Below are 66,543 nucleotides of genomic sequence, written 5' to 3' on the forward strand. Positions count from 1 at the left end.
GGATCTACTTAGTCTGGGACTAATATTTCTGCCTTCTAACACACCCAGTATGCATGGGTCATTTTTGTGTTCAAAGTTATAGATATTGGCTGTGTACTTGCTTGATTTCTAAGTAGCCTCAGTAAAGCATTTGGTCAGCTTCTTGAGAAAGAAATGTGCAAGTTAAGTAACCAATCAAGAAGCACTTAACCGACAATGGATCTTGGAAGGCTCCAATCCACATAAGAAGTCTACTTGAGTATGTTCAAGGCAGCATGTGAACCATGGCTGCTACCTGTAAGTTTTGAGTCATACATGGACATGTGACTTGCCCAGGTGACTTCAAAACTCCATCTTGGGCAGAACTTTGCATAGGAGAGAGGAGGGGGTCTCAAGAGAAAGTCTATTTAAACCCCTGAGACACCCCTCCATTTTGTCTTCAGATGGCTCAAGAGAGAGCCTCTCCACCCCCTAAGGATACCTGAAAGAAACTGGAACAAAGGACAGTAACTACAGGGGGTGTGAGTGATTGCTGGACCCAGACTAGAAGGAGACAGGTCTATAAAAGAAAGCTTACTGGAACACCTCTGAGGGTGAGGTTTTATCTGTATTCAGTTTTCTTACTGTATTTGGCACAGACTTGAGGGTTTTATTTTATTTTACTTGGTAATTCACTTTGTTCTGTCTGCTATTCCTTGGAATGACTTATATCCTATTTTCTGTATTTAATAAAACCACTTTTTACTTATTAATTAACCCAGAGTATGTATTAATACCAGGGGGCAAGGGGGAAACAACTGTGCATCTCTATCAGTGTTATAGAGGGTGAACAATTTATGAGTTTAACCTGTATGAGCTTTATACAGGGTAAAATGGATTTATTTGGGGTTTGGACCCCATTGGGACAGGGCCGGCTCCAGGCACCAGCTGCCCAAGCATGTGCTTGGGGTGGCACCTTGGGACAGGGTGGTGCTCAGGGGAGTGCAGGGAGCTTGGTCAGTGCAGAGCTCAGGGGGGCGGGGGCTTGGGAGGCGCAGCACTGGGGGGCGCGGGGACTTGGGTGGCATGGCGCTCATGGGGTGGTGGGGTTCGGCGGCATGGCACTGGCGGGGGGGGTGTTACCGCGGGGCAGTGCTAGTTTTTTTGCTTGGGGCGGCAAAAAAGTTAGAGCCATCCCTGCATTGGGAGTTGGGCATCTGTGTTAAAGGCAGGGGCACTTCTTAAGCTGCTTTCAGTTAAGCCTACAGCTGCTAGGGGACATGGTGCAGACCTGAGTCTGGGTTTGCAGCAGGCTAGCGGGTCTGGCTCAAACCAGGCAGGGCACTGAACCCCCAAGCTGGCAGGGAGAGTGGGCTCAGGGGTAGTCTCAACACATCAGTTGGCAACCCCAAGGGGGTTTCTGTGATCCAACCCATCACAGGCGGATCCATCTTTCACTGTCTTCCATGAGGTCAAGGTCTCCCTACTTCTCCATCCCAAATTTCTCCCCAAAATGGCCTCGCTGTTCCACCTTAACCAGTGTGTGCACCTCCCAACCTTCAACCCTAAACCACACACCTCTCCTCGAGAATGTGTGCTCCACACTCTCAATGTTCGGGCCTCTTATTTTCCGTGTACTCACGCCTTCTGTGTCTCTCTGCGACTCTTCATCACCATTGCTGAATGGTGCCAGGGTCACACACACTCTTCACTGTGACTCACTAAATGGATTAATTGGTGTATTGCTGATTATTGTGTGCTCTCCCATGTCTCCGCATCTCTGGGGGTCACGGCCCACTCTACGCGGGCATATGCTGCTACGTTGGCCTTCCTCGTGGACGTCTTGTGGCCTGACGTTTGTAGGGCAGCCACCTGGACCTCCATCCACACCATTTTCTGCTCATTTACGCCATCACCCCTGCCACTGCAACGGATGCAGCAATCGGTTGCACACTATCCTATAGGCTGTCTCTTCTAGTGAGCCCTCCCACCCACTTCCTCACTGACCACTGTTCGCTACTCTCCCACCTAGGGACCAGCACTTGAAGAAGAGAAAGTTACTTATTGTAACTGGAGGTTCTTCGAGATGTTTGGTCCCTATCTGGATTCCAATCCTGCCCTCCATCCCTCTGCTCTGGGCTCCCTTGCTTCCAGGTAAGAGTGAACTGGAGCAGCGTTGACACATGTAGCTCCCAAGTGAGTCTTATTTTCAAACATCGGCTCCTACTTGCAAACTGTGGATTTCTTTGTGCAGCTACCAGTCATTTAAATATTTAAACTTGACAATGAGGTCATGACTGAGTGGCTGACAAATAATGTTCGAACTGGCTGTGTCACAGGCAGGAAGAATTAGATCATTTAATGTCTTAAAGACACAGCCCCTCCATGTCCAAAACCAACCTTTGCAAAGAACTCACTGTCTGAGTTGTAGCCGTGTCAGTCTGTATCAGCAAAAACAATGAGGGGTCCTTGTGGCACCTTAGAGACTAACAAATGTATGTGGGCATAAGCTTAGTGGGTTTTAGTCATCAAAACTTATGCCCAAATAAATTTATTTGTCTCTAAGGTGCCACAAGGGCTCCTTGCTGTTTTTACTCTCCTCATGGTGGGAGACCTGTTCCTAAGAGCCCTGCTGAGATGAGGCCTCATGGCAGGCTCCCAGCTCCAAACCAATGCCTAGCTTGGCCATCCTTAACAAACCTGAGATGCCTTCTGGACACTGAGATTCCAGGGACTGTTTTGCTTGTTTTTCTCTTTTAAAATGGAAGAGAAACTAGATCTTGCAAATTTCAATGCCAGTTCTGCAACTGCACAAAACTGCTGCGTTCAAGTCCTTGTGTAAGGCAGGGATCTCTGTTAGAATATATTGTGCTAATAATTCTCTCCCTAATAACACTCAGCACTTCAATAGCACCTTTCTGCTGTAGACCTTAGAGCGCATTTCAAAGCTTCATATCATTGTGCCCATTGTACAGATAGGGAAACTGAGGCATAAAGCCACCTAGCGAGTCTATACAGATCTGAAAACAGAACCCGCAGCTCTTGACTCCCAGTCTGCTGCATCTATTGCTTTTCCTCTGTAGGTCTCAAAGTGCCTTAGCAAAGTCCCCCCGTGGTGGCTGGCACGGTGCTAATCCCACAGCCTAGCTGTAGGTACAGAACTTCCATTGGCCCGGAGCCGTTTACAGGATCAGGGCCGCCACTAGCCCTGTTCGCCAATGAGCCTTCTCTGGTAGCCACAGGAGAGAGTTAACCTGGCTTCTGGCTTTGCCCAGCACAGGTCACTGCCTCCCTGATGGAGATCAGCCATCTCCCCTGATCGCTGCCAAGGCCCAAACCCCACCCCCGGGCGGGGCGCAGCCAGAGCCCCGCCGCAGGAATAAGGCAGCGCGGTCGCTTTAACGGCGGGTGCCCTCGCTCCCCAGCCCCCCTGGGCCGGCTCCCGAGCCGAGGGGGCGGCCCGCCGGGTTGCTTCCTGCGGCCCCTGGCGGCGGCGAGCAGGGCGCAGCGGGGAGTTTCCATAGCGAGCGGGCACCACCGAGCCGCCCGCCCGGGACCAGAAGCGGCCCGGCCCCGGGGAACTCCGGGCGCGGGCCGGGGGCGGGGCTGCTCCCGGGCGAGGCTCGGCCCTGGCGGATTTCACCTCGCTCCGGGCTCCGCCGGGCGGATTAGTCTAGTCCAGGCGCTGGCGGCCGGAGGCTCCGGGTCCCCGCGAATCAGCTGGAGGACGAAGGACGAGGGTGAGTCTCCTCCCTCCCCCCCCCCCGTCTGCTGCTGTGACCCGCCCCGGCCCCCGGAGCCAGCGCTGAGCCCCCGGCCCGGGACCGCTCGGGCGAGCGCCAGCTGGGGAGAGGGGCGGGGAGGATGGTGACTCAGGTGAGCAGCGCCGATCTCTCGCCTCTTCCCTGGGCCCTGCACGTGGCCTGGCCCTTGGCCTGCGCGGGGCTGGGTCAGCTGCAGCGCCCGGCAGGGAGAGGCTGAACCCTCCCGGGGTGACCTGGGCAGCTCCAGCGGCTGCGTCTCTGTCTGTCTGTCCGGGGAAAGAACTTGGCAGCCAGGTCCTGAGCTCCTGGCTTTACAAAGGGCCCGTGCTGCAGCTTGGGGGTGTATCCTGCATGTCCCCTCCTAGTGCCAGGCCAGTAGGTAGCGCCCCTTCTTCCCCCTCCCCAAAAAGCGCCTTAAGGCCCAAGCTTTCCAAGCTCCACGGCCGGCTGGTAAATGCCAGTTGTGAGTCATCCTTGCACAAGGATTGCAGCCAAAAGTGGCTTGTTAGGCACCTGAAAGGAGCTGGTAAATATGGTCCTGAAAGCGAACAGGCTGCTGCCATTTCACTCAGGGCAGGCCATGCCTGGCTACGGGGGTGTCTCCCAGGGCCGCCCAGAGGATTGAGGGGACCTGGGGTCTTCGGTGGCGGGGGACCTCTGCCTCGGCGGTAATTCGGCGGTGGGGGGTCCTTCCACTCTGGGACCCACCACCGAAGTGCCCTAAAGACCCACGGCGGGGGCTCCACACCACCAAATTGCCGCCGAAGACCCGGAGCGGAAGAAGCTCTGGGGGCCCAGGCCCCGCGAGAGTTTTCCGGGGCCCCCAAAGTGAATGAAGGACCCTGCTCCAGGGGCCCCGAAAAACTCTCATGGGGGCCCCTGTGGGGCCTGGGGCAAATTGCCCCACTTGCTCCCCCCACCCCCCCCGGGCGGCCCTGGTGTCTCCCCTCTGTTCAATAACTGGTGACCAGCTCCTTGTTCCGTTAGTTAAAACATAACTGATGATCAAGGGCTGGAAATATTCCCAGAGTTTGTTGGCATGCATGGCCTCCCCACCCCCACAGGAGGAATGAGGACAGAGCAGAAGGAAGGGGCCATGAGATGAAAGCTTCAGGGTGTCACTGACTTGAGCTAAGGGCACTGAGTGATGGGGCCCTGTTTGCAGAGGTGCTGAGCACTTGCAATTTCCGATGGAGTAAGTGGGATTCAGGGTTGCTGAATACTCCTGAAAATCAGGTCCCAACACCTCAAAGCATGTGGGGTGTGGCTCACAGTCCCCAATTTACAGATTCAGGAAACTGAGACACAAAGGGGGAAGGGAAGCAGCTCGCCCAAAGTGACGACAGCCCTGCCCATGGGACCATGCTGCTTCCACTCGATAGCTGGCATCTGGATCCCAATGATGCAATCTGTTCCCATTGCTGGACTTGTCTGCTACACAGGAGGAGCTGGGCCTAGCTTCTGGCTCACTGGAGAGGTGGGGGAAGAGTGGTGGTCTCTCTGCCTTTCTCTGTCTCTAACGTGTGTCATTTTCTCACTGAAGTGACGCCCAGGGACGGGATGTAAGATGGCTGACCTGAGCAACATCCAGTCCGCAGCTTCCAAGAGCATCCGGCCTTTCCGGTCCAGTGAGGAGTATCTCTATGCCATGAAGGAGGACTTGGCTGAGTGGCTCAACATTCTCTATGGCTGGGATGTCCGGGTGGAGAATTTCATGGAGACCCTGGAGACCGGATGTGATCTCTGCCAACATGCCAACAATGTCAACCACATTGCTTTGGAGTTCCAACAGCAGCACCCAGAAGTTGCTGCCCACATGAGGGTGCCCCAGAATGAGGTGGTCTACCAGGCCAAGAATGTGGTGCCCGGCTCCTTCATTGCCAGGGACAACGTCTCGAATTTCATCCAGTGGTGCCGGCAGGACCTGGGCATCCAGGACGTGCTGATGTTCGAAACCAATGACCTGGTTCTGAAGAAGAATGAGAAGAATTTTGTCCTGTGCCTTCTAGAGGTCGCTAGGAGGGGCTCCAAGTTTGGGATGCTGGCCCCCATGCTGATCCAGATGGAGCAGGAGATTGAGGAGGAAATGAGGGATCAGAGAGCCTATGGGGGACTGGAAACCCAGGAGGCTAGCCATCACCTGGGCCCTGAGTCACCTGTCTACCCTAGCAGGGCGCAGAGAATATCCTTGTGTGACCTCAAGAACCTGGATGAGCTGGTGAGAGACGGTTCCATTTTGTTGGTATCTTGTGCCCTCAAGTAACATACAAGCAACATGAAACCCTCTCCTCCCACCTTTACCCAGTGTGGCTCTCCTAGTGATCTAAGCCACTTTAATGTTGTACTGGGGGGAGGTAACTGGAAGGCACTGGTTCTCTCCAGTGGTTACATTTCCTCCCACTCCAACTTGTTTCTGCTCATCTTGCTCAGAGCATCTGTAGGCCTGGTGCATTCTCCTGCCTGGTTCCCAGACCCACCCACAAAGACGTGCTGGCCCCAGGGTGGGAAGAGGACCATCACATGGTGTATTATAGCTGAGGGGGATCAAGGCAGGTCTAACTTGGATAGCCTGGGGGAAGAGTTCGAACCGAGATCTCGCCAAATGTGGAGGCTGGAGTGCTGCGTAGCTTGGAGGCTTTGGTGATGGGGGAGCATGGGGCCTTCCACCTCCAGTGGGCAGATGGAATTGGCCTCAAGTTATTGGTGAGCAGTTGCCCCTCTGATGGCAGTGTTGTGGCCTGTGTGAAATGGGGATGGGAGGGCAGGAGTTGTGTCCGCATCCCAACAAACCTCTGTTGTGACTGGCCCGCTGGGATAGTCCTGGGCACTGACTGAGCCTTCCTGTCACTGGGATGGGTTTGCCAGGCCAAGCGTGAGCCGTGGTTTCAGCCGAATGGGGCATCGGGGAAGTGTGCGGTGCCACCACCCGGTCTGCGGGGATGGGCGTTGGGCTGAGCTGGTACTTGAGGATGTACCAAACCAGCGATTCCCTGGCCACCCCAATGGTTCAGACAGGGTTTAAACTTTCACCATCTTTAAAAATGGGAAACATTCATTCTGCATGAGCCCCAAAGCAGTGCTGTCTGATGCTGTCACTAGAAACAGCACTGCAGTGAATTTCTCCCATCCATCTCCCTGTGGCATTAACTCTGAAACCTAATGACAGAGAGAGTGACATGCATCCAACAAAGTGGGTATTCACCCACGAAAGCTCATGCTCCAATATGTCTGTTAGTCTATAAGGTGCCACAGGACTCTTCACTGCTTTTACAGATCCAGACTAACACAGCTACCCCTCTGATACTTAGCATCCTTAAAGGGGCAGTGCCACCTTAAAAATGCAGCGTAAGCAAACATTTGTGACCAGTGATGTCTTAGACGAGTGAAAGTGAAATGTGCTATTTGTGGTTTGCTTTTTTTCCCCTCTCTCAGGTGCTGGAAATCAGTGCCAGTGGCTCTTTGTCTTTCCAGTCCTTCATGCTGCTGGGTTTGGGTGCCTGGGGCAGCAGAGACTGGAGCACTTTTCACTGGAGTGTGTACTGATTGTGGGAGCATCTCTGGTCTCTGGGCTTTTATGGAAGCTTTTTCAGGATTGCCACATGTTAAGTTGACTGCGGTCTTTCTAACTATTTCACTGCTGAGTCGTGTAGCAAAGAGGGCCAACCATGGGCTCATATAGGGAGCCAGTACGATTTCCACTCCTTGCCACCTCTCGGACCCTGGTGCGGGTAAGTATCATTATAGCCAGTGACAAGGGCTGCAGGCTCTAAAGCTGTCAACGTGCCACTCCTGGGGTGTGCTCGGTTGAAAGAGCAGAGTGGGCCAACAGCAAAGCCAGATGCCGTCCGGAAAGTTGTCTGTGTGGGTGAGGGATGTGATCCCCTTAGAGGAATGTGTAATCGCCCATCTGTTTTCCTTGGTACCTTTTCTATCTGTGAGGATTTTGGTCTTGCTGCTTATGTATCATTTGTCAAAAGGGACTCCTGGCGCCCACTGATGGAAAAACACCCTGACATCCCAGCAAGCTCTGGCAAAGCCAGGCTGTGGATCAGAGCTGTGCGGCAGGCGCCCATCTCTAATGGAGAGCTAGGGCTCCCCTGGGAGATGAGACCATTGTAATCAGATTCTCTCTGCTCAGCTGAAACTCCATCACACATTTTTCCATCTTGAGAAAACAGCTCTTCTCCCAGCCCGGGCTTTGTTTGAAGCCTAGTGCTGGACTTGGAAGGAACGCAGGGGTGGCTGGTGGGGTTATGCTGAAGCTGGGACCTAGGGAATATGACAAAGGGAGATTTCTAAATACTTCCCAGCCCAGGGAGATGCAGGTCCTGAATGCTGCTTTCGGAGCTGGCCCTGTGGTTGCTGAAGCAGTCTCTCTCTCCCAAAGTCCACAGGCTGAAATTAAGCCCTTGGATAAATCACTGGCTTTATTTTTAGACATGGAGTTTGCTTTATAGCTTCTCAAGTGGAAACATGCAGAAATGCTGGTTCTTCCCAAGGTGCAACACACCCACTTTGCAAAGCAAACCAGGGAGCGGCTGTGCGCTTGCTGAAGGCAGGGAGGGCAGTCTGCTACCTTCTGGGGCCTGCTCATGGGAGAGGCCCTGCTAAGTGAGGAGGAGGCTGGTGCAGGGGAGTCAGTCTGGGGAAACCCTGGTTTCTCTCCGCCTTGCAGTGGGTCTGGGTGTCACACCTGGGGGGCTGAGCCTGATTCTCAGTGAATCGATCCTCAGAGCTGACCACCACCTGAGGGCTGGAAGTTGGGCAGGTGCTGAGCCTGGATCACCCTGGGGAATCCCCTGTGTAGGAGGAATCCTAGGGGGATTGGTTCCACCCCCTTTAAGGCCTCTTGTGCTGCTCTGGTGGTGTGAGGGCCCTCTGTCCTGACAGCCCCGTTCTGATGTGGGCGTTCCAGGCTGGCCCACGTTAGCCAGTGTGCACTTGGTGCACTCGTACGGGCCCCCAGCCCCAGGGTAGAGAGCCCAGAACTGAGCAGCACTGCGACCCGTGCGCCAGCTCACAACGCCACTCGGTTAGTGTGGACTGGCCGCTTGTCTTGTGGCCCAAACTCATGCGAGCGCGGGGGGCGATGGGAGCATGCAGAGTTGCTGGGCAGCTGCATGGGGATCAGCTGCTCTAGTCTGGGACGGCAGCTGAGCACTGAGGTGGGGGTGAACGTCCAGGCAGATCCTGGAGGCTGGGGCTGAGTTGTTGGTGGGCTGTGGGGTGAGTGGGCAGTTTGGGGGCATGAGTTAGAGAGGATTAGGGGGCTGGGGAATGTTGAGGAATGGTGGGGGCAGTGGGATGAGTAATGGGAGAAGTTGGGGACTGCAGAGAGTGGGATGTATGTCAGAGATGCGTGGGAGCTGTCAAGGCAAGGGGGAGATAGGGGAGGGTTGGGGGGGTACATGTGGAGGGGGAGGGGCATTTGGGGGACTGTGTGTGGGGTGGGGAAAGGGGCATTCTGGAGTCTGTGGGAAGGGATATATGTGAGTGCTTTGCTCTCTAGTTTATGGAAGGTGAGCCCCCCTCAATTTCCATACTACTCGGGGCCCCAAAATTCCTTAATCTGGGTCTGATTCTGGGGCTCCCAAGGCCTCTGTCCCATAATACCTAGCGCTGCTGTTGGGAATAGGGGGCTTTGGGGCCATTTTTATCCAGAGCACACTGCATTGTGGATAGGGGCAGGAGGACCAGCTGATCAGGATAGCTATGTCAGTTGTAGCTTCCCGGGACTGTTGGCCGTTCTGGGACAGTTGAACCCCTGCCCAAGGCTTCATCCCTACAGTGCCTTCATCCCAAGGCACTGCAGCCACCTGGCCTGACCGGTGCTTGGAAGGAGCTGGGGCATGGATGGGAAAAGTGGTGAGGTCGGGACAGCCAGTGGGGTTTTGTGATGCTCTCACTGGCATGGCCAGGGATGGAGAGTCTCACCCACTGGGGAGTGAATGTGCTTGTGACAGAGCCAGAGCTTGTTAATGCTGCTCTCCAAGTCCAACCCCTCTGCCCCCCGCTAGTCCACTCCTGGGCCCAGTGTGTGGCTTGGCCTCCGCGCTTGACATCTGCAGAGACAGCAATCAACCCTCCTGGCCCTGTTGTCTGGATGGGGAAACTGAGGCACGGGGAAAGGCCTCAGCATGGTGAAAGGTTGAGTTGGTATTAGAGCCAGGAGTGAAACGCTGATGTCCAGGGGCTAAGAGGAGCTGTCCTTGAATCCAAGCAGGTCTCCACTTGGGAATCTCTCTGCCGCAAATCCTGTGATCTAATAGATGCCAAATGCCACTGCTCCCACGTGAGGCTGTGCACTTCCTGATTCTGGTCAGAAGCAGATATGCTACAGGGAAGCTGTTTTCCAGGGCTTTCCCAGCCAGGCTGTAAGCAAGAGGGCATGGTGGGTACAAACCTGCTCTCTCATGAGCTTTCCACCCTGACTTCTCAGGTCGAGAGATTTGCAGAAGCAAGTGAGGGCAGGGTGGGACCTTAAGAGCCCCATCCCTGGGGTTGCGCCATGCACTCTCCTAGAGATGAAGCGGGATGGGACAGTTCATCTGACCCTAGAGGGCTGGGCCCTCACTGCTGGGCCTGTACCCAGAGTGCTGGGCATGGAGCCCTGTCCTTACAGCAGCAACTCCGCTGGGCCCCCATGAGCTAGGTGCTGAACAGACCTATCCTAAGTGACAGCCCCTGCTCAGCAGAGCTTGCAGTCAGAGACCAGACACAGTGGTGGATGAGACACCCATCCTCGCAGCAGAGCCAGCGGCAGCTGTGATAGGATGTGCACATCTCTTAGCCCATTGGTTGTAGTGATCATTGCACTCCACCGACCCAGCCGTAACCCAGGAACCTCCAGCGCCTCTCTTTGTTGGCAATGACTTTGTTTAGTGTATTCTTGGGCGCTGATCAGGTTTAGGTGGGATATGGTGCATTCTGGGTGCTGGGAGGGGCTTAGAATCATGGAATATCAGGAGGTATCTAGTCCAACCTCCTGCTCAAAGCAGGACCAACCCCAACTAAATCATCCCAGCCAGGGCTTTGTCAAGCCTGACCTTAAAAACCTCTAAGGAAGGAGATTCCACCACCTCCCTAGGGAACCCATTCCAGTGCTTAAATGGGAGCCATTTGCTGCAGGGCATTTTTGCAAGGTGTGGGGTCTATCTATGGTTCTTCTCTGGCCCCCATCGCTGCACTTCACAATCTTGATGGGATTTATCCCTACACAGCCCTGTGGGGCTGGGCTGTTCTCCTAGGGGTCAGATGGGACATATAAGCCCAGAGAGAGATGCCTTTGAAGTCACACAGGGAATCTGTGCCAGGTGAGGGATTTGAACTCTGGTCTCCCAAGTCTCAGGGTAGTATCCTAATCACTGGACCATCCTTCCTCTGAGGCCTGGGCTTGGCCATGGAATACTGGGTTTAAGGGAACCATGTCCCAGCTGCTGTTTCCTCCCTCAGCTCTGCTCTCTACTGGTGTAATGAAGCTGCCCGGAGCTGAGAAAGAGACACTGATCCTGTCCAGCCTGTTCCCAGCCGAGAGAGCTGGGAATCCTGTTTCTATTCACTGCAGAGTTGGAGAGCAGCCAGCCAAGCAACTCGAATTGCTCCTTGTCAAGAGCTTTTATAATTGTAATAATTGTGATGGTGGGTCGTGGGTTTGTGCTGATGTCCCTCTAGCAACTTCCGGCCTTGCGGGGGTGGTGGCTGGCAGGGCTAATCGCACCTGGGCAGCGGCTGGTGGCTAGCAGTGTTGGGGGTTTAATGACATTGTGCATGCTGAAGCCTCGCTCCGGCCACCCGTGGACGCTGTTGCCACTGATGTGCAGCGAAGGCAGGAGGGCTGCGCCTCTCTGCTGTGGGCAGCAGAAGTGCCCTGTTAGGGAATGGGACACTGGCTTCCCATTGCAGATCTACTGCCTCTTGGAATCCACCTGGGGGCTGGGTAATGCGGCCCCACCCCGATGACCAGACAGCCTTCAGCCTCCTTGCTCCATGGTGATGTGACGGTGCCCACAAGTGATGGCAGGCTTTCCTTGGGGCCCTGCAAGCAACCTTGTGGACCTCAGTGCTGCCTGGCAGCCAGCCTCTCCTAACTCCCACAAAGGGCCATCCTGCAGCAGGCAGTGGGCCTAGGAGCTTGCTGTTGGCGGGAGCACCTGGCATTGCTAAGTGGGGGTGCCCTGAGGCCTGGTGAGGAAGAAGCTTTCTCTAGCAGGAGAGGGTGCTGTGTCTAGTCTTGGCACTATATTTGCTGCTTCCCTGACAATAGGCATGGAGAGGAACCTCGTGAGGAAGATGAGGCGATCTTGGCCCTCGGTAGCAGGGAGGGACAGCACAGTCCGGTAGTCTAGTGAGAGCCTCAATCTCTTTGCCCCGCGCCTGGCTCTATGGCGACAGAGCTGGCTTTAGCCACTCCTTGCCCATCTATTTCGGTGTTCCCTTAGAAACCTGACCACTTATTGTCTCGGCCCCAATTTAAGATGTTTTTCTTCTCTAAAGGGCAGGGTAAAATTATAGCCTTTCTGGCAGCCAGTGGCCGCCCGCTCTCAGTGCCTGGCAGCTGTGCTGCGGTGGTAGCTCGCAGCTGCTCCAACAGCAGGTTAGTGCCGGAGGCTCGGCGCGGAGGCGACTGGAACTTTCCACCTGGAGATCCAGGAGCGAGGGAGCACAGCAGTGCTCGGTCTGCATGGGGGGTTCTGACTGTCCCAGCTGTGCTCACCAGCCAGCCACAGTGGGCCACTGGAGATGCAAGGTCCCTGGGCTGGAGTGTGCTGTTTGGATCGTGGCCATAGGGCCTTGTGTTCCACTGCTCCAAGGGGGCTTCCACTGAGCTAAGGAGGCATCTGTGCTGCTTTTGGCCTGGCTTCTGGAGGGCTGACGCACAACTTCCCTTCCTGACGTAGTGGGGTCGGATCAGCTCCAGGGAGGGCACAGCTAGCTGGGGTACAGGAAACAGTGAGGGGCAGCAGCGACGCAGGGTATTGCCCCATCGGCACCCAGCAGCCTTGGCTTTCCCAGCTCTGTGATCGTGTAGGTGCACCACAGCTGGGGAAGCTCTGTGCTGCTGCCTCGCAACAGAGATGGGGCAGTTTCCCAAGTGTCTGTGCGAGGGAGCAGACTGGCAGAGCACAGAGAGGGGAGAGGGCCCTGCAGTGGCCAGGATGAAAGATCGCTGAGGCCTCTGCTCGCTCTCTCTATTAGCCAGGATGGGTAAGGAATGGTGTCCCTAGCCTCTGTTTGTCAGAGGGTGGAGATGGATGGCAGCAGAGAGATCGCTTGATCATTACCTGTTAGGTTCACTCCCTCTGGGGCAGCTGGCATTGGCTACTGTCGGCAGACAAGATACTGGGCTGGATGGACCTTTGGTCTGACCCCGTACGGCCGTTCTTATCTTCCCTTGAGCCCTTTGTGGTGGGGGCTAGGCTGTGAGCACTCCGGAGGCTGGACTGACCCCAACAGCTGGACCAGGCATCTCCGCCCTGCTTGTGAAGGGGTTGGCTGGGCTGGGGAGCTCCCCTCGGCCTGGAAGCCCAGAGCCTGGCAGCTACATCCCAGCACTGGCTTTGGGTTGGTCTGATCCAGCCTGTGGCGGGGGTGGGGAGAAGTAGAGGAGAGGCTTGGAATGGGGGAAGGGGACGCTGGAGGAGCCGGGGGACCCAGGGCTGGCAGCATGATTGGAGCAGTGGTGCCCCCCCAGCAGACAGTACTAGCTGAAAGCCCACCTTGCCACCCATGTGCCCGCTCCCAGTTCCTATTGGTGAGCCCTGAAGCCTCAAGGAGGAGAGAGAGAGAGAGAGAGTCTGTGTCTGTCTCTCTGTCTGTCCCTGGATTACTCAGGGATCATTTAATCAGAGCCTGGGTGAGCAGGAGGAGGAACCTGACCTCCCCTGACTCCTTAATCTCAAAGGCCTTTTTAATGTGAACCCTTTCCCTGCCCCCATTCCTTATTAAGTCTCCAGCTTGCTGGGAGGGGTGACCTAAGAGGGCACTGGGGACTTCTGCTGCAGTGGCTGCTCATTGGCTGACTGTTTTGCAGTGTGGGGGGGAGCGCGTGTGTCTAAAAGGGTGTTTGCTGTGGGATGATGTGACTGCACCCTGAGGCCAGGGGAGGGGTCTGGGATGGGGTGATCCACCCCCAGGCTAGCAGGAGCAATCAGAGTACAGCTGACTACAGGGCTGTGCCTACAGTGACCGAACTGGGTTTTGATGCATCTCTGCCCATCTGTGCCCCCCAAAGAGATGTGACCGCATTGTCGTGCTGGGGTTTAAACAAGCCTCCTCCAAGCAGAGCCGGCTGAAATGCATTTTTCTCTGCTTTGTAATGACCAGCCGTGTGACATGCCCTGGGCTTTTATGGGCATCATGAGAAGTGGGGCGGAGCGTGGAGTAGAGAGCAAGCTTCCTGCAGGGGGCTGCTCCCAGACCCAGAGCTGGGTGTACGGACCCTCGCGGTAGCCAGTGACCCTGTTTGTCTGCTCATGCCCGCTCCTGTTGCAGTCCTATATGTCTCAGCAAGCTGCAGCTGGAGAAGGCAGCGTTCTTTAGAGGTTACCACAGGCAGTGGGAGTCAGCACTCCATACTCACTGCATAGACAGGTCACAGCACTGAAGTGCCTCAGTTTCCCCTGTCAGTAAAATGGGGGTAGTGCCTACATTGCAGTGGGGTTTGCAGAGCCAACTGCAATGAAAGAGGAGATTACTATGATAGGGCAGAATGCTGCACCTGACAGGCTGACACCTTGTTACCGTGGGCAGCAAAGCCCCGGGCGCCAGCGTCACCTGGCATCACTGTTCTGCTGCAGGAAACCCTGATGTCACCAGGCCTCCGAGACAGACAAGAAACGCTCTCTTGCTGCCCAGCCTACGCTTGCCTCAGGCTCGCAGGAAAGGGTTTGCTTAGACTCCTGTCCCAGACCTGCTTGGTAATCCCACGCAGTGCTGCTGGGCTGAGGAGCTGTAGGCTTGTGAGGGATGGGTTGGGGGCTCCAGGCTGGAGAGGCAAGTTGGAGGGCATGTGCTGGGCCCTGGGAAATGACACATGATGGAGTGGTAGCCAGGGTCTGCTTGGTGAAACTGTAAATGCAGCACGGGCCCTAGGGAGCTCTGCCCTACGCGGTGTGTGGCTGCTGCAGGGCCACTGGGCATGCACTGCACCAGGCTCTCTTCAGTGGCCTTCAGGGATGCCAGCTCAGGCAAAGCGCCAAGGGGACCCAGCTCCGCCGCCTGGCCTCAGCTGACTTGCTGGTGATGGGGGTCGAGGGCTCAGGAAGAGGGGGAGGGGATTAGAGGACTGAATGGAGAGGTTTGGGGTAGGAGGGACAGGGACAGGTAGAGGAAAAGGGAGAGAGAAAAGGTTGGGGGACTCCAGTGAGGTGGCTGCCCGAGTATGGAGAAGCCTGGATCCGAAATTCGGTGGGTCGGACCCATCTGGCGAATCTTGCCCTGAGAGGCGCACGCCTGTGTGTGTCAGTGGTCCCGGAGTACTGTCCATGCTGGGGTCAGAGCACCCAGTGCTGGGCTAGGAATTGAGCGGTACATGCTTGATTTAGGCCCTGACTGTCAAACCCTGCGGGCTCAAAGGTGAGCGCCTCACTCTCTCTTTGGGCACCTCACCGAAGTGGCTGGGTTGTCAAAGGTGCTGAGCACCCAGCAGCTCCCACTGGCTTCAGTGTGACGTAGGGGGGCTCAGGTTTTGTGAAAATCCAGCTGCCCGAAGCTGGGAGAGAGACCAGCCTGTTGCCTGGGAGGGGGGAATTGCTGCATAGGCTGGCGGGGTTCCTTCCAGCAAGGACGGGTGCTGGCCATAAGGTCAGTATGGAAGGATGGAGGGTTTAATGCAGAGCAACTTGGTTTCAACCTGAGGACTGGGAGAAAATCTGTCTGGCTCCAGATCAAACTGCCTGTGAGCTGTGTAGTAGCACTGAGTGTCGTGAGTCTGAAATCTTCACCAGGGGCAGGGGTGGAGTTGGTCCAGACTTTTTATGGGGGCACATTCTTCAGACGAGCTATAGCTGCTGCTGTTTGCACAGCCCCTGTGCACGCCTACTTTTCATACTTACATCAGATGTTACATTCTTCACCACTTCCAGGTGAGGAATTTGATTCTGATTCTTGCCTCAAGCTCTGGTAATCTGTTACCAAACTCTGCCTACTAAATGCACCGCTCCCTGGTCTTCACTTCCATTTTCAACTGGCGATCATGTTCCTCTGCGCTTCCTATTTTCATCTTTCAGCTAGTGTTGCTGTGTGCTGTTAAAAGACTGCCTTTAACTACCCCAGAGGTGGCTGCATTATGGAGATGGGTAAATTCCTCGCTGCATGGTGAAGTGTTTTGAGTGGAAAGGCTTTGATTTATAGAGGTGTCTAGAACGCCCACCGGGTTGAGGGCAGAGAGAGGCAGGCTGCTGCGTAATCTGTGCCGTAAACGTCACTCTCTCTCTCCATTGAGCTTCAGGCATGTTTCAAACTGCCTTCCCAAATATAGCCATCAGCTGGCAGCTGCGTGGCTGGGGAAAGCAGAATGGAGAGTCCGTGGGTGGTAGGTGAGGGCAGAGGAGCTCGAGGAAGTGGTTGTTAGCGGGATAGCTGGTTATGTGGCACTGGAAGAAGAATGGTGAGAGGACAACAGAGCCATTAACACCCTGCATATAAACACAGCCTGCCTTAGCAGGCAGCTGTTGAGTGAGGGATCAGGACTGGGACCCATGGCCAAAGATGTTGATCTGCCTGTGTGCTGGCAGGTTGCTGTGGAGCTGGACGTGCTGTTGGGGCTGGGGGAAGCAGTGCCCAGCCGTCACAAGAGACTTGTGCCCAAATTACTGATGAGGTTAACAGGCTGTGCACTGACCGTCCCCCCTGGATTCAGTCGTTCTCGCCACTCCTACAGCGTTGCTGTGGCTCCAGTGTTTTAAGACACTGTTTGAGAAGTTAATGCATCAGACGAAATGATGGCATTGCCTGCGTGAGCAGGGGCCTGGACGCGGCCCTCTAGGAGGTCCTTTCCAGGCCTGTGTTCACCCAGCTGGGGTTCTAGTCCCACCCCAGTCTCTGGCTCCAGTACTGGGTGCTGCTGCTGGAGATGTTGAACCCACCTCTTGGGGTGACTGTCGAGCAGCGCTCACATGTAAGAACAGCCAGACTGGGTCAGACCAAGGGTCCGTCTAGCCCAGTATCCTGTCTTCCAACAGTGGCCAATGCCAGGTGCCCCAGAGCAAATGAACAGAACAGGTAACCATCAAGTGATCCATCCCCTGTTGGCCATTCCCATTCTTGGACGTCTCTGAGCCTGATCACGTGAGCCGTTCTGCTGGCCCCTTGCCCCGAAGGATGGTGTCGCGTCATTTTCTCCACCTTAACCAGGGGCTTCCTGGGGTAGGGAAGGCGGCAGAACTTTCCTGTCCCCAGCTGAGCCACAGTCTCTCTTTCTGGGGAGCCTTTTCCCCGGCTGAGTCCTGCAGGTGACTTGGGCTCCTGCTGCTCCTCGCCCTCTGCTTGGCGTCACGGTGCCCTGATGTTGGGCTGATTGGTGCCCTCTAAATACATTAGATGCTTTAAGAAACTGGAGCCTCCATAGCTGGAATCTTTGTACTGGTGGTGGGGGAAGGACAGTTCAGAGCCCCCCGCCCCCCATGACTCCCTTGTGTGACACGTGCCCTGTCACAACTGCTGATCCCCCTCCCCCCTTGCACAATCTTGCTTCCCCGCTCTGTGCTTCTGGGCTAACATGTCCAGGACCAGCTCCCCTGCTTCCACTGCACTCGCAGGTCCCTTCACTTTGGCATGGAATTCACAGGCCCCTTTGCAGTGTGGGGTATGATCACCCTGCCTTGGTATATGCAGATTGCTAGAGCAATCAAGCTGGTGACCTGCATGACCCCTTCCCTTCCTCCTTCTCAAGCAAACTGGCATATGGAGGCTGGGAAAGCTATGCTTGTGAAATCGACCCATCCTGACCCTTTACAATCCTTTGCACCTGCCTGGCTGACTGCCATTGAATAACACTGAGTTCCTGTAGAGTGAGGCTCCTTCTCCCTGCAGGACACATGGTGTTTTAAAGAGCCAAGATTTGTAGTGCCAGATCCTGCTCTCTGGTGCTGGAAACCATCCTTATTGGGTGCATTTTGCTGCTTCCCTGCGCTAGCAGATCCTCTCTCCCCTTCCGCTCTGCTGGCCCTGGGGGTCCATTCAGTCTGGGCCTGGCATTGCTTCTGTGCCTCCCCGAGAGTGATTGGAAGGGAGCTGGGTAAACAGGGCAAAGTGCCAGTTCCTGGGCTTCTCTCTTTCTGTGCTCTCCTTTCTCAGTGAGTCTCGGGCCCACGCCCTTGTAGGGGAGGAGGGAGGGTTAGTGTCTCTGCCACGTGGAAGTAGCTAACTGCTTCCTGGCAGCCAGTTGGACTCTGAGTTTGTCACCATGAACCCTCCGTTAAGTTGGAAAAGGTACTCTGGGTTCACAGCATGGAAAGTATGACAGACCTGGCACCTTCCCCGTCTGGCGAGACACATGCTGTACTACTGAGAAAGCAGCCAGCTCTGGGGTGGAGTGCAGCACACTCGTGTGCATGAGGGTGACTACTGGAAACACTGGAATGGGTTACCTAGGGAAGTGGTGGAATCGTCTCCCTTAGAGGTTTTAAGGTCAGGCTTGACAAAGTCCTGGTTGGGATGATTTGATTGGGGTTGGTCCTGCTTTGAGCAGGGGGTTGGACTAGATACCTCCTGAGGTCCCTTCCAACCCTGATATTCTGTGATTCTCACCAAGGACACTGGGGCCTGTGTGGGAAGAGCCACGCGTTATTTAACATCCTCCAGAGCAACTGGTTCCTCTGGCATCAAAGGCTGAGGGTCTCGGCTGAAAGCTCCCCAGACAGGAAACTACCTGACTTCAGGTGGAAACCTTGGCTGAAGGGAAGGAGTCCATGGTGCCAGGGGTCTCCAGCCTGGGGATGGCAATACTAAGCCAATCCCTCAGGGGACAAGTATCTCTTATGCATTCAGGCTCTTGTGCCTGTTTGTCTAGGCACCCAAGTGGTCCTCAACCTTGGCTCCTGGCTTGCTCTTCTGACTGTCAGCAACCCCATATAGAAGGCAATGTGGGCTCTGAAAGGAGACCCGTCTAGCTATTAGACCTGAGCAAACACAGTGACTGGCTCAGGGAGGAGGGTGGCCCTTGGAATTGGGGTTGAGCTAGAAGCTGCAGGTAGAACTGTGCCAACACTGCTGAGTCTTGGTGGGGTGGGGACGGTAGGGTCAGACCCCAGTGATGTTCCCATGTACTTTGCACCCCAGATGCTGCTGGGGGGTGGGGAGCTATGAATCTCCTGCCTAAGCAAATGTGCATTCTGGGGTTGACTCACTCACTCCCGCTGTTAAATCCAAGTCCAGTTGTCACTGTGGCAGGTCAGAGGGCAAGTGGTTGGGAATGGGAAGCGGGTAGTAGTGGGGAGAACCCTCTTCTTGGGGCTGAGGTGAATGACCCCAAAGAGCTGCAATCTAGAGGGAGGAGGGCCCTGGTCTGAGGAGCTCCCCAGGGAGAGGGGGGCAGATCCCACTGTGTCACATCTGCTCTGCTGCTGACGTGGGACAGAGGCCCCCCTGCCATGGGCCCTTCCTTTCTGCTGATCTTCCTGGCTTTGTGGGACACAAGCTGCCCCCTGCGTTAATTCAAACACGGTGCTGGGGCTAAGTTGTAGCTGCCTGCAGCCAGGAAGATTTTGATCCCTTTTGATCTGAGTGGTTAGAAATCTGTTTTGTGTTAATGTCCCAGGGCTCCATCCCCCTGTGTGGAAGTGACAGCAGACTTCACCCTGGGGTCTGTCTCGAAGGGTCTGTAAATACCAGCCTCTCCCTGATGCTCTGGCTGTGGCCTGGAGCCAGCAGCTGTTGAGGGCCAGTCTCCGTGGCAGTGCTGGGACGCTTGCCTTCCTGGAGGATGCCCAGCCAGCCAGCTGGGCCAACTGTGCAGGCTGAGCAGGCTGCAGAATAATTACAGTGTGGAGAAGGGAGCGCTGGGGCTGGAGCTCTACAGCTCACTGCATCCAGCTCTCTGCAGCATGGGGGATTAGATGAAGCTTGACGGGATTTTGTCTCTTAGTTTCCTGTGATCAGCAGTGAAGCTTTGTCTGTCTAAGTACTCACCCAGCCTCCCAGTGGCCTCCTTGCACCTGCCAAGCCTTTAAAAGTAGGATAACAACATTCTCTCCCCTCCCTTCCCACCTTGATTAGTGTACAGTACCGGGCAGAAGTTGACGGGAAAGCTGTGGTCTTACCTCTGCTGGGCTTGCCCTGAGTTCAGTGTGCTGCTGCCAACCCATAGTGCAAACCAGCATGGGTGCTATGAGCGCCGCCTCCCTTGGTTTCAAGCCGTGGGAAACTTCCCTAGCACAAATGGTAGCTTAGCAGGACTCTGCCTTGGTGCAACTAGATCAGCTATGGGTCACCGGCGGCTGGAAGCTCCGGTGTAGACAAGGCTGTGGCCAGAGAGCTGAATTTGTTTCTGAATCAGCAAGGCTCTCTCTTGTGGCAGGGAGTTCCATAGTCTAGGTTCAGCTTTTAGTGGGGGAACTACCAGACAAAACTCCCCCTCTTCTTCTAGTGGGCGGTGATCAATCAGCCGTGTGGCGCGCACTTCCATCTGGAGGACGGTTGCTCCACCCTCCCCATACAGGCCAATCTGGGAATGGTTCCACCAGCACTCGGTTTGTTTTGTGATACATCGGGTGCAGTAATTCTACAGTGGGCTGCAGGAGCAGGGTGGCAGTGCTGGCTGGCTGGCCCTCCCCTGAGGGAACTGGCCCTCCCGGGTGCTATGAGCGGGACTTCCAGATGGAGGAGAGGTTTGCAAATCCTGAGGCGAGTGGGACTCCATGGATCCTGTCATGTTTCACTGGAATGCCACATGCTCAGTGCTTTGCATTGCTAATTAGCAGCAAAATCCCTCTCCTCCCGTGCCGCTATCTGCTCCCAAAGGCTGGTCAGTTTCGTTGCTGCCCCGTACATTTTCCCAGGGGAAGTCGCACCAGGAAGTAGTAGTAGCCAGGATAAATCAGAGAACCTGTTGCAGACACTTGGCAGGCTGTGCTGATGGAGACAGAGGCCCTTCTTGCGGTGGGATCCCTCTCTTGTCTGTGTTTTTGTTTGAACTCGGCCCATTTCCTAGCTGAGTGATTTAGGTAAACTGCATTGTCCAGCTCAAAAGCACCAGCTGCTTGTGGCTGGGGCATTTTAAAGGTGACTGGGCTTGCCTGCCTGAGAACATGACACTTAAACCAGCGTAGTTAAAGCAGTGCCAACCCTTGTGTGGACGCACTTTGGTGTGGGTGCCTGGAGTCAATTATGGATATGTTTAAAGTTCACTGAAAGCAGAGTGGCACCAGTTTGCATTAGTCTAGCTAAATTGATTTTTACAGGATTGCTGTCCCCATGTGTTCCAAAATCCTGAGTCGAGGTCCCCAAAGCCCCTGAGAAAAAATCATAGTTATTTAAATATTGTGGCCTGTGCCTTCTAGTTTGTGAAGCCTTTGGGTCACGTCCAGATCACATTTTCAAGCTTTTTCTCCAACACACTGACTGCTAGAAACTTACATTTTCGTGTTTGTTAACTGGAACCTGAGAGTCTCATGTAATTAGAGGATTCCAGGAGCTTGAGTGTTAAGTAAACATCAGATATAGTGAGACCTTTGATAACATGGCAAGAGTGGCCAACACTGGATTGAAATCTGCATGCAGGCAAGGCCTTTGTTAGCAATACAGGACCTGTTGCCCGCTCAGACTGTGCATCTTCTGAAATCTCAAAAAGCAAAAGCAGGGGAAACGAGCCATCCTGTCCCGAAATCTCTAAGTGCAAATAGGAGCTGAACGCCCCTGTCGTTATCCAGCAGGAAGAAGCTGGAAAGATCTGACCAAATTAAAAGAATGGTTTGCAAGCCACCATTGGGTGAGTGGCCTCCCGATGGAGCAGTGACCAGTGTGGCTGCTGTGAGTAGCAGCACGGAGAGAAGATGGGTTGGAAATCGATCGATTTGCCACTGGGGATGATTGGTCAAGATGGTTCGAGCCGGGGGGGAGGGCGAAAGGGAACGGAATGGAGAGCTGGATCTCTGGGAACCTTGTCCCTGCACAAGCCTTCCTGGAACTCACTCCTTTCAGCTTGGCATAAATAAGGTGTCCAAGGGTCACCAGAGCGAATGCAGCGTGGGCAGTTTTCATAATGGAGGCGCTGGACTTTGCACAATGTGTCCTTTTTCCGTTCCTGGCTGGCCCTGGCTTGCTGGCCTGCCATCCACCTAGTGGCAGGTTAATAGTTTTTGTAATTGTTTATTCAGGAGCAAAAGAGCTGGAGCTGCAGGAGCTCTGCCATTTTCTCTGTTCTGAACTTGTGTTTGTGTGCTGGGTTTGGCTGCTGAGCACTTAGCCTTGGCTCCCTCCCTCCTGGGGTTCTGAATGGTGTGTGTGGGGGGGGGGTGGAACTGGGGGCACAATGTCTGTGCTGCTCTCCAAAGCAATTTGTACGAGAAAGCATGGGAAGTGCTGGGCAGGCTTGCCAGGCTCCCAAACAATGGATGCAGTGTTGTCAACTCTGGCAATTTTTTGTTTGTTTGTTTGCCAGTCTCCCAATATTTGATGCTTTACTTAAAGCCCCAGGTCCCAGAGTCCTGTGATTACTTGAGAATCTCAACTTCCATTTAAAAAAAATATTAACTAGCCCCTCCCCTGGTCCAGTTCTGTAGATATTCCCTGAGTCTTTGCCGGCGTCCCATCTGTGCAAGGGGGTGATAGCCCTGCCTATGCCCCATGGCTGCTGGGATGGTAAATCCATTCAAGGCGCTGAGGTAATGGGGGCTCCGATACACTCCTTCGGTCGCTAGAAGGCAGTAGTAGATTTGTAACCCACTCGCACACCCTGGCTAACATGGGCTGCCTGGTACAGTGACAGCACTGGAGTGGGTCAGCATGTGATAGCACGGGATAACAGTGACAGCGCTGGGGTGGGTCAGCACATGATAGCACGGGATAACCGTGGCAGTGCTGGGGTGGGTCAGCATACGATAGCATGGGATAACCGTGACAGCGCTGGGGTGGGTCAGCACGGGATAACCGTGGCAGTGCTGGGGTGGGTCAGCACGCGATAGCACGGGATAACTGTGGCAGCGCTGGAGTGGGTCAGCACGCGATAGCACGGGATAACTGTGACAGCGCTGGGGTGGGTCAGCATGGGATAACCGTGGCAGCGCTGGGGTGGGTCAGCACGGGTTAGTACAGGATAACTGTGGCAGCGCTGGGGTGGGTCAGCACGCGATAGCATGGGATAACTGTGGCAGCGCTGGGGTGGGTCAGCACGCGATAGCATGGGATAACCGTGACAGCGCTGGAGTGGGTCAGCACGGGATAGTACGGGATAACTGTGACAGCGCTGGGGTGGGTCAGCACGGGATAGTACGGGATAACTGTGACAGCGCTGGGGTGGGTCAGCACGGGATAACCGTGGCAGCGCTGGGGTGGGTCAGCACACGATAGCACAGGATAACCGTGGCAGCGCTGGGGTGGGTCAGCACGTGATAGCACGGGATAATCGTGGCAGCGCTGGGGTGGGTCAGCACGGGATAGTACGGGATAACTGTGACAGCGCTGGGGTGGGTCAGCATGGGATAACCGTGGCGGCGCTGGGGTGGGTCAGCACACAATAGCACGGGATAACCGTGACAGCGCTGGAGTGGGTCAGCACGGGATAGTACGGGATAACTGTGACAGCGCTGGGGTGGGTCAGCACGGGATAGTACGGGATAACTGTGACAGCGCTGGGGTGGGTCAGCATGGGATAACCGTGGCGGCGCTGGGGTGGGTCAGCACACGATAGCATGGGATAACCGTGGCAGCGCTGGGGTGGGTCAGCACGCGATAGCATGGGATAATCGTGGCAGCGCTGGGGTGGGTCAGCACGGGATAACCGTGGCAGCGCTGGGGTGGGTCAGCACACGATAGCACGGGATAACCGTGGCAGCGCTGGGGTGGATCGGTCAGCACTGCTTTATTTGCTTAGAAGAACTCTCTGGGCAAAGAAGTTGGCCTGCTAGCCTGGGTCCTCCTCTCCCATGGACTGAACCCAGAATTCTATGCAGGCAAGCTGAGAAACCCGACCTGGCTCCCTTTCCTCCCAGGCACCACATCCAGAATCTGCTCCAGGTCTCCAAAATCAGCCTGGGATACTCCCGTCCAGGGCCTGTAGCCAGTCACTTTCAGGTGGGCGTGGGGATGTGGCCCTCCTGGGGGTGCTCGTGGCTTGCTCTTGGTGGTGGCTGCGGGTGTCCTGTGCCCTGCCTCCGCTCAAGAAGGACAGGCTCTCGCTGTGTATGGCTGGGAGTCCAGTCACCTCCTGGTTCTGCTGTGGGCTGGGGGTTCATCTCCTGTATGTGGCACTGACCCTTAATATTTTAATTTCCTCCTTCTCTTAGGTGCGAGAGATTCTGGGCTGCTGTACCTGCCCTTCTCAGTTTCCCATGATCAAAGTCTCAGAGGGTAAATATAAAGTGGGAGACTCCAACACGCTGATCTTTGTTCGAGTAAGATCCTCCACAGCCACATTACCTTTCTAACCTGCCCATCTTCTCCCCACACCCTTGTCTCTTCTGTGTCAAGCACTAGCTGGTCCCCAGCAATACCAGAATGCAGGTCTCCCTCCTGTCTTCCCTAGACATTGCTACCAGGGTTTGTGGGCCTGGAGGGTTCTGTTTCATTGAGAGGAAGTGTTGTCTAGTGGCCGGAGTACAGGACGGGAGCCAGGAATTCCTGAGTTCTAATCACAGCTTTTCTTGGGCTCACGGGGTGACCTTACAGCAAATTGCCACACCTATGAGCCCAACAGTGGGGACCCTAATATCCAACCCACTTCCTGGGGACAGGCTGTGAGTATCTGCACAGCACGTAGCAGCTATCAAGTGGTCCATATTCCTGTTCTGCTCTGGTAGCTGCTGGACTAAGGGGGATGCCAGATGACACTTGAAGTTTTGTCTGTGTCATGGGATCTCTTAGCCTGTCGTAATTCATGTGGTGGTTCTTTGCTGGTCACGATCCCGGGTCCTGCTAAACACCTGATCTGCAGTATCTGGAAAGATGCCGTTCGTTCTACATGGCCAATAGCGTCCAGGTTTAATTCCTCCCAGTGCTGCCCCAGTCTTGCGTTTTTGACTGGCCTTGGAGCTTCAGCATGCTGAGGGTGCTGTGGCCTGGGGGCAGCAGGAGAAATGGTCAAATGCTGGGGGTGGGTGGCCTGTTTCAGCAGCTTGGAATGGAGGAGATCACAGAGTGCAGGCCTCCAAGGGGCTGGTGCCATGCTGGCTACTCATGAAGAGCTCAGCTGATGCCCATCAGAGCTGGCTGGGTTAGGGCTGTACAGACCCAAGCCTCACGATGCCAACCAGAAGGGGCCGGCACCCTGGGTGTCTATGCCTAACATGCCAGAAGAAAGCTGGCCACTTCTCCCATGAGGCTAGTCCCCTTCCTGCCTCCATCTCCTGATTTCATGGGCTGGAGCGGGCCTTGCCCAATGGGAACGTTATCACAGCTCGAGGTCACACACAGAGTCTGTAGCAGAGCTGGGAATGGGTCCTAGATGTCCTGAGTCCTTGCTCAGTGCCAGAACCACAAGAACCCAAAAGCTATGCCCAGTCCCCACGCATGGATACAGAGTATCAGGCAGGGAGGGCCACCTAGAGGGAGTTTCAGGGGGAGAGCTGGGCTTTGAGTGACCCCTGGGTTTGGAGAGCAGCTGGCCCTCCCATACTTGTAACACATCCTGTGTGCTGCAGAAACAAGTCCGCTTACGTAGTGCTTGTTCACTGGAGACCCTGTTCTAAAGGGAACAGGGTCTTTGGCCCTTAAAGCTGAAATGCAAAAGTAAAATGGATGGTTAAAAACTTCAGATCTAGCAATTCTGCAGATTTGAAAGCTGCAGCTGCCCTTGCACTCGTACTAAGTATTTGCATCTGAAGTCCAGCAGGTCCCTATACCAGGATTCATATGGGCCTCCTCCAGCACGGTGGGGTTTGAAGACTGGAAGGAAGCTAGTGATGTATCAATCTGTGAAACAGAAAATGGGACAACTCTGGTAATCATAGGCCTGTAAGCCTGATATTGAGCCCAGCCAGGTACTGGAGTGGCTGATACAGGACCTGATTAATATAGAATTGAGTTTATAGATGACACAAAAATTGGGGTAGTGGTAAATAATGAGGAGGAAAGGTCACTGGTTCAGAGCGAGCTGGAGTGCTTGGTAAACTTGAGTGAAAGCAAAGTATTGTAATATGGCTACCTGTAAATATATACCCCTAGGAACCATGCAGGCCATACTTAGAGGATGGGGGACTCTAGGCTGGGCGGCAGTGACTGTGAAAAAGGTTGTGGTGGATAATTAGCTGAATGTGAGCTCCCATTGTGAAGCTGTGGCCAAAAAAGCAAATGTGATCCTGGGATGCATCAACAGGAGAATTGTGAGTAGGAGCAGAGAGGTTATTTGATCTCTGTGGCTGGCACTGGTGTGACCGCTGCTGGAATCCCGTGTCCCTTCCTGTGCCCACAGTTCAAGAAGGATGTTAACAAATTGAATGGGGCCAAAGAGGAGCCACGAGAATGATCAAAAGATCAGAAAACCTGCCTTTGAGTCTGTCTATTTAATTTAACAAGGAGAAGGTTCAGGGGTGACTCATGACAGACTATAAGTCCCTACATGGGGAACAAATATTGAATAATGGGTTCTTCAGCCTTGCAGAGAAAGGTCTGACACAATCTAATGGCTGGAAGTTGAAGCTAGAAAAATTCAGTTTGAAAATAAGGTGTAAATTTTTCAGTGAGAGTAACTAGCCATTGGAACAGTTGACCAAGAGTTGTGATGGATTCTCCATCACTGACCAGTTTTTAAATCAAGACAGGATGTTTTCCTAAAAGCTCTGCTCCAGGAATTATTTTGGGGCAGGTCTCTGGCCTGTGTGATGCAGGAGGTCAGACTCAATGGCCCCAATGCAACCTTCCTGGGACATAGGGAAGTATTATTCCCCCTTTGCAGATTGAACCTGAGGCACAGAGAGAGAAGTGACTTGCCCAAGGTCATAAAAGAACTTGGTGGTGGAGACCTGGGAATTGAAGACAGATCTGCTGAGTCCCAGTTTGGTGCCTTAACCCCAGGACCTCCTTGCTGTAGATGGCCCTGGTCTTGTTGCTACAAAGTAAACTTAAATGCCGGTCTCCATCAGCTACGCATGGGGAGGACTAAGAAGCACAGTCTAGTGGTGAGAGCTCAGGACTGGGAGCGAGAACCTAGAGTTCTGTGCCAGAGCTGGGGTCTGAAAACCTCTCTGGCTTTGAGCAAGTCACTTGCTCAGCTTCTCACCTCATACCTCAGTTTCCCCATCTGTAGAACAAGCCTAATGCTTAGTACACCTCTACCCCGATAGAATGCTGTCCTCAGGAGCCAAAAAATCTTACCGCGTTATAGGTGAAACCGCATTATATCGAACTTGCTTTGATCCACTGGAGTGCGCAGCCCTGCCCCTCCGGAGCGCTGCTTTACCACGTTATATCCGAATTCATGTTATATCAGGTGGCATTATAGCGAGGTAGCAGTATATAGTGACTGGATGGTGGGGAGTGCCAAGCAGGGTGACTGGACTCTCCTACCCTGTATAACAGCCAGTTGCAAAGCTGCTGCTGACAGCTCAGCTGGAGCTACAGCCAGTCCTCACCACAGTAACCGACCATAATATCCCAAACAGGGTGGGGGTTTCAAGTGGGGAATGCACAGCAGGAAGTGAAATCTCGAGCCAAGCAGTTTCCTTCTCATCCTGAAAAAGGCCAGGGGAGGACAGGTGCAGAGACACCACCATGAGCAGGGACCTTTTCCTTGAGACATCCGGTGTTATTTAAACGACTATCCAGCCAGGGTAGGTTTTGGTGGCTCTAACAACCTGGGGCTGTGATCTCATCAGATTTCACAAGCTAAACAGGGTTGGGCCTGGTCAGCGTGTGGATGGGTGACCCTGAAGGGAGACACATATGCTGCTAGAAATGGTGCTGAGGCATCAGCATTGAACCAATGCCCTGTTATGGTGTTAGGGGGTGCCGTGCTCTTTGAGGTGCCAAGAAGCAGTGCAGTCTGCAGGACTCAGGAGGTTCTAGTCCCAACTCTGCTTTCACTGTGTGGCTTTTGGCAAGTGAGGGAAACTGAGGCCCCTCTTTAAAAAGGGGACGGTAATAGTGCTGTGAGGTAGGCAGGTATAATTTAGGATTAATTAGTTAAATGATTATCAAGTGCTTTGAACATAAAGCACTATAGAAATAATCACTGTAGTGCCCCAGCTAAATTCTAGCTTTAGTCATTGCATTCTACCTCCCTAAATTCCTGCTGCAGCTTTAATTGGATACAGCATTCTTTTGCACTTCCTGTCCTGAAGTGTTATGTTTGGTTGCTATGTGCTGCCTGGTTACACCCCAGAAGTGGCTGCATATGCAGTGGATGTAATGGTTCCTCTAAAGTCTGATTGCTAAAATCCTGGGTGTCACATAGTAATACTGTAAGCAGTGAGTTAGCGCCACTGCAGGCCTGCTCGGCGAGAGAGGGAGTAGTGTTGCTCAGAGACAGGCGTGGGTGTGCCAGCTGACTGAGCCACAATGACCCTGACGGGTGTTGTTTCTTTGATGCCCTGCCAGGTACTGAGAAGCCATGTGATGGTGCGAGTAGGTGGCGGATGGGATACCCTGGAGCACTACCTGGACAAGCACGATCCCTGCCGATGTGCCTCCCTCTGTGAGTGTGTGGGGAGAGGACTCGTCCCTTCCAGCAAGTTACCAGAGGGCCTGGGGCCAGAGAGACTCCTCCGCCCCATACTCACTGTGCATGCCAGTCACTTTCACTCTGTTCCAAGGGAGCCTCATTTGTGGATGAGTTTTCTTGGGACGCTGCAGCAGACCCTTCTACTGCCCCGGTCCCTTTGGCTGGTTACTGCTCCTTGCACCTTGCCCCTCCGAGCATACAGAGGCAAGCCTGGCTGGCCCATGCTGGCCTGAGGGGAGAGGACCTTGCAGCGCTGCAACAGCGACCCCTTGTGGCTGAACGTTGGCCCCCATGGCAGAGGCTCTGGCCTCACCACTAGCACGAGCTCCTTCCCAAGGCTAATTCCCTTTCATGCTCCCATTGTTCTCTGGGATCAGGGCTTTGTCTCTGGCCAAATCCTGCTACATACACAGCTTTCCTCATTCTCTGGTGGTATCCATTGGGCACTTGCAGAGCTGGCGGGTTGAGCAGGACGAGGAGATGGGGAGGCAGCAGGAAGGCCCAGCGGGGAAGGGAACGGCTGCCTGTTAGCAGACATCCCAAGGGAGAGTCATGGGAAATGTGAAGGGCCCATTGATCCCAGCCAGGCCCCTGTGAAGCTCTGCTGCAGTGTCTTCCCTAAGCCAACATGCTGATGACTGTGTTCCCTCTGTAGCGCATCGTCTAATGCAGACACGTGCCTTGGGCTTCTCCCCGCAGAAGACGGCATCTCCTGGCAGCTTCTCTTCGAGCCCCCGAGCTGCCAGCCCCAGCTCCCAGCGCCCCTCGGAAGGCATGAACCCCTACCGGCCAACGGAGACCCTCCGCATGGGCGATAAGCGGCTCTCAGCTGGTGGGAACTTGACCCAGGCCAAGATGGACCGGTCCGGCCATCTGGCCAGGGGGGCGGCAGGAGATCTGTCTGTCCAATCGGACTCCTCAAGGCAGATCCCCAATGTGACATCACACGTCAGGCAGGAGAAGCTGGAAGGGCTCCCCTCAAGGGTTGGCACAGTCCCCTCATCTGGCCAGAGCTCCTGCAGTCCCTTGAGGAGCTCCACGCCACTGGCCCACCGCGATGTATCTGAGCCGCGAGCTTCAACCACTCTCAGGTAGCATGTGCCAGCGATGCCAAGTAGTCACCGCGCCCTCCACCTGTCTCAGCATCCTCAGGCCACCTTACTTGGCAAAACTTAGGGGATCTGGGAGAGAGGGCTCTTGGTGTGTTCATACCCAGGGAATGGAACAGGGAAATGCCCCCGAGTTGGCAGGGGCTGTGGGTGTGAGCAAGGTGCAGGTTATGTCCGCAGAGCACAGACAGGGCTAGGGATCTTCTCTCCCCCCTGTGCAATAGGGCCAGGATTCACCCCCTGCCTTGGGGGGCAGTGAGACCCACACATGGTGTGTCCTGGGACAGGGTGCTCCCCAGCTCCTTAAGGTAATAGAGTGTCATCCCCGTGTGCTGCAAGCAGACTCATACTCCCTGTCTCTGTGCACTGAGAATTCCCTGCACTCTCCTGGGGCAACTGACTCTGCCCCTCCCCAACCCTGGGGCATCAGGGGGCCTCACTCCCAGGCTGTCCCTGGGGTGTATCTGGGCTCCAGCCTGGCACTCTCAGGGGAGGAGCGGTGCAGCAGCTCCAGTCCTTTGGGCACATTTTGCTGCCAGCCCTGGAGGAGGGGCTGATGGGGGGGTGATATGGTGGCTGCCCATCCACTGCGATATCTTTGGGAAGATAGAGTAGGCAGGGCTGGGGTGGTTACTGGGGGAAGGGGGGCTCCAGGCTCCTTGTGGGTGGGCTGGCAGGAGGGCCTCTGTGTCAGGGAAAATCCAGCCCCCCCCCACCCCAGTTCTGGTGGCGGCTGTCACGTCCTGCCCCTCCCAGAGGAAGAGGCGCTCCCTCCCTGCCCAGTCGGCAGCTGCTCAGCCAGCCAGCCACTGACTCACTCCCTGGGAGCTGCTGCAGGATGGGGGAGGTGAGCAGCTGCCGGCCGCCATGGCAACCACTTCCCAAACGATAACAACTTCTCTAGGCCAAGGCCAAGCGCTCCCCGTGGGCACCTTCCAGCCCCAGATCCCCAGCCCAGGGCTGGCTGCTGGGGAAGGGAGGGGCCGTTGGCCTCTGGAAAGCAACAGCCTCCGACCCCATGAGTCTGGGCTCTGTGAGATCCCCAGGCAAGGCAGAGACGTCTAGACCCAGATTCAGACCTTCCCCTGGATGTTCAGAGCTGGGTGTTGAAGCTCCCCTGGGTGCGTTCTCTCCTCTAGCCCCCTCCGTGGCCAGCAGCAGCTGCCTGCCCCCCTTTGCTGCCCCGAGCATCATTCTCTGCTCCCCTTTTGAGCAATGAGATGCCCCCTAAACTCAGCTCTGTGCTGAACCAGGGTCATCCTCCTGCCCCTCCACTGTCAGGAGCTGGCAACTGCAGGCCAGTTTGCACCAAAGAGGATCCCAGGGGACTCTCCCACCAGGCCCTGCACTCTAGAGCAGTGGTTTTCAATGCAGTACTGCATCATGGAATGGGTCGTGGTGGCTCTGGTCATCGCTGCCGACTGGGCCGTTAAAAGTCCCGGCGGCGGTGCCGCCCGGCTAAGGCAGGCTAGTCCCTATGTGTGTGGTCCCTGTGGAGGAGAGCCACGCAGAGCCACTTACACATCTCTGTTTAGGAACCAGACCTGCTGCTGGCCTCTTCTGGGGTGCAGAGCGGTCTGTGGTGCCAGGACAGGCTGGTGGCCTGCCTTAGCACCCCTTCTGCGCCGCTGACTGGGATCCGCCGCAGGTAAGCCCATGCCCCACCCCCAGACCCGAATTCCCTACCCCAGCCCTGAGCTCCTCTAAACCCAAAGCCCTCATCCCTGGCCCCAGCCCAGAGCCCTGAACCCCTCCTGCACCCCAACCCCTTGCCACAGCCCGGAGCCGCCTCTTATACCCCCAGCCCCACCCCAGAGCCCTGACCACCTCTCGCACCTCAGCCCAGAGCCCCCTCCCACACCCTGAACCCCTCATTCCCGGCCCCACCCTGTAGCCCTCACCCCTGCACCCCAACCCTCTGTCCCAGCCCTGAGTCCCTCCCAAACCCCTCATCCCCAGCTCCATTGGGTCACGGGCATCAATAATTTTCTTCAACTGGGTCACCAGAAAAACAGTTTGAAAATCACTGCTCTAGAGGACCTGCTATCCTGTCAGAGTGGGCACAAAGCCATGGCAGTGTATCTTGGATTCCCAGGGCATGGGGATAATTGGACCAAGGGCCAAGTCCCTCACCTCTGCATGGCCCCCTCTCTTGTGAGATTTGGGGTTTCTTTCCAAGGCCTAGTTCCGGGAGTCAGCATGTGAGGGGAGAATCTCGGCTTTTGCTTGACGGTAAAACCAAGTTTCTAGTCCCCATGGTGGCAGAGAAGCTGGAAAACGTGACCCCTAATGGCTTAACAGCAGAAGACAAAGGAAGAGCCCAGACACGTTCTCTCTGGCTCTGAAGTCACGCAATGCTAAATTTCCCAGTGGTCTGGGGCCTGGCTCATCATTCTGGAGTGCTGGGGGTTGGCAGTGCTGTGCTCTGGCTGCCCACTGGTGAATCCAGCCCCTGGGGCCAAGGGACACCCATGGCAGGGCTTCCACAGTACTGAGCCCACAGTAAGTTTATAGTGTCATGAAACCAAGTGCTGCTCCTCTCCACCAGCCAGGAGCTCACTTGCATTGTAGATCTATTGTTAGTTCTCGTTATCAGCTTTGCTCAGGATCAGCCTGCTGGCTTCCTGTGTGGGTATGAGATATTTATCCAGCCATATAGTTACGCACAAATGACTCACCCATACCATGCAATCCAGGATGTTAGAGATCATTACCGCCAAGGTATTTGTATTAAATAGCTGTCACGGAGTCACCGGGTGATGCTCTGGAACTGCTCCCCACCAAGCCAGTCAGGACTTTCTCCAACACCTTCAGCTGGCACCTTTGCAGAGGAGGGGCCCAGGCCATCCGTTGCTAGGAGTCAGAGTGTCAGGCATTTAGGTGCACTGGCCCTTTGCTCTGCCAGATATTTAAGAACTGCCTAGGGGACACTGAGGCACCAACACAGTATTCAGAGAAAACATTAAGAACATTCCTAGTTCATCACAATAGCACCTAGCTGAGAGGGGAGTCCATCGAAGTAGGCGTTCTTGAAATGTGTCTTCCATTTTCCTGGTGCTAGAAACTTTCTCCAACTCAGAATTCCTCTTGGGCAGAAATTTTTTTTCCAGCCCAAAGGTGAACATTTCTGGAAAGCTTGAGCACAGCTATTTTTGAAGGAGTTATTTGAGCATGGGAAAAAGTATTTCACGTGCTGTTCAGAACCGTTGCAGTGATGTGCCTCAAAACTAGCTGGAGCGAACGACTTAAAACTTGGCTTGTTTGGTAGGCTCCTTCGGGTTTACAAAGCAAGCCAGGTTTGGAGGAGGTGGATTAAGTCATAGCTCAAGCACCCACAGGAAAAAAATAGTGGATGCTCAACCTCAGGAGCAAGGCTTGAGTGTGGAATTTGATGAGTTCTGTGCTGCTATCAAGGTCTACCCTTAGGGCAGGGAGTTTGTTTATAAACAGAGGCAGGGTGATTAAGATAGCAAAAGGCTTGTCATTAAATTAAGCATGGGTAGATGAACCTGAAAGCACCGCCAGGCATTCCAGTTAAAAGACAGGAAACAAAGAGTAGGAATAAATTATCCATTTGCAGAATGGAGAGTGGTGTTCCCAGTGGCTTTTACTGGGCCCAGTCCTATTCAAATGATCCGCAAAAAGGGGTGAACAGTGAGGTGGCAAAGTTTGCAGATGATACAAAATTACTCCAGATAGTTATGTGCAAAAGAGACTGTGAAAAGTTACAAATGGATCTCACAAAACTGGGTGACTTGGCAACAAAATGGCAGACAAAATTCAATGGTAAATGCAAAGTGATGCACAATGGAAAACATAATCCCAACTATACATACAAAATGATGGTGCCTAAATTAGCTGTTACCTATCAAGAAAGAGATCTTGGAGTCGTTTGCAGTACTCTGGAAGCACTATGTTTCCAGAGTACTGCAAATTCATAAGAATCCTTCTCTCTCTGCCTGTATGATCCTAAACTGCAGAATGCTCATTCACCAGCTTCAGAAGACTTAAAAATTATCATCAAGTCATCAATAGGACGGACGCAACTGAATATGTAGCTGTCCTTAAAGTGCATCAAGACAATACCAGGGAGGGCTGGCGGTATTTTAAAGAATCCTTATTGAGGTGGCAGAAACAAACTCTCCCGATATGTAGAAAGAATTGTAAATATGGCAGGCGACCAGCTTGGCTTAACAGTGAAATCCTTGCTAATCTTAAACACAAAAAAGAAGCTTACAAGAAGTGGAAGCTTGGACAAATGACCAGAGAGGAGTATAAAAATATTGCTCAGCCATGCAGGAGTGAAATCAGGAAGGCCAAATCACACTTGGAGTTGCAACTAGCAAGAGATGTTAAGAGTAACAAGAAGGGTTTCTTCAGGTATGTTAGCAACAAGAAGAAAGTCAAGGAAAGTGTGGGCCCCTTACTGAATGAGGGAGGCAACCTAGTGACAAAGGATGTGGAAAAAGCTAATGTATTCAGTGATTTTTTTTCGCCTCTGTCTTCACGAACAAGGTCAGCTCCCAGACTGCTGCAATGGGCAGCACAGTATGGGGAGGAGGTGACCGGCCCTCTGTGGAAAAAGAAGTGGTTTGGGACTATTTAGAAAAGCTGGATGAGCACAAGTCCATGGGGCCAGAGTTGGCAAATGTGATTGCAGAGCCATTGGCCATTATCTTTGAAAACTCATGGCAAATGGGGGAGGTCCCGGATGACTGGAAGCAGGCTACTGTAGTGCCCATCTTTAAAAAAGGGAAGGAGGAGGATCCGGAGAACTACAGGCCAGTCAGCCTCACCTCAGTCCCTGGAAAAGTCATGGAGCAGGTCCTCAAGGAATCAATTCTGAAGCACTTAGAGGAGAGGAAAGTGATCAGGAACAGTCAGCATGGATTCACCAAGGGCAAGTCATACCTGACTAACCCAATTGCCTTCTATGAGGAGATAACTGGGTCTGTGGATGAGGGGAAAGCAGTGGATGTGTTATTCCTTGACTTTAGCAAAGCTTTTGATGTGGTCTCCCACAGTATTCTTGCCAGCAAGTTAAAGAAGTATGGGCTGGATGAATGGACTATAAGGTGGATAGAAAGCTGGCTAGATCATCAGGCTCAATGCGTAGTGATCAACGGTTCCATGTCTAGTTGGCAGCCAGTTTCAAGCGGAGTGCCCCAAGGGTTGGTCCTGGGACCGGTTTTGTTCAATATCGTCATTAATGATCTGGAGAATGGCGTGGACTGCACCCTCAGCAAGTTTGCAGATGACACTAAACTGGGAGGAATGGTAAATACGCTGGAGGATAGGGATAGGATACAGAGGGACCTACACAAATTAGAGGATTGGGCCAAAAGAAACCTGATGAGGTTCAACAAGGACAAGTGCAGAGTCCTGCACTTAGAATGGAAGAATCCCATGCACTGCTACAGACTAGGGACCTAGTGGCTAGGCAGCAGTCCTGCAGAAAAGGACCTAGGGGTTACAGTGGACGAGAAGCTGGACATGAGTCAACGGTGTGCCCTTGTTGCCAAGAAGGCTAACAGCATTTTGGGCTGTATAAGTAGGGGCATTGCCAGCAGATTGAGGGATGTGATCATTCCCCTCTATTCAACATTGGTGAGGCCTCATCTGGAGTACTGTGTCCAGTTTTGGGCCCCATACTACAAGAAGGATGTGGAAAAATTGGAAAGAGTCCAGTGGAGGGCAACAAAAATGATTAGGGAGCTGGAGCACATGACTTATGAGGAGAGGCTGAGGGAACTGGGATTGTTTAGTCTGCAGAAGAGAAGAATGAGGGGGGATTTGATAGCTGCTTTCAACTACCTGAAAGGGGGTTCCAAAGAGGATGGGTCTAGACTGTTCTCAGTGGTAGCAGATGACAGAACAAGGAGTAATGGTCCCAAGTTGCAGTGGGGGAGGTCTAGGCTGGATATTAGGAAAAACTTTTTCACTAGGAGGGTGGTGAAGCACTGGAATGGGTTACCTAGGGAGGTGATGGAATCTCCTTCCTTAGAAGTTTTAAAGGTCAGGCTTGACAAAGCCCTGGCTGGGATGATTTAGTTGGGATTGGTCCTGCTTTGAGCAGGGGGTTGGACTGGATGACCTCCTGAGGTCCCTTCCAACCCTGAGATTCTATGATTTTGTGAACTGGACATGAATAAGATTGCTGACAGTTTCATCCAGACAGCTACAGTGAGACATAAAGTCTTTAAACTAGGACGTTAGTGAAGACAGCTTGCGATTGCAATGATTTTAATATACTGTAATTCCTGATAATGTAATTATGTAGTTCATAACAATTGAATCATTACTAAATAGTAAAGATACCAATGACAGACCCATTCAATAATTAGAATATGAAAGAACTGTATAAATATGCTGAAAATAGCTCCCCACAAAAGTGGCAGAGTGCCCCCACCCCCCAACACACACACCTCTTCAAAAGCACCCACTGGCAAAACCAAAAGTCAGCGCCTGGAGATCGTGTCTGCAGTTGTCCATGTGCAGGTTTTTTGCCTTCCTCTGCAGTTTTAAACTCGTGTCAGTGATAAATTCTCTGCAACTTGAAGTCTTTAAATCAGGATTTGAGGTTTCTGTTACAGCAGTGGGTGGGTGAGGTTCTGTGGCCTGTGATGTGCAAGGGGGTCAGACTACATGATCACGGTGGGCTTGAAGTCTGTCTGTCCGTCTGGGGAGCAGCATGTTCCCATGGACAGGATGCTGGACTGGGACTGGGATCTACTCCTGGCTCTGTCGCTGACCTGTGGGATGACCTTGGCTGAGTCATAGCCCCTCTCTGTGCCTCAGTTTCCCTTCTCACCATTGTCTATTTAGATTGTAAGCTCTTTGAGGCAGGACCTGCCTCACGTAAGTGTTGGTACAGCACCTAGCACAATGAACCCAATCTTGGTTGGGTGCTGATGGAACAGTAAAGTTTTAAAGCTGCTTAGTGACAAAAGCCCGAAACGCCCCAGGCCTGCAGATGGACGTTGTATGTGCTGCGAGGTGAATAGATCAGAAACGGGCAGTGGGGGATTCAGTGTTGAGACTGAGGAACTAGAAGTCAGGAAAGCAGTGTGGCTAAGGCTTTGCCCCAGGATGTTTAGCTGTGTTATGTTACCTTGTTTGTATTCCTGTGTTAAATCTGGGTAGGAAAGGAAACTTGCCCCGTTTAACGTAGCAGGGGAAGGCCTCCCCAGGCTGGAATGTGGAGCACTGGATTTCTGCAATCAGGCGAACTTGGCTGCTTGGAAAGGACAGAGGGGTCTGTAAGATGCGGCTGGTCCCCATTGGGAGGGATCAGCAGAGAATGGGCTGTTGTTATTCCAGGGCCTGGCGCTCTCTCTCCTGAGAACAGAGTGCTCCGCAGGTGCAGTTTGGTAGCCCAGGACGGAGAGGCTGGGCGCTGTGCTGCCAGCTTGGGAACTGGGGAGGGGAAAAACTCAGGCAGATGTATCTGAAAAGCAGATTTGCTGTGGAGGCGGAGGCTGCCCTCCGGTGGGCTGGATAGGGAATGGTGCCGCTATTCCTGCTGGGAACATAAGCTATTAATGGGCTAAAGTGCTTACGCCTCTTGTTCAGCTCGTGTGAGCTGGGGCATGACGCAGCAGCAGCCTCCAAGCCAGCTCTGCGGGCAGGCCTGATTCTGGTCTCAGGCCAACTCTAGCCCGGCTTGCTGCATGGCCTTCGGCAGAGCGAGGCGTGGGAGCCGAGACTCCAACACAGAGGGTTTAGAGCAGGGGTGGCCAGTCTGAGCCTGAGAAGGAGCCAGAATTTACCGATGGACATTGCCAAAGAGCCACAGTCATGCGTCAGCCGCCCCTCATCAGCTCCCCCTCCACCCCCAGAGCCTCCCCCTGCCCCCAATCAGCTCTTCCATGGCATGCAGGGGGCTGGGGGCGGGGGGGGGGAGTGAGGCCATGGAAGGCTTGGGGGGGGTGGGGGCAGGAAGGGGAGTAGTGGAGGCCGGGTCTGGGGCAGAGCCAGGGGTTGAGCAGTGAGCACCTCCCCCCTGGCACATTGGAAAGTTGGCACCTGTAGCTCCAGCCCTGGAGTCGGTGCCTAGACAAGCAGCCACATGTGGCGCCGGAGCCCCAGGTTGGCCACTCCTGGTCTAGAGGGATGTTACAAGGGTTTAGTTTGGAGCTGAGGCCTGGGTCAGAATGACACATCCCAGCTGCGGGGAGGGGGACACTGGTGCCGGGTGCTGGGGCCTGAACAGCTGTCCTGCCCTGGCAGCTCATGCAGTGCAGCAGAGGCCCCTGATGGGGCCAGCTTTATGCCTATTCCACCAGTTCCCCCGAATCGGGCCCCACTTCTAAGAGGGCCCTGCGCCCAGTGAGAATCCCTTCCCTAGCTAGAGGCGCCTTTTTAATTTTTACTCACCTTGCAGCACTTTGAGTCTTCAGCGGCGGGTCCTTCACTTTCTCCGTGTCTTCGACGGCACTTCGGCAGTGGGTCCTTCAGTGCCGCTGAAGACCTGGAGTGAGTGAAGGACCCACCACCAAAGTGCTACCAAAGACTCAGAGCACCGCCCGGTGAATACAAGGCCCACGTGTTTTTTTACATTTTTTTTTTAAGTCATTCCTGCCAGGGCCCCATCGAAATTGTTAGAATTGGGTCTTGCACTTCCTAAAGCCGGCCCTGGACAGTGAAATGTATTGTCTCCAGCAGTCTCTTCTCTTCCCCACGCGCCTCCCCGCCACATATGGCGCTGACATCCTTTCCTTCTTGTCATTCCAGGCTTCAAGACCAGCTGCCCCCTAGAGTCAGACGCCTCTCCGGAGACAGCGACTCCTCTGCGTCATCCACACAGAGTGGGACCCTGGGCAGGAGGCGTGGTGAGGATGGTGCCTTGCGGACAGCGCACAGGAAGGAGGTGGGGAGGCGCATGCCCGAGGGGGCCCCCAGGAGTCAGCCTTCGAGCCGCAGCCAGTCACAGGAGCGCGGAGCCTTCTTGGGGCCAAGACCGTCGGTGGGGGCCAGGAGGGCAGAGCCCGAGGAGCGGAGCCGGTCTCGCATGGTGAACGGGCCTGGCAGGCCCAGTCCCAGAGCGCGGAGCCAGGGGAGAGGTAGTGGAGAGCCAGTGCTGCTCATCAGCCGAGGGAAGGATGGGCAGCACTCCTGGGCACGGGCCAACGAGGTGAAAGAGAACGGCCAAGATTCTGGCCGAGCTACCTCCAGGACCAAGAGCCCAGCTCGCGGGCACCTCGCTCGGGTGAGCTCCAGGAGCCCTGCCCCCACCAGTCGCAGAGCATCCCTTCCTGCCAACAAACTGGCAGAGCCCTCAGTCCGGGCACCTCAGCAGATGCTGGGGTCTGTGAGGCAGCGGCAGGTGGACGAGACTGAGCCAAGGGTCCCTGTGAGGGAGCAGCTCTCTGGGGAGACCCTCCAGGCCAGGGAGTTGTCTGAGAGCTTCAGCCAGGAGCTGGAGGAGCTGGCACAGAGCTTCCGGACCCCTCTGCGCCTGGACCCCAGCCAGGAGCAGCAGCTGTACCGGTGCCTGGAGGAAGAGTTCCTGGCCAACTCCCAGATGATTGAGCTGGCCGAAGATAATGGGGAGTCCCTGGGCTGTGCTCACAATCCAGGGCGGCTCCAGCAGACCACGCCAGACCCAGGAGCCGTTGACTCTGCCTACTGCTCCTCCAGCTCCTCCTCCTCCTCGCTAAACTTCTTCAGCAAGCACAGCTTCCAGGCAGACTTTGGTGAGCGGCCCAAAGACGACCCCAAGAGGAACCCTGCATCCCAGCGCCCATGGGCCTCCAATTGTAGCACCGGCCCCACTGAGCTCCAGGATGGCTCTGGCTGGGACTCCCACGTGGCCCTGGAGCCGGCCACATGCTGGAGGAAGCCAGCTCTCTCAAGTTCCTCGGATGAAAGTAACTACTACCCAGCCTTGAATGACCTCCAGGAGGTGGCCGAGGGAGTAGAGGTCTCGGGTCCGGGCATGGATGCGGCCTGGTCCATCTTGGAGCTTGCGGGCTCTGACACAGACTTGGGAGCCTCGGCCCCAGATGAGCCCAGGAAGACCGAGGAGGACTCTGCGGAGGGGCCTTTGGGTGAGACGTCCCTAGATGCAATGCTGGATGTACTCCAGACACAGGAAGTGGTGCTGAGGCAAAAGAAGTCCCTGAAGAAACCAGGCCGAGTGCCTTCCATCTACAAGCTGAAGCTGCGGCCTAAGGCCAAGCCACGTGTAGACACTCAGCCAGATAAGAAGCCCTCCAAGATACCCACGCCGCTCAGCTACAAGACGTCTGGCGCCTCACCCAAGGGGAGCCCTCCCAAGCGCCCAGCTGAGCACAAGCCCTGGAGAGCCTTTCACAGCGTCTTCTCCTCCTTCATGGAGCCGCCGCAGGGCCAGATGGAGCCAAGAGGGCCAGACGAGGACGCCTGGGTGTGATGGGCTGGTAGCACTGGTACAAGATGGAGGGACCGGCCTGTAGCATTCCCCGCTGCTGCTCCCAGATCCCCATGTCCCGCACCTGCTGCCTTGGATGTGCTGCTGTGGTGGTCCTGGCCTTGCTGCTGCTTCTGCGGCGAAGAGGTGGGCGGCCAGATGCCCCAGAGTTTTTTTTTTATTTTTGAAGCTATCTCTGGATGGAGCTTCCATTTGCAGAGCCAGAGCCGGGGCTGGGAAGCTGGGTGGCTTTGATTTAACTTGAGATCTCTTAAGTGAATTGGTTTTTAGGGGGACGTTCCTGGGCCTTGGATTCCTGGGTGTCTTAGACCTTCCTTGGTTTCAGACCAGAATTGTTCTGGGGGTCTGGGATTGAACACCCTCAATGTCCTCTGGGCCTTCTGCTCCCCAAAGCACTTTGATCTCCAGCTCAGGGCACTCCATCATTCTGCACTGAAACTCAAGAGGCTCTGTGACCATTCTTTGGGGGTGTGATCGCTGGGGAGAAGGGCATAGTGGATGGGGCACACCTTCTCTGAGCAGAAGCAGAGAGGGACCGAGCTGCACAGCAGAGTCTCCGAGGGGAAGGCAGTGGAGTTGGACTTTATTTTTAGTTCGTTTTTTTTTTTAATTGACTCTGGTTTTGGGGAGGGAGGGTTAGCGAACCATATTGCACATCATTTCGGCAGCACCTGCCGGCCTCCAGTAGGCTGGGGCTCCCAGCATTAATTGATCCTGACGTACTGTATGTTTGTTAATAACATCTGTATCTAGAGATAATATATTGAGTGTCTGTACATATAAATACTCTGCATAGACTGCTGCTTCCCTCATGTCTGGTCTCAACCCTAGGGACATAGAGCTGGACAATAAAAATAATGAACCAACCCCCCATTGTCCTGTCTGGCCTGGTTTGTACATTGCCAGGGTCGGGGCTGGGCGCCAGAAGACCTGTCCCCAGGTCAACCCCAAAGGTGAAATCTAGGCAAGCTTCGGCCATGTCCCAAATCTACCGCCCCTCCCACCCAGCTCTGCACCCTCCCCATCAAACTGTCCTGGTGTCAGGGTGTGGGGGGAGGGGGCATGCTCCATCCAGAGGGAGCTGGAAGCTTTGGGGAAAATCCCTCATGTGATTCCTCCATCCCCTCCAGGTGCTGTTCCACCTTCTCCTCCTCCCAGGGGCTGTGTCCCTGCCAAGGGGAAGCAGCAGGACAGCTGGCTGCTCCCAGTGCTCAGAGCAATGGTCTCTACTGGCCAGAGATGAGAACTATGGCAAAAAATAAAGCCGTGGAGTGGGGAGGGGGATTTACTTGCTGGGACAGAGGCCAGCATCTCAGGAGCGTCCTGCCTGAGGCGGGCCAATTGCCCAGCATGTCACATGCTGCTGCTCCTGACCCAGCCCAGCTTTCGGCCTCCCTGAGTCCTGCCTTGGCAGGCCTAGGTCGAGAGGGGATTTCTAAACCTGCGAGGGGCTGGGGGCAGTGGGTGCTGGGCACTGTTCAGTGGGTGGAGGTCCTTCCATCACGCTCCTGTGCTATGAAAGGTGAGTCGTGGATGCTACTATTAAGCCCGTGATCCAACTTCTGCTCCAAGCACTGGAGTGTGGAACAGTCCCCTGGGGGTCGGGGGGAGATGGGGGCCAGCTACGATGACCCTTCTTACATGGCCATGGGAACACAAGTTCCACAGGTCAGGTCCCCTGCTGTGCCGTGCCAGAGAGGGAAGAACACCTGGGCCTGACTGTCCGAATAGCTGCCCTCATCTTCAGCAAGGTGAGGGGGAGACCCCAAGAGCCAAGCCCCAACCCCACCTGCACTCTGGTGCTGCTATCTGGCCCCTTCTGTATCTGATGCACCCAGGCAGGAGGGCAGGGCTTGGACACCTCCCCCCAACACACACACACACTCCAAACACAAGCGCTGTTGTGTCCCAGCAGGTAGCTCACAGGGAGGGATGGGAGGGGGCAGTCTGAACTATTAAGCTTCCTTAGTGCTGTCCCTTGGGGGCGTGCACACCTAGAGCAGGGGCTGCTGTTATTGGGGGGGTGCAGTATCCAAGGGGGAGCCGTGCTCGCTGCCCCAGCTGCTGTGACCATGAGAAGCTAGTTCTGCCTGTGCTGATGTTTAAAGGGGCAAGAAATACAATTACAGAGCAGGGCAAGAGGAACGAGGGAATCCTTGTGACTAACATCCTGTCTTCTGGAATGACTCCCAAACACCAGGCCTACCCCAGCCCCTGCCTTTTCTCCCAAGGATGGGGCTTCGGCCTGTGCCCTCCCCTCCCCCATCCACGCCATCCCATCTTAGGGGCATTTTCCTGACAAGCCAACTCAATTTCCCACCAGCTGGTGATGCTATCTCCTCACCCCCACTACCCTGTTTTGAACCAGAGTCATCCTTGAACAGGAGCTATTAACAAGCAAACACTACAGCCCTCCCCCACCCCCACTCTAATAGGCTGCCACCGCACTCTGTTCCCAGTTTTGTCTCCTTCGTTAACCAGGGTGCACACGGCCTATATCCAGCACACACAGACAGCTAGTGGCTGCAGAGTATATTGCAAACCAACATCTTATTACATCCCCCAAGCAAGGGCAATGCCCTGGACCTCATTTCTGGTTTTGGAAGCCAGGGCCTGGAAATTGGGGGGTGTCGATGCCCAAACTCCATTTGGCTCAGTGCCAGGTGTAGGTATTGGGCAGTGCTATGAGGTGAGGTAACCAGTGGGCCCCAGAACAACAGCCCTTCCCCCAGCGTGTACCACAAGTCAAGGACAAACACACCCAGCTCCTAGAGCCATTTTCCTGTGTGTGATGCTCCCCCACTCCCTCCAAGTGCAGCAGTTTGGCTTCTGGGAGAGGAGCAGAGCCTGAGAATAGCCCTTAGGAGGGGTGAGGGCCTGACCTCAGGGGCTGGGTGTCCAGCCTGGTGGAGGGAGGGGCTACGGGGGCATGCACACCCTGCAATCAGGGCCGGCTCCAGGCACCAGCACAGCAAGCAGGTGCTTGGGGCGGCATGACTGGCTCTTCGGTGGCGGGTCCCTCGGTCCCTCTCGGAGGGAAGGACCCGCCACTGAAGTGCTGCCGATCGTGGCTTTTTTCTTCTTTCTTTTGCTGCTTGGGCCAGCAAAAACGCTGGAGCCAGCCCTGCCTGCACTGGGAATATTGGGGAGTGGGGCTGAACCTGCGAGAGTGGAGGATCTGGACCAGTTGCTGCATTGCCCAGAATCGGGCTGAGGAGCATGATCAGGCCAAGGCTGGGAGCAGCTACTCCTGGGGTGAATGAGAGCTGTTTTCCCCACTCCCTGCCCCACCCCAGTCTCAGTATTCCCCTGCCTATGACCTGCCACTTGCAGGGCAGGTGCTAGGATGTTTTGCGCCCTAGGCGAAACTTCCACCTTTCACCCTGCCCTGTCCCCGAGCCCCCATCCTGAGGTGCCCCCCCCGGCAGCTCCCCATTCTCCACCCTCTGCCTTGAGCGCCTCCCCCCCAGCCCCAGCTCACGCCTGCCCCGCGCACAAGCACTCCGAGCACGCCATGGCTGCTTCACTTCTCCCGCCCCCGAGGCTTGCAGCGCCAATCAGTTTAGGCACCGCAAGCCTGGGAGTTGGGAGAAGTGACGCAGCCACAGGGTGCTCGGGGAGGCGGCGGGGCAGGGGTGAGCTGGGGCGGGGAGTTCCCCTAAGTGCCACCCCCACACTCCCCTGCCCCAGCTCCCTCTGCCTAAATGCCGGCGGCAACCAGAACGGCCAAAGATCTGGCTGCCGAAGAAAATGCCGCCTCCCAAAATCTAGCTCCCTAGGCGACTGCCTAGGTGGCCTACATGGTTGCACCAGCCCTGGCCCCAAGGCCCCGAGACCCTGCACCCCCTCCCCTGCTAGGCTCCCCTGTGGCCTAGTGCAGTGCCCAGGACATTTGGTTTCACGCATCTTCCCCCACACACACACACCGTCAGTCACCTCTGCCCTCAGCACCACCCCAAACTGAGCCGCAGACAGGTGAAAGGGGAGCCCACCCCCTCCCAGCCACGCACGGCAGAAGGGCGGCCACAGTCTGCCCCGCTGTTGAAACCAAGCTAGAAGCCTGTCCCCCTAACCACATCTACCATCGGGATTTGTTGTTAGCCCCTTAAAAACAACCAAGGTATTTATTAAACCATCAACCTTCTAAACCCAGTGACCCAGATGTGACCCAAATGTCTAGGAACACAGGTAAAGCAAGCCCCCCCCCCCACGGGGGCTGTAAGGTAAGTAAAAGCCCGGCCATGTGCTGACTGTGACTGAGGGCAAGTTCCCTCCCCTAGGACAGGCCCAGGTAAGAGGCTGGAGGCTCAATGGACCACGACCCTGTCTGGAGCTCTGAGGCCCCTCGTGACTCCAGGACAGCGCCGGACTCGGCCAGGTGGGTGGAACCCACAGGCCGGCGGGACCTCAGGGTCGGGTGATGCCTGCCCGGCCCCAGCACTGACCCAGCTTGTGCGCCCCCTGCAGCGTTGTGGGGGGTGTTTGTCCTCAGTGACCGAGTGGCAGCTGGTGCCACTCACTGCGCTCCCGCAGCCAGGTGAACCCGCGCCAGGCTCCGCGTATGCTTCTGAGGCAACCTAGGGCGCGGCGATGGCTGCTGTGCTCGCCAATGGCTGCAGCAGCAGCACCTCCAGACTCTGCCACTCCCAAGGGCAGCCCCTTCCCTCGGCTGTTACTGGGCAGCTCACAGGTCACATGGTCCCACCATGCGGTAGAAAGGGCAGGAAACTACATCTGAGGCGGGGGAAGAAGGGCAGCCAAGATGGAGTTCAGTTGTCCTTTGGGCATTTCAAGATGGCACATCTCTGATGTTAAGCACCAAAGTTTTCTCCCACACCGCCACCCTCCCATGCCCCCTGGGTCTGAACCGCTTTCTGTCAGGACAGAACCTGCTCTGACGGCTTTGGAGTCTAGCCCGCCTGGGGTGAAAGCTGGGGCTGCCAGGCGGAGGCCTCAGTGGCCTGCCTCAGCCCAGCCTGTCTGCACCAGAGCTGATGGCTGGGCAGTGCGTTGGGCTCATTCAGGATAATGGGGGCTCTCACAGTGGACGTGTTTGTTACTGGGTCTATTGCATGGGTGGGCAGAGCGGGCCACAGTCCTGTCCCCTGCCCTGTGTGCCAGCCTGCCCTGCTTTAGCGGGCTCGGGGCTGAAAAATGCACCATTAGGAACCACATGACACCAGTGGCTGGGCTCCAGCTGGTTTGCCCTCACACACTGGGCTCCCCCTGCTGGCTGTGCCAAGCATGACTGCAGCCCAGGGATTAGGGGTGTGGTGCCAGAGAGCAGGTGCTGCCGGGGGGTGGGGGGGGACACAGCAGAGTGCATTCGATGAGCTAGGCCATGACATCCACCATTGCCTTGGCCCATTGCATTTACAGCAACGCAGGCACCTGCTGCCCAGCCCCATACCTGGCAGCTGTTTGGCCAAGCAATCATGGCAATGTCCCGTGGCCCTGTGTGAGCCAGCCCCTGCACCCAGGGACGGCTCCAGCTGCCAGCCGAGCAAGCTGGTGCTTGGGGCGGCAGATTCCAAGGGGCGGATTCCACCGAAGTCTTTTTTTGCTTTGCCGCTTCGGCCACCCCCCACGGGTTTTTTTTTCTTTTTTCTTTTTGGTTCGCTGCTCCGGCTGCCCTGTAGGGGTCAGCAGTGCAGAGGAGGGGAGCGGTGCCAGGTCTGTAGCAAGCGCAGCAGGGCAGCCCGTGTTCTTCCCTGCCCGCCGACCCGAGTGGCACGGAGACCTCCTGGCAGGCGGCGTGATGAGCGCCCCGCTGAAGGAAGCCCTGGCCACCCCCTCTTCTCTCCCCTCCCTCCCACCCCCGCTAGCCAGTGTTGGCGGGGGAGGCTAGACCCCAAATAACTGGCAATATAGCGTGGAATTAAAAGTTTACATTCTCAGGCCTGCCATCGCCCTCGAATTGCCCCTTAGATTAATCAATATGTTCCTTTGAAGCTAGCATGAGTACATGTAATCACTTATCATTTTCTTTTGTTTATGGTATAATATGTAATCCAGCAAAGGGGGGCTCTGTAGTGTGGGTAACGGATATAGTTTAATTGAAGGATCCGGTACTTAATGAATTGTAAATGATCAATTGTGGCACCTGTGAACATCTTTGTAAACAAGTGGGGTATATAAGGTGGGGAAGAGGATAGTGATTCGTGCATGATTTGAGATTTGTATCTCCGCACCTTATTTGAGTCAAATAAAGAGAATTGCTTCTCCACTCCGGTGTGGTCATTGGGGATACGCACGCCGGGCAAACGAACCCCAACTGTTGCCCCCCTGCAACACCGGGGTGCGCACTCCACTGCCCGGGGCCCGTCTGCAGGGCTGGGAGTCCCCCTGCACCCACGCTCCGGCCGCCTCACAGGTTGGTTGGTTTGGTTTTTTTTTTTCCCCTTCGCTGCTCCGGCCACCCCGTAGGTTTGTTTGTTGGTTTTTTTTCCCCTTCGTGGCTCCGGCTGCCCCGCCGCAGGTTTTTGGTTTTTATTTATTTATTTATTTTTGCTTGGAGTGGCAAAAAAGCCAGAGCTGACCCTGCCTCCACCTCCCCCCGCCTATCTCCCAGCTGCATCGTCAGGGATTCCTGCCTTCCTCCCTTTGGCAGGCCCTACTGCTTGGCCATGCGCTCTGGCTGTGGGCCACACCAAACCATTACAAAAAAACCCCAAAGCACTTACCAGGCTGGGCTCCTGTGATGGGGCACATGGCAGGCGGCGTGTGCCTCCCTGTGCCACAGCTTCAGCAGCACCTGCTTAGCCGTCCCTTCGATGAGTGGGGGCACCGCATGGCAGGGTAGGCCTAGCCCCCAGGGTGCTTTTACCTGAGTGGGGCATGCGAGGGCTGCAGCAGAGAGGTGCTGCTCCCAGCTTGTGCCCTGAGGACAGGGAATCACTGTGTTGTTTACAAACAGCTAAGAAAGGGCTGGCAATTAAATGAAGGAGCTGAAAGTCCTTAGATGAGCCTGCAAAACAGGAATGGGGGTAGGGGAGGGCTTTGAAGTCAGGCTGCAGGGGCCTCAGAAGGTCAGCAAAGAGGGAGATTGCGGGGGGCAGGGGCGAGGGGGGAGGTAGGTGAACAGAAGGGACCAAACCAAAGGGAAGGGTAGAGCAGTGCTGGGCTCCCCATTGTACAGATGGGCCACTGAGAAATTTAGGACCAGATTTTCAAAGGTATTTAGGGACTCAGTAGGATTTTCAAAAGTACCAGGAAGGTTCAGTGTGTTGTAACCTCCACTTAGGGTGACCAGCCAGCAAGTGTGAAAAGTCAGGATGGGAGTGGGGGGTAATAGGCACCTATAGAAGAAAAAGACCCACAAATTGGGACTGTCTCTATAAAATTGGGACATCTGGTCACCCTACCTCCACTAGATGCCTGGTTGGGTGCTAAAACGTTTTGAAACACTGTTCTTAAGGCACTGCCCTGAGGTCATACAGGAGGTTTGGGGGAGGGGGAGTAGAACCCCCCCAAACACCAGATGTGCCCCCACCATGCTCCACCTCCAGCCTCTCATTCTGCTTCCTGCTCAGCATGGCTGGGAAGCACTAGCCTGGAGCAGAGGCTGGCAGCTGCAGGGGGCGGGGGCTGTTGGACTCCGAGGGAGAGGGGCAGAGGGGGCCTTGGGCAGAAGGGGTGGGGCCAGTCTCCCCCAGCCATCAATCAGTTCATGCGCTGCCCATGCTCCTTATCCACTAGACCAGGGGTCTCGAACATACGCCCCCCCACCCCCCGGCATGGGTGGGCAAACTACAGCTGCTGGACCGTACCCCTTGAGCCCCGTGCTGCTCCCTGAAGCGGCTGGCACCGCCCCTGCATCTCCCATTGGCCGGGAACGGGGAGCCCCCTGCTGCATCCCACATCCCTTGTGCACCCCAACCCCCTGTCCTGAGCCCCTTGCCCGAACCCCAACCCCCTGCCCTGAGCCCCCTGCTGCATCCCACACCCCTTCTGTACCCCAACCCTCTGCTGCACCTTGCACCCCAACTCCCTCCCCTGAGCCCTCTGCCTGAACCCCAACCCCCTGCTGCACCCCCACACCCTAAGTCCCTGTCCTGAGCCTCCTGCTGCATCCCACACCCTTTGTGCACCCCAACCCCCTGCCTTGAGCCCCCTGCCTGAACCCCAACCCCCTGCTGCACCCCACACCCTAACTCCCTGCCTTGAGCCCCCTGCTGTGGTCTGTACCCCAACTTCCTGCCCTGAGCCCCCTGCCTGAACCCCAACCCCCTGCTGCACCCCAACCCTCTGCCCTGAGCCCCCTGCCTGAACCCCAACCCCCTGCTGCATTCCAACCCCCTGCCCTGAGCCCCTGCTGCACCCCACACCCCAATTCCCTGCCCTGAGTCCCCTGCTGCACCCTGCCTGAATCCCAACTCCCTGCTGCACCCAACCCCTGCCCTGAGCCCCCTGTCCCATACCACACCCCAACCTCCTGCCCTGAGCCCCTTGCTGCACCCTGCACCCCAACTCCCTGCCCTGAGCCCCCTGCCTGAACCCCAACCCCCTGCTGCATTCCAACCCCCTGCCCTGAGCCCCCTGCTGCACTCTGTGCCCTGACCCCCTGCTGCACCCCACACCCCAACTCCCTGCCCTGACCCCCTGCTGCACCCCACACCCCAACTCCCTGCCCTGGGGCCCCTGCTGCACCCTGCCTGAACCCCAACTCCCTGCTGCACGCAACCCCCTGCCCTGAGCCCCCTGTCCCATACCACACTCCAGCCTCCTGCCCTGAGCCCCTTGCTGCACCCTGCACCCCAACTCCCTGCCCTGAGCCCCCTGCCACATCCCACACTCCAACCCCCTGCTGCACCCTGACGCCCTGTTGCACCCCACAACCCAACTCCCTGCCCTGAGCCCCCTGCCTGAAACCCAACCCTCTGCTACACCCTGCACTCCCTCCTGCACCCCACACCCCAACTCCCTGCCCTGACCCCCTGCTGCACCCCACACCCCAACTCCCTGCCCTGGGGCCCCTGCTGCACCCTGCCTGAACCCCAACTCCCTGCTGCACGCAACCCCCTGCCCTGAGCCCCCTGTCCCATACCACACCCCAGCCTCCTGCCCTGAGCCCCTTGCTGCACCCTGCACCCCAACTCCCTGCCCTGAGCCCCCTGCCACATCCCAACCCCCTGCTGCACCCTGACGCCCTGTTGCACCCCACAACCCAACTCCCTGCCCTGAGCCCCCTGCCTGAACCCCAACCCTCTGCTACACCCTGCACTCCCTCCTGCACCCCACACCCCAACTCCCTGCCCTGAGCCCCCTGCCACATCCCACACTCCAACCCCCTGCTGCACCCTGACGCCCTGTTGCACCCCACAACCCAACTCCCTGCCCTGAGCCCCCTGCCTGAAACCCAACCCTCTGCTACACCCTGCACTCCCTCCTGCACCCCACACCCCAACTCCCTGCCCAGAGCCCCCTGCTGCACCCTGCACACCTCCTGCACTCCCTGCCCTGAGCCCCCACCCCACCTTTCCTGAGCCCTCTGGGGGCAGGGAGGGGGGCAGAGTTTGGGTGGGGACTTCGGGGAAGGGGTTAGAATGGAGGCAGGGAAGAGGAGGGGCCTTATGGAAGGGGTGGAGTGGGGGCAGGGCCAGGGCCAGTGAGGGGGGGTATCAGTGATGCGGCCCTCGGGCCAATGAACTAGCTCTCACGTGGCCCTCGTGGTCATTTGAGTTTGAGCCCCTGTGCTAGACCAGCCTCTCTCTGCTGCATGCTGCACAACCAGTGGATTCCAAGAGCTGGGAGCAAAACCAGGGGCAGGTCTGTGAGTCCCAGGCCGTGGGGAAAGCTGTCATGGGTAACAGCATGAAAACCAGCCCAGAGGTCTGGCAGGATGAAGAGAGCACTTAGCCCCCGAGGGGGCAGGTTCTGCCCCAGGCTGGGGCGTACAGCAATGGCTGCTGTCAGCACATTTTAACAGAAAACCATTTTGGTTTGTCATTTTTTTGTTCTGAGCACGAGAAAAGGAAGGAATTAGAAAGTGCCATTTGAGTATCAGATGTGATTATACATCAAATTCTTAGGGTTTCAGCTGAATTCAGGCCAATTCAGAACAAACACAGAAATTGCATCCACACAGTCCATAAAGTGGACGATTATTGTCATGATTTGAATTATTCACTGGGCACCATCTGTGCGCTCAGCACTGTTCAGAATATGCCAGACAATCCGGTCCCCGAGTCAATGTGTATAAAATGTGGAGCCCTGGATACGACGGCTCAGATACTTACCTATGAAGTGTGTAGTTACTGAGCACGCTAATATCTATGAGTGGAGGTGCTGATGGCAATAGAAGTTTTAGCTGATTAAGGACTGGAAGATTTGACCCTCCAACTTTCTTTCAAGAGAAAGAGCTGCCCAGAGCTCCCGTGCCTGTTTATTTTCCTTTCCTGCCTGCAGTGGCCCTGGGACACCTCAGAAAACTCATTTTTTTCTTAACTTTAAAATGTGAAATTTTCTTGCTGTTTGGTTTTAAATATCCTCCTGTCAGAACTGCAACTCAGTCACTGTGGTGTTGTGTCTAAGAGTCTTCTGGAAAGTAACTAGCCTTTAAACAGAAGTGAAAGCAGTTTTGCCAGCTCTCATGAGTTTAGTATCAGAGGGGTAGCCGTGTTAGTCTGGATCTGTAAAAGCAGCAAAGAATCCTGTGGCACCTTATAGTCTATAAGGTGCCACAGGATTCTTTGCTGCTCTCATAAGTTTGTCATGAGTCTCATGATAATTATTGTTTTCCTTAAAGCTCCTGGAGTCAAGTGGTATGTGATAATTTCAGCCTTCAGTCTTAAAGAAAAATGAAGTTTCTAGCACTTGTGGCTGTGGAGAAAGCTTCAAAATGTGACAACTCCCCCTCCCCCCACACCCAAAAGGCTCAAAAAGCAGAAGACCAATAAAAAGAACACCAGATCTATTATTTTTACATAATCTCAGGATTTTAAGACAATCTCCTGGTTTTGGTGACCCTGACTCATGATTTTGGAACATTTGGGGTTGGCGATACTGTGAAAGTGATTTGAAAGTGTCAGTTTCACTCCTGTTTAAAGCTGGTTTCTAGTCTATTCTTTGAAATATGGTAATACCCCTAGAGCCCCAGGCAGGTGCCCTGTAAAATCAGGGGCCTTGTCCTCTTAGGAAGTTTCCAAAAGTTAAATGATCTATTCCAAGCTTCTTGAACTGCAAAAAGTAAGTAGCCTAAATGACAGAAAGTAATCGAGATTTTTCTACAACCGTTTCAAGTGTTGTATTCAAGAGTAAGCATCTGCATGACAATTTTAAACCTAACCAGTGTCCCTTAAATGACTTGACACAAGATGTCAGAACATGTTAGTATTGGAGCTGAATGGGTCTAATATTTATTTAATGTTCTTTCTCTATATAGGACTTGGATACAGTGCTCCTGTCAGCTAAATGCTAAGTTATTATCTGTAAACAATTAGTGTTTTCAGGTGCCTAAGTAGCCCCTGTGTGGGCTTTAGATGATCAAGTGCACGTGGGCATGAACTGCTCAGCTTAGGCCAGCAAGTCCTGGACTAGGAAGTTTCCCATCGCACTTGAGTGCCTGAGCACATTGCCATGGGGTTCCCCCTCCCCCATCCCTGCTGCAGGGGCCAGGCCGAGGCCTCACACAGCACTTAGAGCCCACGCAGCAGCCCTTAAAACAGCTGCATGAAAGTTCATTTCATCAGGTGGAGCGAGGAGCTAGAGAAGCTCACACCTCCCCATCCACTCAGCACAGCACCAGCAATCCCGGCTCCCCATTAATCACCCCATTGCCCCCCACCCAGCTGCTGAGCTATCCAAGGATGAGCCCCGGCAGCATTCGAGACCCCAGGAACTGGAACCACTCCCTTTAAAACCACTCAACCATTACTTGTGTCCCACAGGCGGTTCCGCAGGAAGAGAGGAAGCTAAGGGCTGGTGCTGTCACTGGGGTGGGACAAGACGGAGAGGGAGGAAATTATATGGTTCTGTCTGGCTACCACTGACACTGCCAGGCCCTGTGGCTGCTCAGAACCAGGTCTCACCAACGCAGCAGCCGGAGCTGCTCTCCACCAGGCAAGTCAATTCCAACCCGCTAACAAGGAACTAACCCCTTTTTTGGTTCAACTGAAGGTTGAGGGGCAGTGGCAGCAATGAGGATCTTTCCCCCTCCCCCCCACATGAACCAAAACATTTTTAAAATGGTTTAATAAAATAAAATAAAAAAATATTTTGACTAAAATTCTCATGTTTGGTGTGGTTGAAAAGGCTGCAACATTTTGTAATATTTTGTTAAAAAAAAAAAAGTTTTGTTGAAAACATTTTGCCCTTGCCCCAACATGGGCGTAAAACCAACTGGCCAAACAGTCACAGCTAAGGAACATGCCTGGGAGGCAATGGAGCCCTGTTTGCAGACAAATCAGCAGCAAAACCTCCCCCAACGCACACCTGCAGAGGCCTGTGGGCCTAGGAGTCTGCAGAATTTCCCCAGCAGGGATTCTCTCCACACAAAACCCTCGTGCACCTGACCTGAGCTCCTTTGGGTGGTACTGCACTCAGCTGTGGAGGCTTTAAGGTAGGGGGGGAGCAGATCACATCTCCCTCCACTCTGTCCCCCATCATATCTGCAACCTCAGCGTCCCCTCTGCTCTGCCCCACAGCAGCACCATAAGCCAGCTCTGGGGTTCATGTTTAAATAATGAGGACCACACTTCTGTCTTTGGCCACGCTCAGGTCATCCCCATTCCCATCTGCTCCAGAGCCTGCGTCTGTGCTCAGCCCCTGAGAAGTTGGGGCACAGGTGCCCAGAACAATGAGTCCTTTTTTGCACTGGTACAATCAAGAACAGTGGAGCCCCTGGGGCCAGGAGAGGCCAGGTGGTGGTGGGAGGGTCCCCTCGGCACACAGAGCCCATTTCAGGTGGTGATGGGTAACCAGTTCCCAATTGGCCCCCACTCTACTCACAGAGCAGAGGGAGCGCCCCCTGGAGGTGGCTGGCAGCACGTCTCACATGAGGCTGCATCTGGTTGTGTGCAGCGTCCCCTGGAGGCGCACACTGGAGTGGCCGTGTTTGCAGCCCTGGGCCAGCGCACTGCTCAGCAGCTCCTTGAAGAGCAGGACAACGTGCCAGTTGTACTTGGCAGAGCACTCCATGTAGCCACACTTCCAGCTCTTCTTCACCAGCGCTGAGAGCGTCCGACGCGGCGTGAAGTGCTGCTTCTGCTGGTCCCGCTTGTTCCCCACCACGATGATGGGGGCCTTATTGGCGCCACCTGTCCTGCGGGAGAAAGGAGTCGTAGATTAGGGAGTGCTGCATGGGGCACGAGCAGCCTGAGAGATGCCTCATGGGGAGTGGGACTGACAGCCCCAAGCAAAAGCTGTGACCAGCCCTGGAGAGGGGAAGGAGAGGACTTGCAGTAGCCAGGTGCCTTCCCACTCCTAGCCCCAGCCCCAATTGGCCTCAGCACCAGCTGTGATGTCTTTACACAACCACCCTCATCTGACTCTAGCTTGTTGTCCAAACAGAGTCACCTCCCCTCCTGGAGCCAGAGTTTTTCTCCTCTTCCCTCCAGCCAGGATGGTGAACTGGGAGTATCTACATCCCCCATAAGTTGTGGGACCCACCTGTGATCTCCCAGCACCCAAAGTGAACAAGCTAATTCCCACGTCTGGGGCTCGGCCCATGGCCAGCCTGACCAAGAAGATGGATCTGCCCTGGAGCCTGATGCAGACATAGTAGGTTTGGCCATGTCTGCCAGCTGCAGAGATCAGAAAGCCTCTGAATTTAGGGCAGAGGCGGCCTAGGCTGGTGGCTGGTCACTCCAGGAAGAGGATCTCCAGTGCTTATTTTGTGCCAGGGCTTCCCAGAACTTCTAAGCTTAGCAGTTCGTAGCCACAGCACCGCTGGGCTCCCAGCCAGCAGCTGCTGCTCTCCAGCCACCCAGCTCTGAAGGCAGTGCCACCGCCAGCAGCAGAACCAGGAGCACCTAGGCAGCAGCAAGCAAGCGCCTTGAGGAACATCTCCTGGCAGCCAGGCTCCGCAGGCAGGGGCCAGCTCCAGGGGGATTGCTGGCCAGTGCCAGGCTCTTTTGGGAGTGCATTGGGGCAGAGCTCAGAGCTGTGCTGCCACCCTGCCTGGGCAGCGCTCAGCTGTGCAGAAGCAGCTGGCTTGGGGAGCAGGCACAGGCACCAGCTTCCTCCAGGCTCTGGGGGTGCTCAACCCCCTGCTCCGCCTCTGGCCCCACCCTTCCTGAAGCTCCCACCCCCATCCTGCCTCTTCCCACCCCTGCTCTGCCCCTGCCCCTCCTCTTCCTGCCCCTTCCTCCCCAGTTCCACCCACTCCCCCAGGTGTGCCCCATCCCTGCTCCTCCAGCAGGCCACAAAACAGCTGATCACAGCAGGTGCGGGGGGGGAGGAGCTGCCTGCTGGTGGAGGAGTCAGCACCTATGGGAGCAGGGCAGGGAGGGCAGCCAGGCAGCGCCCCAGCTCCCACGGTGCAGAGAACCAGGGGCCAGAGCAGCTCCCACCAGCTTCCCACTGGTTTCTGGCAGGAGGCAACAGTTTGAACCGGGGGGGTATGCAGAGTGACATGCCTCCCCCCATTGCTTGGTCACGTGGTGTGGCCGGGACCCTTCCCTGCGAGGCAGCTAAGCCAGCGAGCTGCACCAGGCACAGAGAGGCAGAGGCAAGAGAAAGCTGCAGGGAGGGGCCACTGCTTTCCAGGAGGAAGGGGCTGCCTGCGGGAGGCGTGACTCGAGCAGTTCTGGGGTTGTGCCCCCCAGTCACCGGACACAGGTCATCTCTGGTTGGAAACCTCTGTGCTAAATGGAAGGCAGAAATCTGGGGGGGGACACTTGACTCTGCGTGTCCCCTCATCACCTCTAGGGGTGCAAATATGCTTGCTTGCCCCAGGTGCTAAAATGAGCCCCGGCATGTTTTTCATTTCAAATTGAGCGCTGAGGAACTCCCAGGATCTGTGGCCCTTCCCTTTCCCCTACTCCCTCTGAGAGCTCAAATGGAGCTGGGGGGGGCTCCCAGCTTCCCCCCTGCCCCCATCCTACCCCACACTCACCTGTTCTCCAGGATCTGCTGCTGGATCATCTTCACGTACTCAAAGCTCTCGGGGTTGCAGATGTCATACACCAGCACATAGGCATTGGTGTTTCTCAGCCCATGGCACTTCAGGTCTGACCACTTCTGTGGGAGAGAATGCAGGCTGCTCGGGGCAGGGGGGAGCAGAGCCATCCCATCAGCCTCCACCCCACCACCAGAGGTCCTGCCTGCAAGGCAGGTGAGGGGCAGGGAGGCTTCAACAAGCAGAGGGGAGAAGACCAAGATCTCCTCTCAGCTCTCAGAGAGGACGACTGAGGGTTGCGGGCAGCATGGGAGCCCAGGATTGCTTAGACCCTCTCACCCATCAGTGTCTGGGGCCATGGGGAAGGGGTGGGTGTTGCTTGGAGACTGAATTGCCCAGGGCAGGGGGATGATCCCAGGCTGCGATTCGGGGTGTGTGTGGGGGACAGATAACTGCATCAGGCAGAGGGACCCATCAGCCACTCCTTATTGACTCAGGAGAATGCCCCAGACCCTGCCCTGGGCTCCCCTCCCTACTCTATCACAGCGGCACGTGCATGCAAACCCCACACCTACCTGTGTGTTTGGGACACCTGCCCAGCCGCTGAACTGCTCTCAGCAGTTGCTATCAGAGCTGGCTGGAAAGGGGAAGTCCCGTTTCCTGGAAAATTCTGGAGTGTTGATGTTTCATTTCCTATTGGAACAAGTATCAGAGGGGTAGCCGTGTTAGTCTGGATCTGTAAAAGCAGCAAAGAATCCTGTGGCACCTTATAGACTAACAGACGTTTTGGAGCATGAGCTTTCGTGGGTGAATACCCACTTCGTCAGATGCATATAGTGGAAATTTCCAGGGGCAGGTATATATATGCTAGCAAGCAAGCTAGAGATAACGAGGTCAGTTCAATCAGGGAGGATGAGGCCCTGTTCTAGCAGTTGAGGTGTGAAAACCAAGAGAGGAGAAACTGGTTCTGTAGTTGGCAAGCCATTCACAGTCTTTGTTCAATCCTGAGCTGATGGTGCCAAATTTGCAGATGAACTGAAGCTCAGCAGTTTCTCTTTGAAGTCTGGTCCTGAAGTTTTTTTGCTGCAGGATGGCCACCTTAAGGTCTGCTATAGTGTGGCCAGGGAGGTTGAAGTGCTCTCCTACGGGTTTTTGTATATTGCCATTCCTAATGTCTGATTTGTGTCCATTTAGCCTTTTTCGTAGTGACTGTCCAGTTTGGCCGATGTACATAGCAGAGGGGCATTGCTGGCATATGATAGCGTATTTTACATTGGTGGAGGTGCAGGTGAATAAACCAGTGATGATGTGGCTGATCTGGTTAGGTCCTGTGATGGTGTCGCTGGTGTAGATATGTGGGCAGAGTTGGCATCGAGGTTTGTTGCATGGATTGGTTCCTGAGCTAGAGTTACTATGGTGCAGTGTGCAGTTGCTGGTGAGAATATGTTTCAGGTTGGCAGGTTGCCTGTGGGCAAGGACTGTGAAAGTGTGGGATCGTTGTCCAGGATGGGTTGTAGATCCCTGATGATGCGTTGGGGAGGTTTTAGCTGGGGACTGTATGTGATGGCCAGTGGGGTCCCTGTTGGTTTCTTTCTTGGGTTTGTCTTGCAGTAGGAGGCTTCTGGGTACACGTCTGGCTCTGTTGATCTGTTTCCTTATTTCCTCGTGCGGGTATTGTAGTTTTGAGAATGCTTGGTGGAGATTTTGTAGGTGTTGGTCTCTGTCTGAGGGGTTAGAGCAGATGCGGTTGTACCTCAGTGCTTGGCTGTAGACAATGGATCGTGTGATGTGCCCGGGATGGAAGCTGGAGGCATGAAGGTAGGCATAGCGGTCCGTAGGTTTTCGGTATAGCGTGGTGGTAATGTGACCATCACTTAGTTGCACTGTGGTGTCTAGGAAGTGGACCTCCTGTGTAGACTGCTATCTACATACTACATAGACCACAGTGAGAGATTATGCCAAACTCTATCAAAAAAACTGAGGAACCACCTGATCAGCATCCTATACAGCAAACAGGAAAACATCAAAAAAGAGCTCTCCAATCTGGAGACTCTCATCAATAACCAAATTTCCATACAAACGGACTTCACTAAAATAAGACAGGAGATCTACATTACTCACTTCACCTCTCTACAAAGGAAAAAGGATTGTAAGCTGTCTAAACTCCTACCTGCCTCATGGGGCCACAACCGTGGTACCCCCAACCCACCCAGCAATATCGTCAATCTATCCAACTACACACTCAGCCCAAAAGAAAAGTCTGTCCTATCTCGGAGACTCTCTTTCTGCCCTGCCACCCCCACCAACATGATACAGTTCTGCGGCGATCTGGAAGTCTACTTTCGCCATCTCCGACTCAAAGAATATTTTCAGGACAACACTGAACAGCACACTGATACACAGGTACCCTCCCACCAACAGCACAAGAAGAAGAACTCCACATGGACTCCTCCTGAGGGTCGAAATGACAGTCTGGACCTCTACATTGAATGCTTCCGCCGACGTGCACAGGCAGAAATTGTGGAAAAACAACATCGCTTGCCTCATAATCTAAGTCGTGCAGAACGCAATGCCATCCACAGCCTCAGAAACCACCCAGACATTATCATCAAAGAGGCTGATAAAGGAGGTGCTGTTGTCATCATGAACAGGTCTGACTACCAAAAGGAGGCTGCCAGACACTAAGAAACTGCAACATCTACTCAGGACACTCCCTACACTAACACCGGAACAAATCAACATACCCTTAGAGCCCCGACCAGGGTTATTCTATCTACTACCCAAGATCCACAAACCCGGAAATCCTGGACGCCCCATCATCTCGGGCATTGGCACTCTCACTGAAGGACTGTCTGGATATGTGGAATCTCTACTCAGACCCTATGCCACCAGCACTCCCAGCTATCTCCATGACACCACTGATTTCCTGAGGAAACTACAAAGCATTGGTGACCTTCCAGAAAACACCATCCTAGCCACCATGGATGTAGAGGCTCTCTACGCGAACATCCCACACACAGATGGAATACAAGCTGTCAGGAACAGTATCCCTGATGATGCCACAGCACAACTGGCTGCTGATCTCTGTGCCTTTATCCTCACACACAACTATTTCAAATTTGATGACAATATATATCTCCAGATCAGTGGCACCGCTATGGGCACCCGCATGGCCCCACAATATGCCAATATTTTTATGGCAGACCTGGAACAACGCTTCCTCAGCTCTCGTCCACTCACACCCCTTCTCTACCTACGCTACATTGATGACATCTTCATCATCTGGACCCATGGGAAGGAGACTCTGGAAAAATTCCACCACGATTTCAACAGCTTCCACCCCACCATCAACCTCAGCCTGGACCAGTCTACACAGGAGGTCCACTTCCTAGACACCACAGTGCAAATTAGTGATGGTCACATTACCACCACCCTATACCGAAAACCTACGGACCGCTATGCCTATCTTCATGCCTCCAGCACATCACACGATCCATTGTCTACAGCCAAGCACTGAGGTACAACCGCATCTGCTCTAACCCCTCAGACAGAGACCAACACCTACAAAATCTCCACCAAGCATTCTCAAAACTACAATACCCGCACGAGGAAATAAGGAAACAGATCAACAGAGCCAGACGTGTACCCAGAAGCCTCCTACTGCAAGACAAACCCAAGAAAGAAACCAGCAGGACCCCACTGGCCATCACATACAGTCCCCAGCTAAAACCTCCCCAACGCATCATCAGGGATCTACAATCCATCCTGGACAATGATCCCACACTTTCACAGGCCTTGGGTGGCAGGCCAGTCCTTGCCCACAGGCAACCTGCCAACCTGAAACATATTCTCACCAGCAACTGCACACTGCACCATAGTAACTCTAGCTCAGGAACCAATCCATGCAACAAACCTCGATGCCAACTCTGCCCACATATCTACACCAGCGACACCATCACAGGACCTAACCAGATCAGCCATATTATCACCGGTTCATTCACCTACACCTCCACCAATGTAATATACGCTATCATATGCCAGCAATGCCCGTCTGCTATGTACATCGGCCAAACTGGACAGTAGCTACGAAAAAGGCTAAATGGACACAAATCAGATATTAGGAATGGCAATATACAAAAACCTGTAGGAGAACACTTTAACCTCCCTGGCCACACTATAGCAGACCTTAAGGTGGCCATCCTGCAGCAAAAAAACTTCAGGACCAGACTTCAAAGAGAAACTGCTGAGCTTCAGTTCATCTGCAAATTTGGCACCATCAGCTCAGGATTGAACAAAGACTGTGAATGGCTTGCCAACTACAGAACCAGTTTCTCCTCTCTTGGTTTTCACACCTCAACTGCTAGAACAGGGCCTCATCCTCCCTGATTGAACTACCTCATTATCTCTAGCTTGCCTGCATATATATATACCTGCCCCTGGAAATTTCCACTACATGCATCTGACGAAGTGGGTATTCACCCACGAAAGCTCATGCTCCAAAACGTCTGTTAGTCTATAAGGTGCCACAGGATTCTTCGCTGCTATTGGAACAGCATTCCAGAAATTCCATTGGCCACAATGCCCAGGAGCTGGGCAGCAGGGCTGGTGCCAAAGCCACCCATGGACACCTGACCAACCGACCTGCCTGCCTGGCTTCCCAAAGTTTCGATGGAATCAGCACATTCCCATGGAACGTTCATCACGTCAGCCGTTTCCAACAAACACTGTTAGGTCTAAAAACATCACCCTGCTTTATTGTTAGATAAGAGTTTTCTACCCTCAGGGATGCGTTCAGCCAATGAAAGTTTGTTCTGATGATGTAATGATTTTTGCTCAAGTCCTCAACTGGTGTAAATGAGCATTGCATCACACCGGCTGGGGACCTGTCCCCACTGACTCCAATGCAGCAGCTGGGTTTGCCAGCGGAGCATGGCAGGAGGCAGGACGTCCCTTTCAGTTTGCTCATGTTCTTGGCTTTAGCTGTTCATGAAAAACCTCACTTTGTGAATCCAATTCTGCACCCTTGAACAGGGCGGCTCCAAATGCAACCCTGGCCTACATGACACAGCAGCTGAGTTTAGTTTGTTTTTTTCTTGCCCAGAAACATGCCCATGCACTTAGCCATGGCTATTTGCAGCCACGCAAATCCCACCCCCAGGAGCAGGAGATGGTCTAGGCTGCTCCAGTAACTGGCACTACCAGCTGTGATGTATCAGGTTCTTCAGAGAGAACGTTCTCCCTGATGGTGGGAGAGGCTCCTTGCAGGAGGCTCCTTGCAGGTCGGGGAAGAGATGAGAAATGCACATCTATTTTCAAACCAGTGCTTTTAATCAGAAATTGCGTTGGATGGATGAAGACTCAGCATGACGTTGCCTTTAATACTTTCAACCACCATGACTAGGGCTGTCCATGCTGCCCAGGGGCACTGACTGCCTGGGATTCACTTGGCCTATCTTCTCTGTCCTTGACTTTGGGAAACCATTCAAAAGGCATTGCAACCATAGAAATGGATCCAGCTGGGCCCCGGAGAACATCTCCCTAAGTATGGAACAGCCTCTCACCACGGAGAAAGGATGGGAAGCCAGAATGCAGAACAAAACTCTGCTTCCCTAGAGCAGTGGGATGAGCGATGAAAAGTAGAAGCTGGGAAATGGGTTATCAAGTCTGACCTTCTGCAATCAGTGATGCTTCTCCTCTCTGCAGGCATCTCAGCCTGAGCGGCATGACCCACAGTCTGAGCCGGGCTGGAGAGGGGAAATGAAGGGCATGGAGGGGCCACGTGAGTGCAGGGATCCATGGAGTGGTCAGGGGGCCATGACCCTAATTGGAGAGATGGAATAGGTTGAGAGCCATTGCCAGGGGGCATTAGCCTGTCTCTTCAGGAGCATTTCCAATGGCAGGGTAAGGAGGAGGCTACTGAATGGGTGACCTGGTGAGGAAGGGATCAGCCCTTTATATAAACCTGGAGGGAGGAAGGGAGAAAAGGACCAGCATGGAGCCAGGCAGGGTCTAGTCACTGACTGGGAAGCTGTAGGCCCTGGCTCTCCAGCCTCGGTGTGCCCTGTGCTCTGCTGCCAAATGTGCCACTGAGGCCTGGAGCCTGTCCCCTTTCCACTCACCTCCAAGGCAACGGGCCCCTGGGACCAGCAGAGTGCAGAAGGCCCAACTGGGGATCTCAGGCATCGCTCCTGTGAAAGGGGCCTTTCACCTTTGGGGTGGTGTGGTGAGCACAAACCCTTCTCCCCAGTAGAGGGGTTTTGGAGGCAGCTGGACACAGTTTATCAACATTGGCCCCTTGCCAAGCCAAGTTTAGCTCAGATGCCTGGACACCTGGTTTCCATCCTTTCTCGATGGTTAGGCCAGTCTTTGCCTTCTAAGGAAATCCACAAGAGGAGGGATACGGGCCCTATTCTTCTAGCTGCCAAATGGCCCCTCAGTGCCTGAAAACAGTGATGATGGTTTTTCCACAGGAAATGTGACTCCTCGTTCGAGTTCAGTATGTGCGATGGAGCCTGCAGGGAGAGGCCTGAGCCCCTTCCGAGTCCGACCCTCCTCTTCCAAGACAGCACCCCACAGAAGGCACAGAGCAAACGGCTGATGCATACAAATCACTGGTTTGCAGCTAATTCAGGCTCTTGCTTCCCACAGGTGCCTAATGCCAGGGTAACCATCTGTTCCCTGAATCCAGTTAATGACTTTCTCTAGGTGTAGCTGGAGTGGTGAGGCTGCATCAAGAAGTGACTTGAAGTGAAGTGACCCACCCCCAGCTTCCCATTTATTCTCCCTGTTTTCTTCTTGCTGCCCCTGACAAGCAGTCCAACCCCGGTCCGTTCAGCACCTCCCCTGGCTTCAGTGGAACGACAATGCTGCCTGTTGCATTTTCTTAACCCAAGAGGCTCTGAATACTTTACAAACTAGGCTCAGGAATCACAACAGCCACTACCGAAATGCAGCTGCTTCTTGGGTGGATGATGGCAGTTGGTTAATTGACACAGCAATATCACAACCAGGAAGTGTAGCAGAATCCTGTATCCAATGAAACTGCAGGTGGCTTTCAGAGAGGCAGAGTGTAAACAGCCCAAAACATAGAATATCAGGATTGGAAGGGACCTCAGGAGGTATCTAGTCCAACCCCCTGCTCAAAGTAGGACCAACCCCAACAAAATCATCCCAGCCAGGGCTTTGTCAAGCCTGACCTTAAAAACCTCTAAGGAAGGATATTCCACGACCTCCCTAGGTAACCCATTCCAGTGCTTCACCACCCTCCTAGTGAAAAAGTTTTTCCTAACATTAGGATTAACAGGCCATCTTAGGAGCTGAGAGAGAACCAGAAAGAACACCGGGATCTGTAATGACCACAAGCAGACAGAGGCTCAGTTCTACATCTCACCCATACAGTGCTTGCACAGCAGCCTCTAGTGCCCAGTTGGCTGAAGGCCAGCTGAGAGGTGAGAGCGTCATCTACTGAAGCAGGTGTTCCTGTGAGATCTCCCATTCAAGTACTGAACAGACACAACTTGGCTTTGGAGTTCAGACAGGTGTATGCTGGCCCTTGCACCCAGCTGTGCACAACCCACCCGGCACCCTCAGAGGAAGCTATGCAAGGCAAACCCCAGCTTGCTTTTGTGTGTTGACATTCACTGCAGCAAATACCTGGAGCAAACAAGTATGTATTTTAATAAACTTGACGGTAAAGCGAATCCCTCTGCCATATGCCAGAGCATTTCTACTTTTGGGGAAGCCTTTTTTGTGAAGGATCAGACAAGGACTCAGATTTTACTGAAAGGACTGATAATAATAAAACAGCTCCTCTGGGAAATGGGGAAAGCCTCCCGTTGATTGGAGCTTTGAGGCAAATACATGAATAATTCCTGCCATGCAACATGTGAGAGCAGGAAAACATCCTCCTATGCCCCAGAGACAAAGCAGAGAGTTATTTTCCCTGCATGTCCTGCTGACGGGGGCTAACAATGAGACTGGAGCTTGAATGATTTGTTAATATCACAGGCACCTGGAAGATGGAAGATAGCCCCATGCAGACCATGTTAGTGCATTGTTTTTTCCCACCAGGGCCCGGTAATAAGTAAGACCTTTATGTCTATTGATGTGGTGGCTCCCTTTCCCTCACTTCTGCTAACCAGCCCTTCATTCTCCCCCTCTCTGCTCTGGCTCTGCGGCTGGTGTCCAGCAGTGGGGGTTTTTAGCCTACTTACTCGCTAGGCATGACAGCTTCTCACACCAACTTGCGATTTTAAAACAAACAACAATACTAAAACTCACAGCCAAAGGGGGAGGCCACTTCCCCCCAGCACTGTTTTGGGAAAGGTCAAAGCAGCTGCCAAACCAGGGAAGCCTGGCTGAGATGTACAGTCAGTTGAGACTCTGGGTCAGTTGAGGGGTTTCTTATGATCGTTTCCATTAGAAGGATTTCTGTGCTGGTGAAATTCGCCCCTGGAGGCTGGCGGCCTGTGTGCAAGTACAGCACAGGCGCAGCCCCCGGGCAGGTACACAGGACCTGAGCCAAAGTCAGCTGGCATCAGCAGGAAGACTCCCCTGGACTTCAGTGGGCTCCGGATGAGACTCATGCCTCCATCAGTGTTCCTCAACCGTGACCCGGTAGGTCCCCCGTACCTTCAAGGCTAGCTCAGGGACACTGGCCTCCAAGGGTTGAGAACAAGCAGAAGAAATATCAGCCTCAAAGGCAAGGTGGTCTAAGAAGGCGACAAGCCACTGAAAGCAGGGCCTTAGGGTAAGTCTGCCCTGCAGCTGGGGATGTGGTTAGCAGCTTGTGTCTGATGTACCCACGCTAGCTGTACTCTAGCTAGCTTGCTAGAAATACAAGTGAGGATAGCACGATGAAGGCTTCAGCGTGTGTGGCACAAGCAAATACATAACGGGGTCAGGCAGGCTTGTGCAGCTGCGCTAGCATCCTTACTTCTCTTTTAGTGAGCTAACTAGATTGAAGCTAGGATGCGACCATCTACATAAGCTGCAAAGCAGACTTTTATTATTATTATTTTATGAATGCTCATAGAATTTCCAGCACTTATGTTCATTCCCAGGCAGATCTGTTTGAATGTTTGCCCATTATTTTGTTTGGATAAAGTAGCAGATTTTGGGATCAGGAAAATGCTCCACTGAAGTCTGATGACTGAAATGGTTTGAAAGCGTTTAGAATAGAATCATAGACTCTCAGGGTTGGAAGGGACCTCAGGAGGTATCTAGTCCAACCCCCTGCTCAAAGCAGGACCAACTCCAACTAAATCATCCCAGCCAGGGCTTTGTCAAGCCTGACCTTAAAAACCTCTAAGGAAGGAGATTCCACCACCTCCCTAGGTAACCCATTCCAGTGCTTCACCACCCTCCTAGTGAAATAGTGTTTCCTAATCTCCAACCTAGACCTCCCCTACTGCAACTTGAGACCATTACTCCTTGTTCTGTCATCTGCCATCACTGAGAACAGTCTAGATCCATCCTCTTTGGAAGCCCTGTCTTTGGTAACGATCTATTGCCTTGTTAAAGTTGGTAAACACGCACTATAAAGTTCTGTCCTCCGTATGACTCTTTCTGGGACCCATGTATCAGAAGCCTGCAAGTTTCTGCAGAAATCAAGAAGTATTTACATTTGCAGCCCATTGGTGTAGGGGTGTGGTTATGTGTACATATGCAAATGCACACAAGTGTGTCAGTGTGTGCCTTTGCATGTGTAGAGGTGTGTTGTTTGTGTGCATGGGTGTATTCTCTGGAGAAGATTTTCAAAAGCACAAATAAAAACTGAACACATAACTGCCCTTTGTGCTTTTGAAAAATCTGTTTTGGGGTGTGTGTGTGTGTGTTGTGTTGTGTTTTCACCTCTACCGAAGTGTTTAGTTCACAGGGCTGTTGTTTTAAAATATTCTTTATGATTCAAAACTTAACAACAAACTCTGCAGTGGGCCCAGGAGAGACAAATCTGCCAGAACCCATGCTCCCTGCAAAGCCATTTGGCATGGAGTTTGCTTTCTCTCCCGGGATCCCGTTCTCTAAACGACCTGAAGGTCTGACCCCTTGGTGCTGCAGAGTCATCCATGAGCAGATCAAAGGGCTGCTGTTGGAGAGTCAGAAACAACACAAGTGAATTCTGACCCTGTGGGACCCCAGTAGATACACCCTCCCAGTCTGACAGTGAACCACTGAAAACTACTCTAAGATCTTTCAACCAGTTGTGCTCTCTCCTTACAGTAATTTCATCTAGATCACATTTCCCTCATTTGCTTATGAGAATGTCATGTGGGACTGTGTCAAAAGCATCACTAAAGTCATGATCTAGCACGTCTACTGTTTTCCCTCTGCCACTAGACCAGCAACCCTGTCAAAGAAGGGAATTAGGTTGGTTTGGTATGATTGTTCTTGACAAATCCATTCTGGCTATTCCTTATAACCCTTATATCCTCTAGGTTCTTAAAATTGATTGTTTCATGATCTGTTCCAGTATTTTTCCAGGTATTGAAGTTAGGCTGACTGGTCTATAATTCCCCAGGTTTTCTTTGTTCCCCTTTTTAAAGCTAGGTACTATGTTTGTCCTTCTCCACTCCCCTGGGACCTCACCCATTCTCCATGAGGTCTCAGAGATAATTGCTAAAGGTTCTGAGAATGCTCCAGCTAGTTCCTTAAGTACCCTAGGATGAATCATGGTGTTAGCCTGCAAAGCAGTGCAAATTGGTTTTTGAGAGTGGATCTTTTAAAACAGGTGTAAATGCTGCCTCTAATCTACCATTATTTAAGGCACCAGTCACTGACCCTTCCAATATTTCAACAAGAAAGGATCATTTATAGAAAGAGACGATGTACCTGGCTAGTATTTTTCTGCATTGTCTTGGCTCTCCCTGAAATTAGCCAGGCTGGGCACTGACTTCATGGCTTAGGAACTAGAGACAGGCTTTTTTGGATTCAATGTTTTCGTTCCTTGGAAAATGCTGATCTGTCAAAATTGTAACTTTCCACAGGAAAGTATCAGTTTTGATGAAGCACTCATCAGGAAGGTTTCTCAGGTCCAGGATGGAATGTCTGGTCAAAACCAGAGAGAGACTAGTCAGGTGATTAGACACTCACGTGTTCCTCCTCCAAGCCAGGCTGTAGAGTCTGTCTCTTTCTTTCTCTCAGCCCCAAAGACTATTTATTTTACAAAGTGGTGCAGCCCCAACAGCAGACACTGAGAGACAGCCACTCCATAACAGCCAAAACCCCAGTGGGTTGGGCATTTATTTGGGATGCAAGAGACCCAGGTTTAAGTCATCTCAAGACCCATATGTAAATTCATGATAGAGATCATCCTCGAATCAAGGGATTGCCAATCAATTATCAAGAGACACAGGTTCAAGTCCATGCTCTGATATGAAACAGAGACATTTTTGAAATCTCAAAAAATTTCATGGGCTAGGAAAACTGTCCTC

At 54.2% G+C, this 66,543-nt stretch overlaps 2 protein-coding genes across 5 annotated transcripts in view; one reads left to right on the forward strand and one right to left on the reverse strand.

The window, feature by feature from the left end:
• The first annotated feature begins 3,579 nt into the window (after positions 1-3,579).
• Positions 3,580-40,911, forward strand: GAS2L1 (growth arrest specific 2 like 1). 3 transcript variants are annotated; one of them, XM_030583433.1, is made up of 6 exons: positions 3,580-3,698; positions 5,266-5,940; positions 24,164-24,271; positions 28,410-28,506; positions 29,189-29,624; positions 38,376-40,911. In XM_030583433.1, exons 2-6 carry the CDS (start codon positions 5,290-5,292, stop codon positions 40,033-40,035), a joined length of 2,952 nt encoding a protein of 983 aa, XP_030439293.1. In that variant the 5' UTR covers positions 3,580-3,698; positions 5,266-5,289; the 3' UTR covers positions 40,036-40,911. The 3 variants fall into 3 exon arrangements, with proteins under 3 accessions (XP_030439293.1, XP_030439295.1, XP_030439294.1); XM_030583434.1 differs by lacking the exon at positions 3,580-3,698 and adding an exon at positions 3,735-3,834; XM_030583435.1 differs by lacking the exon at positions 24,164-24,271.
• Positions 40,912-53,043: 12,132 nt separating this feature from the next.
• RASL10A (RAS like family 10 member A) overlaps positions 53,044-66,543 on the reverse strand; it is a 16,149-nt gene continuing 2,649 nt past the window's right edge. The window contains exons 2-6 of one of the 2 annotated variants that reach the window (XM_030583341.1): positions 59,835-59,858; positions 59,639-59,644; positions 59,327-59,338; positions 55,109-55,233; positions 53,044-53,314 (exon numbers count right to left, since the gene is read on the reverse strand). In XM_030583341.1, coding sequence (XP_030439201.1) covers positions 53,044-53,314; positions 55,109-55,233; positions 59,327-59,338; positions 59,639-59,644; positions 59,835-59,858 — 438 coding nt within the window. The remainder of the gene's footprint in view (positions 53,315-55,108; positions 55,234-59,326; positions 59,339-59,638; positions 59,645-59,834; positions 59,859-66,543) is intronic. The other variant, XM_030583342.1, reaches the window with a different exon arrangement.

This window comes from Gopherus evgoodei, chromosome 13 (assembly GCF_007399415.2).
Source record: "Gopherus evgoodei ecotype Sinaloan lineage chromosome 13, rGopEvg1_v1.p, whole genome shotgun sequence".
Classification (NCBI taxonomy): Eukaryota; Metazoa; Chordata; order Testudines; family Testudinidae; genus Gopherus; species Gopherus evgoodei.

What these genes read in the sequence shown, in the direction of transcription:
- GAS2L1 (XM_030583433.1), top strand. Translation starts at nt 5,290, where the DNA reads ATGGCTGACCTGAGCAACATCCAGTCCGCAGCTTCCAAGAGCATCCGG. An exon ending in ACACGCTGATCTTTGTTCGA is followed by an intron (nt 24,272 to 28,409) that starts GTAAGATCCTCC and finishes ATGCCCTGCCAG; the next exon opens with GTACTGAGAAGCCATGTGAT. An exon ending in CGAGCTTCAACCACTCTCAG is followed by an intron (nt 29,625 to 38,375) that starts GTAGCATGTGCC and finishes TTGTCATTCCAG; the next exon opens with GCTTCAAGACCAGCTGCCCC.